This window comes from Salvelinus namaycush, chromosome 2 (assembly GCF_016432855.1).
Source record: "Salvelinus namaycush isolate Seneca chromosome 2, SaNama_1.0, whole genome shotgun sequence".
In the NCBI taxonomy this organism is placed as follows: domain Eukaryota; kingdom Metazoa; phylum Chordata; class Actinopteri; order Salmoniformes; family Salmonidae; genus Salvelinus; species Salvelinus namaycush.
The window spans coordinates 76,794,228-76,866,316 of NC_052308.1; the positions used below are offsets into that span (position 1 = coordinate 76,794,228).

Consider the following 72,089-nt stretch of genomic DNA (forward strand, 5'->3'; position numbering starts at 1 on the left):
TCTTAGTTAGTTGGTATCCGATGGTTAACATGGTTACCCATGGCAACAACTTGGATCTACTATTGTGGTGTGGTGTTGTGTTGTTGTGTTGTGGTGTGTGTTGGGGTGTGTTGTTATTTGTATTTATTAAGGATCCCCATTAGTTCCAGCCAAGGCAGCAACTACTCTTCCTGGGGTCCAGCAACATTAAAGCAGTTTAAAAACATTACAAAACATTCACAACAGATTTCACAACACACTAAGTGTGTGCCCTTTAGGCCGTTACTCCACTACCACATACAGTATCTACAACACAAACTCCATGTGTAGTGCGTATGTATCATGTGTGTGTGTATGTTTCATGTGTAGTGCGTATGTTATCATGTGTGTGTGTGTATGTTATCATGTTGTGTGTGTGTATGTTATCATGTTGTGTGTGTATGCATGTCTGTTATCGTTTTGTGCCTATGTTTGTGTTGCTTCACAGTCCCCACTGTTCCATAAGGCGTGTTTTTGTACATGTTTTAAACTTACTTGATGTGGAAGAGATTCCATGTGGTCACGGCTCTATGTAGTAGTGTTTCTGTAGTCTGTTATGTCACGGCTCTATGTAGTAGTGTTTCCTGTAGTCTGTTATGTCACGGCTCTATAGTAGTGTTTCCTGTAGTCTGTTCTGTCACGGCTCTATGTAGTAGTGTTTCCTGTGTCTGTTCTGTCACGGCTCTATGTAGTAGTGTTTCCTGTAGTCTGTTCTGTCACGGCTCTATGTAGTAGTGTTTCCTGAGTCGTCTGTCACGGCTCTATGTAGTAGGTTTCCTGTAGCTGTTATGTCACGGCTCTATGTAGTAGTGTTTCCTGTAGTCTGTTATGTCACGGCTCTATGTAGTAGTGTTTCCTGTGTCTGTTATGTCACGGCTCTATGTAGTAGTGTTTCCTGTAGTCTGTTCTGGACTTGGGTATTGTGAAGAGACCTCTGGTGGCATGTCTGTGGGGTATTTATGGTGTCTGAGCTGTGTGCAGTAGTTCAAACAGACAGTGTGTTGTGTTGTGTTGTTATGTGTGTGTAGTGTGTGGTGTGATCATTGTGGTGGTGTTGTGGGTTTGTTGTGTGGTGTTGTTGTGATCTGTGGTGTGGTGTTGTGGTGTTGTGGTGTGTTGTTGTGGTGTGTTGTTGTGGTGTGTTGTTGTGGTGTTGTTGTGTGTGTTTTTGTGGATAATTGTTGTGTGTTATTGTGATGTGGTTGTGGTGTGGTGTGTTGTTGTGGTTGTGGTGTTGAGGTGTGTTGTTGTGGTGTGTTGGTTGGGTGGTGTGTTGTGGTGTGGTGTTGTGGTGTGTTGTTGTGTGTGGTGTTGTGGTGTGTGGTGTTGTGGTGTGTGTTGTGGTGTGGTGTGTTGTTGTGGTGTGTTGTGGTGTGGTGTTGTATTTGTATTTATTAAGGATCCCCATTAGTTTCCAGTCAAGGCAGCAACTACTCTTCCTGGGGTCCAGCAACGTTAAAGAAATTTAAAAACATTACAAAACATTCACAACAGATTTACAACACACTCACTTCTCTCCTCAAGTGTTAATGTTATGCTTTGCATTCTCTCTCTCCTCTCTCTCTCTCTCTCTCTCTCTCTCTCTCTCTCTCTGTCCTCTCTCTCTCTCCTCTCTCTCCTTCCTCTCTCTCTTTCTCTCCCTCTCCTCTCCCTCTCCTCTCTCCCTCTCCTCTCTCCCTCTCCCTCTCCTTCTCCATCTCTCTTTATGTCTGTATTTCACTCTGGTCCTCTTGTAGACATCAATGAGTGTAGCGACTGCCCCTGTACTTCCGAAAACAGCAAAAGAGGAGATGGGGATTGTAACGGTGAGTCCGAGGTGTGGTGTGGGGGAGGTCTGTGTGGAGGTGTGTGTGTGGGGAGGTGTGTGTGGAGGTGTGTGTGGAGGGGGTGTGTTGGGGGATGTGTGTGTGTGGAGGTGTGTGTGTGGGGATGTCTGTGTGGGAGGTGTGGGGAGGGTGTGTGGAGGGTGTGTGGGGATGTCTGTGTGTGGGGATGTCTGTGTGGCGAGGTATGTGTGGGGATGTTGTGTGGAGAGTGTGTGGAGAGGTGTGTGGGGAGGTGTGTGGGGTGTGTGTGTGGAGAAGTCTGTGGGGGGTGGTGTGTGTGTCACGTAACATCTTGTTTTTTAAATACTTATACTCTTATGTTGTCACAACATATACTCTATGTTGTCACACACACATATTGAGACCCTGTATGTGTGTGTGTGTGCTGTGAGGGTCCTCAGCTTAGCTTATGTGTGTGTGTGTGTGTGTGTGTGTTTGTGATGCGAGGGTCTCAGCTTAGCTTGTGTGTGTGTGTGTGTGTGTGTGTGTGTGTGTGTGTGTGTGTGTGTGTGCTTGTGTGTGGTGTGTGTGTGTGTGTGTGTGTGTGTGTTTGTGTGTGTGTTGTGTGATGTGAGGTCTCAGCTTAGTTATTGTGTGTGTGTGGTGTGTGTGTGTGTGTGTGTGTGTGGTGTGTTGGTGTGTGGGTGTGTGTGTGGTGTGTGTGGTGTGTGCTGTGATGCGAGGGTCTCAGCTTAGCTTGTGTGTGTGTCCACTACAGATGAGGATGAGTGTATGTGGGTTCCCGGGGGCGGCACTCTGGACATGTGCACAAACTGCACCTGTCCATCAGGGCTCAGTAACCACGGCAACAACACATGTTATCCCTGACCCTGACCTCTAACCCCCGATTCCTGACCTCTACCCCATGACCCCTTTATTTGGCCGAGTTCCAATCCAGATGTCTGCCTGAACTCACAGCTGTACCCATAACATGATACAGCAGCAATCTGATGCTGACTCAGCTGTCAGTGATTTTCCCACTGCAGTAAATCAATAGCACATACACAGGTTGTTGTTTCTGGAATGTACTTTGTTTCTTCCTCTGTTTCTTATTTTTCTTCTCACTGGGATGTGTTCAGTTGTCTGCCTCCTCCTCACCTCAAGTGTTTATGTTTAATGCTCTCTCTCTCTCATATAGATGGTGTAATATAACTGCTGGTATCTGTGGAGAGGGAGGGACCTGTCAGAACATGGAAGGAAGCTACAGTTGCCTCTGTCTCCCAGGATACAGTAACTATGGAACAAACGGGCTAGGTGCTCAGGTGAGGAAAGAAACGGTACCATGATGCACTGCTTCCCACGATACGGTGCAGTAAGGTTTTGAACAGTCTTTAATTACGTCTATATCTAACATAACATAGTCGTCTAGCAGACACTTTTATTCAAATCGACTTACGGCAAGAGAGTGGATACATTTTCACAAGCGTGGCCCAGCAGGAATCGAACCCTCAACCCTTGGCAGTTCTCTACCAACAGAGCCACACAGGACCAACAGGCTGTCTGGCCCAGGGGAGTCAAACATACTTCACATTAAACGATCTCAGTCAACATTTAAATGACTAAAACTGAACTGTGTTGAATTGATAATGGACCTACATGTATGTTCTCTCTCATCTGTCCAGGTGTTAACTCAAATCAAATCAAATTGTTCACATGCGCCGAATACAACAGGTTAGTAGACTTACAGTGAAATGCTGACTGACAAGCCTTTAACCAACAATGCAGTTTTAAGACAAATAAGTAAAAAATGTATAAATAAATAATAATTAAAGAGCAGCAGTAAAATAACAGTAGTGAGGTATATACAGGGGTCTGGTACAGAGTCAATGTGGAGGCTAAATACAGGGGTTACCAGTACAGACTCAATGTGGAGGCTAATACAGGGGGTACCGGTACAGAGTCAATGTGGAGGCTATATACAGGGGTACCGGTACCAGTCAATGTGGAGCTAAATACAGGGGGTACCAGTACAGACTCAATGTGGAGGCATATAAGGGGGTACGTACAGAGTCAATGTGGAGGTATATACAGGGGTACAGGTACAGAGTCAATGTGGAGGCTATTACAGGGGTACGGTACAGAGTCAATGTGGAGCTATATACAGGGGTACTGCTACAGAGTCAATGTGGAGGCTATATACAGGGGGTACACTACAGAGTCATTGAGAGGCTATATACAGGGGGTACCAGTACAGAGTCAATGTGGAGGCTATATACAGGGGGTACCGGTACAGAGTCAATGTGGAGCTAAATACAGGGGTAAGTACAGAGTCAATGTGGAGGCTATATACAGGGGGTACCGGTACAGAGTCAATGTGGAGGCATATACAGGGGTACCGGTACAGATCAATGTGGAGGCTAAATACAGGGGGTACTGGTACAGAGTCAATGTGGAGGCTAAATACAGGGGTACCGTACAGAGTCAATGTGGAGACTATATACAGGGGGTTCCGGTACAGAGTCAATGTGGAGGCTATATACAGGGGGTACCAGTACAGAGTCAATGTGGAGGCTGAATACAGGGGTACCAGTACAGAGTCAATGTGGAGGCTATATACAGGGGGTACCAGTACAGAGTCAATGTGGAGGCTATATACAGGGGTACCAGTACAGAGTCAATGGGAGGCTTATACAGGGGGTACCAGTACAGAGTCAATGTGGAGGCTATATACAGGGGGTACCAGTACAGAGTCAATGTGAAGCTATAAAAGGGGGTACCAGTACAGAGCCAATGTGGAGGCTTATATACAGGGGGTACCAGTACAGAGTCAATGTGGAGGCTATATAATCAGGGGTACCAGTACAGAGTCACTGTGGAGGCTATATACAGGGGGTACCAGTACAGAGTCAATGTGGAGGCTATATACAGGGGGTACAGTACGAGTCATTGTGGAGGCTATATACAGGGGGTACCAGTACAGAGTCAATGTGGAGGCTATAAAGACGGGACAGTACAGAGTCAATGTGGAGGCTATATACAGGGGGTACCAGTACAGATCAATTGGAGGCAATACATATAGACGGAACCAGTACAGAGTCAATGTGGAGGCTGTATATAGACGGTACCAGTACAGAGTCATGTCGAGGCTATATACAGGGGTACCGGTACAGAGTCAATGTGGAGGCTATATACGGGGCTACCGTACAGAGTCAATGGGTAAAATACAGGGTGTACCAGTACAGAGTCATGTGGAGGCTATATACAGGGGTACAGTACATAGTCAATGTGGAGGCTATATACAGGGGTACCAGTACAGAGTCAATGTGGAGATATAACAGGGGGTACAGTACAGAGTCAATGTGGAGGCTATATATAAGGGTACCTGTACAAGTCAATGTGGAGGCTATATACAGGGGGTACGGTACAAGTCATGTGGAGGCTAAATACAGACGGAACATACAGAGTCAATGTGGAGGCTATATACAGTGGTACGGTACAGAGTCAATGTGAGGCTTACATGTAGGGATACAAGTACAGAGTCAAGTGGAGCGTATATAACAGGGGTACCGTACAAGAGTCAATGTCGAGGCTATATACAGGGGTACGAGTACAGAGTCAACGTGAGGCTATATACAGGGTACCGTACAGATCAAGTGGAGGCAATACAGGGGGTACCAGTACAGAGTCAAGTGGAGGCTATAACAGGGGGTACCAGTACAGAGTCAATGTGGAGGCTATATAAGGGGTACCGTACAGAGTCAATGTGGAGGCTATATACAAGGGGTACCAGTACAGAGTCAATGTGGAGGCTATATACAGCGGTACGGTACAGAGTCAAGTGGAGGCTATATACAGGGGTACCCGTACAGAGTCAATGTGGAGGCTATATACAGGGGGTACCGGTACAGAGTCAATGTGGAGGCTATATACTAGGGGAGTACTGGTTACAGATGTCAATGTGGAGTCATATATACAGGGGTACGAGTACAGAGTCAATGTGGGCCTATACAGGGGGTAAGGTACAGAGTCAATGTGGAGGCTATATACAGGGGGTACAAAAATCAATGTGGAGGCGTATATACAGGGGCTACCGTACAGAGTCATGTGGAGGCTATTACAGGGGGTACCAGGTACAGGTCAATGGGAGGATAATACAGGTGGTACCAGTACAGAGTCAATGTGGAGGCTATAATACAGGGGGTACGGTACAGATTCAATGTGAGGCTTAAACAGGGGGTACCAGTACAGAGTCAATGTGGAGGCTATATACAGGGGTACCGTACAGATCAAATGGAGGCTAAAAACAGGGGGTACAGTTACGAGTCAATGTGGAGGCTATATATAACAGGGTACCGTGTACAGAGTGATGTGGAGGCTATATACAAGGGGGTACCGTTACAGAGTCATGGAGGAGGCTAAATACAGGGGTACGGTACAGACTCAATGAGGCTAAAACAGGGGTACAGTACAGAGTCATGGAGCTAATACAGGGGTACCGTACAGAGTCACTGTGGAGGCTATATACAGGGGTACCGTACAGAGTCAATGTGGAGGCTATATACAGGGGGTACCGGTACAGAGTCAAGTGGAGGCTATATACAGGGGGTACCGGTACAAGTCATGTGGAGGCTTATACAGGCAGGTACGGTACAGAGTCATGTGGAGGCTATATACAGGGGTACCAGTACAGAGTCAATGTGGAGGCTATATAAAGGGGGTACCAGTACAGAGTCCAGTGGAGGCTAATACATGGGTGGTACAGTACAGAGTCACATGTGGAGGTATAACAGGGGGTACCAGTACAGAGTCAATGTGGAGGCTATATAAAGGGGGTACCGTACAGAGTCATGTGGAGGCTTATATATAGACGTAACCAGTACAGAGTCAAGTGGGAGGCTAATAAAGGGGGTACCAGTACAGGAGTCAAGTGGAGGCTAATATAGGGGACCAGTAAGAGTCCAATGTGGAGCTGTATATGACGGGTACAGTACAAGAGTCAATGTCGAGGACATAGGTATACAAGTGGGAGGTATAACTGGTACAGGTCAATGTAGAGGCTATATACGGGGCTACCGATTACAGATCAAATGGAGGTAAAACAGGGGTACCGTACAGAGTCAATGTGGAGGCTATATACAGGGTGTAGCAGTAAGAGTCAAGTCGAGGCTATATACAGGCGGTACTGTACAGAGTCACTGTGGAGGCTATATACAGGGGTACCAGTACAGAGGCACTGTGGAGGCTATATACAGGGTCACCTTGGTACCGGTACAGATGCATGTGGGACTATATACAGGGGTACCGGTACAGAGTCAATGTGGAGGCCTGTTACAGGGGGGTACCGGTACATAGTCATGTGTGATGCTTATAAAAGGGGGTACCTAATGAGTCACATGTGCAATCAGGACAAGACTCAAGGCTAATACAGGGGGTACCGTGCAGAGTCACATGTGGAGGCTAAATACAGGGGATACCGGTACAGAAGTCAATGTGGAAGCTATATATATGAGACGAACCAGTACAGAGTCAATGTGGAGGGCTAAAAAAAATTTAATATATAGACGGTACCATACAGGTCATGTGGAGGTCTGATAGCACGGTACAGTACGGGTCAATGTCGAGGCTATATAACAGAGGGTACCTGTTACAGCAGTCAATGTGGAAGGTATATATCACGGCGGGTACCGGTACAGTCAATGTGTAGGCTATATAAAGGGGTACCGGTACTAGAGTTCAATGGTGGGAGGCTAAATACAGGGGTACCGGTACAGAGTCCAGTGGGAGGCTATTACGGGGGTCCCGGTACAGAAGTCAATGTGGATGCTATATACAGGGTGGTACCGGTACAAGAGTCAATGTGGAGGCTATATACAGGGGGTACCGGTACAAGTCAATGTGGAGGGCTGTTATACAGGGTGTAACCGGTACGAGTCAATGTGGAGGCTATATACAGGGGGTCACATACATATCACATGTGGATGGCTATATACAGGGGATACCTCAGTACAGAGTCACTGTGGAGGCTAAATACACGGGTCGAGTACCAGTACAGATCAATGTGGAGGGCTATATACAGACGCGTACGAGTACATAGTCAATGTGGAGGCTATATACAGGGGGTACCAGTAACAGAGTCAATGTGGAGGCTATATAAAGGGTGGTACCATACAGAGTCATGGGAGGCTATATACAGGGGTACCGGTAACAGACTCAAAATGGAGGCTAACACAGGCGGTACCAGGTACAGAGTCATATGTGGCAGGCTTTAACAAGGGGGTTACCGTACAGAGTCACTGTGGGACCTATATACAGAGGGGGGTACCGGTACAGAGTCAATGTGGGGCTAATACAGTGGACCGTACAGAGTCAATGTGGAGACTATATACAGGGGGTACCGGTACAGAGTCAATGTGGAGGCTGTATACAGGGGGTTAACGGTACAGAGTCAATGTGATGCTATATACAGGGTCCCAGTAAAGAGCAATGTGGAGGATAATACAGGGGGTTACCAGTACAGAGTCACAGTGGAGGCTAATATACAGGGGTACAGTACAGAGTCAATGTGGAGGCTATATACAGGGAGGTACCAGTTACAGAGTCAATGTGGAGGCTATACATATAGACGGAACCAGTACTGAGTACCGATGTGGGAGGTGTATATAGACGGTCCAGTACAGAGTCCATGTCGAGGCTATAAACAGGGGCGTACCGGTAAAGAGTCAATGTACGAGCCTATATACAGGGGCTAACTCGGCGTACAGACTCAAATGGAGGCTAAAAACAGGGGTACATACAGAGTCAATGTGGAGGCTATATACGAGGGTGGTAGCCAGTACAGAGTCAATGTCGAGGACTATGTACAGGGGGTACCAGACGAGTCACTGTGGGAGGACTATATACAGGGGGTACAGTACAGAGTCCTGTGGAGATATATACGGCGGTACCGTACAGATGTTCAATGTGGGAGGCTATATACAAGGGATACCGGTACAGAGTTCAATGTGGAGCCTATATACAGGGGGTACCGTACAGACGTCAATGTGAGGCTATATACATGGGGGTACCGTGTTACAGAGTCAATTGTGGAGGCTATATACAGGGTGAGTACCAATACATACTCATGTGGAGGCTAAATACGGGGTACCATAACAGACTCAATTTGAGGCTATAAACAGTTGGTGTTACCGGTACAGGTCATGTGGAGGACTATATACAGGCGGTTTACCAGTACCCAGTCAATGTGCGAGTATCATACAAGGGGTCACCGGTACAGACTCAATGTGGAGGCTATAAACAGGGGGTTACCGTACAGAGTCAATGTGGAGGCTAAATAAGGGGGTACTGGTACCAGTCAATGGAGGCTATATACAGGGGGTACCGCCCTTTTAATGTGGGGCATATAATACAGCGGTACCGGTACAGAGTCATTGTGGAGCTATATACAGGGGGGTACCGTACGAGATTCATGTGGAGGCTATATACAGGCGGTACCGTACATGATTAAATTGGAGCGCTAATGCAGGGCGGTACGGTACGATCAATGTGAGGCTATATTACTAGGAGAGGTACCGTGGTTACAGAGTCAAATGTGGAGGCTATATACAGGGGGTACCGTACAGAGTCATGTGGAGTGCTAATACAGGGGTACAGTACAGAGTCAAGTGAGAGGCTATATATATAACGGAACCAGTACAGGTCAATGTGGAGCTATATACAGGGGGTACCAGTAAGAGCAATGTGACGGCTATATATATAGACGTAACCGAGTACATGTCAATGTGGAGGCTATATTATATAGGACGGTACCAGATACAGAGTCACTGTGGAGGTCGGTATATAGACGTTCCAGTACAGAGTCAATGTGGAGGCTATATCAGGGGTACGGTACAGAGTAACATGTAGAGGTTATATAGCAGGGCTAGCGGTACAGACTCAATAATGGAGGCTAAAAACAGGGGGGTACCGGACCCATCAATGTGAGCTTATACAGGGCTAGACCGGTACAGACTCAAATTGGAGAATCAAAACAGGGGGTACGGTATACCCAGTTCAATGTGGAGTTCTTATATACCAGGGGTACCGGTACGAGTCAATGTGGGGCTATATACAGGGGGTACCGGTACCGACTCAAAATGGAGGCTAAAAACAGGGGGGCTACCAGTATACAGTATCAATGTCGAGGCTATTAACAGACCGGTACAGGTCATGTAGGCTGATACAGGGTAGGTACAGAGTCAACTGTGAGGCTATATACTAGCGGGGGTACCGGTACAGAGTCAAGTGGAGGCTATATAAACAGGGGGTACCGGTACAGAGTCAATGTGGAGGCTGTATACACAGGGGTAACGGTACAGATCAGGTGAGGCTATATACAGGCGTACAGTACAAGAGTCAATGTGGGAGCTTATATACAGGTAACCGTACGAGTCATTGGGTATTAGCCAGTAACAGAGTCACAGTGGAGGCTATATAACAGGGGGTCCAGTTACCAGAGTCATTTGGAGGCTATATACAGGGGTGTACCAGTACAGAGTCAAATTGGAGGCTATATAAAGGGGGTACCAGTACAGAAGTCAATGTGGAGGTATATATATAGGACGGAACCACGTACAGAGTCCATGTGGAGGCTAATACAGGGGTACCAGTACAGAGTCAATGTGGAGGCTATACATATAGACGAACCAGTACGAGTCAATGGGAGGCTGTATATAGCGGTAACAGTACAGATCAATGTCGAGGCTATATACAGGGGGTTACGACTACAGAGTCAATGTAGAGGATATACAGGGGGCTACCGTTACAGACTCAAATGGGAGGCTAAAAACAGGTACCAGTACAGAGTCAATGTAGAGGCTATATACAGGGGGTACCAGTACAGAGTCAATGTCGAGGCTATATACAGGGGGTACCAGTACAGATCACTGTGGAGGCTATATACAGGGGCGGGGTACCAGTACAGAGGCACTGTGGAGGCATATACAGGGGGTACCGGTACAGAGTCAATGTGGAGGCTATATACAGGGGATACCAGGTACAGAGTCAATGGATGGAGGCTATATACAGGGGGTACCGTACAGAGTCAATGTGGAGGCTGAGATATAAAGGGGCAGGGTAAGGGGGTACCGGTTACAGAGTCAATGTGGAGGCTATAGTACAGGTGGGGTACCGCAATACATCTCATGTGGAGGCTAATACAGGGGGTACCGGTACAGAGTCAATGTGGAGGTATATACAGGGGTACAGGTACAGAGTCAATGTGGAGGCAGAGCTATATTATAGTAGGCAGACAGAGTCAAGTGGAGGCTATATAATAGGACGGTACCAGTACAGAGTCAATGGGAGGCTGTATACTAGGGGTACAGTACAGAGTCATGTGAGGCATATACAGGGGTACCGTACAGGTCAATTGTGGAGGTTATATACAGGGGGTACCGTACAGAGCAAAGTGGAGGCTTATAAAGGGGGTACCGTACAGAGTCAATTGTGGAGGCTATATACAGGGGGGTACCGGTACAGAGTCAATGTGGAGGCTGTATACAGGGGGTACCGTACAGAGTCAATGTGGAGGCTAGTATACAGGGGGTACCAATACAACTCAATGTGAGGCTAATACAGGGGCTACCAGTACAGAGTCACTGTGGAGGCTAAATACAGGGGGACCAGGTACAGAGTCCATGTGAGAGCTATATACAAGGAGTACAGTACAGAGTCAATGTGGAGGCTATATACAGGGGTACCAGTACAGAGTCAATGTGGAGGCTATATAAAGGGGTGACCAGTACAGAGTCATATGTGGAGGCTATATACAGGGGTACCGGTACAGACTCAAAATGGAGGCTAAAAACAGGGGTGTACCAGTACAGAGTCAATGTGGAGGCTATTAAAGGGTACGGTACGAGTCACTGTGGAGCGTATATACAGGGGGGTCCGTACAGAGTCATGTGGAGGCATATATACAGGGGGGTACGGTACAGAGTCAATGTGGAGGCTATATACAGAGGGTGTACCGGTACAGAGTCAATGTGGAGGCTATATACAGGGTACCGTTACAGAGTCATTGGAGCAAACAGCAGGTACCATACAGAGTCAGTGGAGGCGATATAACAGGGTGTACAGTACAGAGTTCACAGTGGAGGCTATATACAGAGGTGACCAGTACAGAGTCAATGTGGAGGCTATATACAGGGGGTACCAGTACAGAGTCAAGTGTGAGGCTATACATATGACGGAACCAGTACTGAGTCAATGTGGAGGATGTATATAGACGGTTACCAGTACAGAGTCAATGCGAGGCTATATACAGGTGGTACCGGTACAGAGTCAATGTAGAGGCTATATACAGGGGCTACCGGTACAGACTCAAAATGGAGGAAAAACAGGGGGTACGCAGTACAGAGTCAATGTGGAGGCTATATACAGGGTGGTACCAGTACAGAGTCACTGTGGAGGCTATATACAGGGGGTACCAGTACAGAGTAACTGTGGAGGCTATATACAGGGGGTACCGGTACAGAGTCAATGTGGAGGATATATAAGGGGATACCGGTACAGAGTCAATGTGGAGGCTATAACAGGGGGTACCGGTACACAGCGTCAATGTGGAGGTATATACAGGGGGTACCGTACAGAGTCAATGGGAGGCTATATACAGGGGGTACAATACATATCAAGTGGAGGCTAAATACAGGGGGGAGGTACCAATAAGACTCAATGTGGAGGCTATATAACAGGGGTTACCGTACAGATCAATGTGAGGCTATATACAGGGGGTACCGGTACAGATCAAGTGGAGGCTAATAAACAGGGTACCGTACAGAGTCCAATGTGGAGTGCTAAATACAGGGGGTACCAGTACGCCAGTCAATTGGAGGCTATATACAGGGGTACCGTACCAGTAATGTGGAGGCTATATACAGGCGGTACCAGTACAGAGTCAATTGGGAGGCTATATACAGGGGGTACCGGTACAGAGTCAATGTGGAGGGGATATTACAGGGGTACCGGTACAGATTCAATGTGGAGGCTATAGACAGGGGTACGGTACAGAGGCATGTTGAGGCTATATACAGGGGGTACGGTACAGAGTCAATGTGGAGGCTATATACAGGGTGTACGGTTACAGAGTCAATGTGGAGGCTTATACAGGGGGTACCGTACAGAGTCAATGTGGAGGCATTATAATAGACGGAACAGTACAGAGTACATGGGAGGCTATATACAGGGAGTACAGTACAGAGTCAATGTCGGAGGCTAATATACTAGGGGTACAGTACAGAGTCAATGTGGAGCTATATATCAAGGGGGTACCGTACCAGAGTCAATTTGGAGGCTGTAAGCTAGACGTTCAGTAGAGTCAAGTGTGGAGGCTATATACAGGGTGGTACCGGTACAGAGTCACTGTGAGAGGCTATATACAGGGGTTACAGTACAGAGACTCAATAGGGAGGCATATAAACAGGGGGTACCGGTACCCAGTCAATGTGGAAGGCTAATACAGGGGGCTACCTGACAGGTCAATGTGGGGAATAAGGGGAAGTACAGAGGGTCAACGCGGCTATTAATCGACCCAGTCAATGTGGAGGCATATATAAGGGGGGTAACCATTACAGACGTCAATGTGGAGGCTATACATACAGGGCGGAACCAGTGTACGGTCCAATGTGGAGCGTAATAAACGGTGTACACGGTGGTACAGAGTCAATGTGGAGGCCTATACAGGCGGGTACCGGTTACAGAGTCAATGTAGGAGGCTATATAACAGGGGCTACCGTACAACTACTAAAAGTGGAGGCTAAAAACAGGCCGGGTACGGTACAGAGTTCAATGTGAGGCTATATACAGGGGGGGTACCAGTACAGAGTCAATGTCGAGGCTATATACATGGCGGGTATGTACAAGCACGTAGAGCTAACAGGGCATCGAACTGTGGAGGAATATACAGGGTGGTACCGGTACAGAGTCAATGGGGAGGCTATTACAAGGGGTAACGGTACAGAGTTCAATGTGTGGAGGGCTGTATACAGGGGGGGTGGTACCGGTACAGAGTCAATGTGGAGGCTTATAACAGGCGTGGTACCGTACAAGGCTCAATGTGGAGGCTATATACAGGGGTACCATACAATACTCAATTGGAGGCTAAATACAGGGGGGGGTACAGGTACAGAGTCAATGTGGAGGAACAGGGACGTATAATTCAAGGAGGCTATTAGAACCAGACAGAGTCAATGTGGAGGCTCTATATATCAGACGGGGTACCAGTACCAGAGGTCAATGTGGAGGACTGAATAACGGGGTACAGTCAGCGCGGGTATACCAGGTACCGCAGAGTCAATGTGGGGTTATAATACACGGGTGTACCGGTACAGATCAAAGTGGAGGCTAATAAAACAGGGGGGTAGTGTACAGAGTCAATGGGAGGCTTATCAACAGGGTTACCGGTACAGAGTCATGTGGAGGTATATACAGGGTGTACGTGACAGAGTCAATGTGGAGGCTAATATACAGGGGTACCGGTTACAGAGTCAATGTGGAGGCTATATACAGGGGTGGTACCGGTTAAGAGTTCAATGTGGAGCCTATACAGGGGGTGCCGTACAGAGTCAATGTGGAGGACTATATACAGGGCGTACCAGTACAGCGTCCAATTGGAGGGATATAAGGGGTACCAGTACAGAGGACAGTGGGGCTAATACAGGGGTACCAGTCAGAGTCAATGTGGAGGCTATATACAGGGCGGTACCAGTACAGAGTCAATGTGGAGGCTATAATAAGGGGTACAGTACACGAGTCAATGTGGAGGCTGTTATAGACGGTACCAGTACAGAGTCAATGTCGAGGCTAGAGATAAAGGAGGGTACCGGTACCGAGTCAAAGTGGAGCTATAACAGGGGTACCGTACAGAGTCAATGTGGAGGCTATATACAGGGGTGTACGGGTACAGAGTCAATGTGGAGGTCATATACAGAGGGTTACAGGCTACAGAGTCAATGTGGAGGCTGAATATACAGGGGTACCGGTACAGAGTCAATGTGGAGGCTATATAACAGGGGTACGGTACGAGTCAATGTGGAGGCTATATAAGGGCGGTACCGGTACAGAGTCAATGTGGAGGCTATATATATAGAGGTACCAGTACAGAGTCAATGTGAGGTATATACAGGGGTACCAGTACAGAGTCAATGGGAGGCATATATATAGACAGGTACCAGTACTAGAGTCAAGTGGAGGCGTATATATAGAGGTACAGTACAGAGTCAATGGTGAGGCTATATATAACAGGTACCAGTTACAGAGTCAATGTGGAGGCTATATACAGGGGGTACCGTACAGAGTCAATGTAGAGGCTATATACAGGGGGTACCGGTACAGATCAATGTGGAGGCTAAAACAGGGTGGTAACAGTACAGAGTCAATGTGGAGGCCTATACGGGCGGTACCAGTACCAGGTCAATGTGGAGGCATATATACAGGGGGTTACGGTTACAGAGTCAATGTGGAGGCTAATAAAACAGGGGATACCTGTACAGAGTCAATGTGGAGGCTATAAACAGGGGTTACCAGGTACAGAGCAATGTGGAGGCTATATCCGGGGGTACGTACAGAGTCAATGTGGAGGCTATTATAAGGGGTACCGCGTACAGAGCAATGTGAGGTATAATACAGGGGGTACCAGTACAGAGTCAATGTGGAGGCTATACAGGGGTACCGGTACAGAGTCAATTTGGAGGCTATATACAGGCGGTACCAGTACAGAGTCAATGTGGAGGCTATATATACAGGGGTTACCGGTACAGACTCAATGGAGGAGCTTAAATAAGGGGTACCAGTACAGAGTCAATGTGGAGGACTATAACACAGGGGGTACGGTACAGAGTCATGTGGGAGGCTATATACAGGGGGTACCGAGTACAGAGTCAATGTGGAGGCTATATACGGGGGGTACCGTACAGAGTCAATGTGAGGCTATATACAGGGGTACAGTACAGAGTCAATGTGGAGGTATAAGGGGGTACCATACAGAGTCAATGTGGAGGATATATACAGGGGTACCGGTACCAGTCAATGTGGAGGCTATATACAGGGGTACCGGTACAGAGTCAGTGGGGGCTATATACAGGGGGTACCGTCACAGGTCAATGTGGAGGCTAGATATCAGGGGGACCGTACAGAGTCAATGTGGAGGCTTAACTATACAGGTGGATACCGAGTACAGAGATTCAATGTGGAGGCTATATGCAATGGGGGTGGTACCGGTACAGAGTCAAATGTAGAGGCTATATACAGGGGCTACCGCGTACAGAGTCAATGTGGAGGCTATAAAGGGGTACAGTACAGAGTCAAGTGGAGGCTATATACAGGGGTTACCAAGACAGAGTCAATGTGGAGGTATATACAGGGGGTACCAGTACAGAGCAATGTGGGGTATAAGGGGTACGGTAGAGTCATGTAGAGCTATATACAGGGGGTACCGCGTACAGACTCATAAATGGAGGCTAAAAAACAGGGGTACCAGTACAGAGTCAATGTGGAAGGCTCAAATAACAGGGGGTACCGGACAGAGTCAATGTGGAGGCTATATACAGGGGGGTACAGACAGAGTCAATGGGAGGCTATATACAGGGGTTACCGGTACAGAGTCAATTGGAGGCTGAATACAGGGCGGTACGGTACAGAGGTCAATGTGGAGGCATAAAACACGGGGTACCGTACAGAGTCAATGTGGAGGATACTATACAGGGGGTACAGTACAGAGTCACTGGGAGGCTATTACAGGGGGTACCGGTACAGAGTCAATGTGGAGGCATATAACAGGGGGTACGTATAGAGTCAATGTGGAGGCTATAATACAGGGGGTACGGTAAGAGTCAATGTGGAGGCTATAATACAGTGGCGTACCGTGTTACAGAGTCAATGTGGAGGCTTATAATATAGACGGTAAAGTACAGAGTCAATGTGGAGGCTGTATATAGACGTTACAGTACAGACAAGAGGTACAGACCAGTCAATGTGGAGGGCTTATACAGGGCGGTACGAGTACAGATTCAATGTGGAGGCTATATACAGGGGGTACCGGTACAGAGTCCAATGTGGAGGCTATATAAAGGGGGTACCGACAGAGTCGATGGAGGCTATATACAGGGGTACGGTACAGAGTCATGTGGAGGCATATGGGGTGGTACACTGTACAGAGTCAATGTGGAGGCTATATACAGGGTGGTACCGGACAGAGTCAATGTGGAGGCTATATACAGGGGTACTCGGTACAGAGTCAATGTGAGGCTATATAAGGGGGTACCGGTACAGAGTGCAAAGTGGAGGCTATATACAGGGGGTACCGTCGGGTACTAGAGTCAATGTGGAGGCTATATACATGGAACGTACAGAGTCAATGTGGAGGCTTATATACAGGGGGGTACAGGTACAGAGTCAATGGGAGGCTATATACAGAGGAGTACGGTACAGAGTCAATGTGGAGGCTATATACAGGGGGGACCGGTACAGAGCAATGTAGGCATATATACAGGGGGTACCGGTACAGAGTCAATGTGGAGGCTATATACAGAGGGGTACGCGTACAGATATACACGAGAAATGTGGAGGCTATATACAGGGGGTACCATACAGTATCAATGGGACGGCTTAATACAGGGGTGGTACCGGTACAGAGTCAATGTGGAGGCTATATACAGGGGGTACCAGTACAGAGGTGATGTGGAGGCTATAGGAAATACAGGGGCGGTACCAGTACGAGTCAATGTGGAGGCTAAATACAGGGGGTACCAGTACAGAGTCAATGTGGAGGCTAAATACAGGGGATACCAGTACAGAGTCAATGTGGGGTAAATACAGGGGGTACCAGTACAGAGTCAATGTGGAGGCTATATACATGGGGTACGGTACAGAGTCAATGTGGAGCTAATACAAGGGACGGTAGCGGTCAAGTCAATTTTGAGGCTAAATACAGGGCGGTACGTTACAGAAGTCAATGTGGAGGCTATATACAATGGGGACCGGTACAGGACTCACTGTGGGAGGATAAAACAGGGTGGGTACCGATACAGAGTCAATGTGGCGTGGGCACACGGTTAGTAGTGGGTAATATGTAGATATAATTAGAGTTAATGTGACTATGCATAGATATAAAACAGAGAGTAGCAGCAGCGTAAAGTGAGAGGGGGGGGGGGCAGCAAATAGTCTGGGTAGCCATTTCGATAGTGTTCAGGAGTCTTATGGCTTGGGGTTAGAAGCCTCTTGGACTAGACTGGCGCTCCGGTCCGTCTTGCCGTCAGTAGCAGAGAGAACAGCTATGACTAGGTGGCTGGAGTCTTGACAATTTTTAGGGCCTTCCTCTGATACCGCTTGTATAGAGGTCACTGTGCAGGAAAGCTTGGCCCCGGTGATTTACTGGGCCGTACACTACCGTCTGTAGTACCTTGGGTCGGAGGCGAGCAGTTGCCATACAGGCAGTGAGTGATGCAACAGTCAGGATGCTCTCAATGGTGCCGATGTAGAACTTTTGAGGATACTGAGGAACCCAATCTTTCAGTCTCCTGGGGGGCAATAGGCATTGTCGTGCCCTTTCAGACTGTCTTGTGTGTGTTTGGACATGATAGTTTGTTGGTGATGTGGACACCAAGGACTTGAAGCCTCAATCGCTCCACTACAGACCCGTCGATGAGAATGGGTGGCGTGCTCGGTCCTGCTTTTCCTGTAGACCACAATCACAATAAACTCGTCATCCAAATGGAAAGCTTATGACAGTCATGTGAGCATCTAAAATCTTCAAAAGCTAAGGGTATTTGGATAATTGGACAGCCAAGGGAATTATATCCAATTTAAGTGGTGTCCTCGGACTCGGTGAAGACCAAATGCAGCCAACTGGAACAATAGTTTGATCCCCTGATCTTAAGAGTTCAACTCACTATCCCCTGAACTAGACTGTTAGAGAGTCACTACCCTCACTGATTCCCCGCTGAACTAGACTGTTAGAGAGTTCACTACCTCACATGATCCCCCTGCAACAGACTGTTAGAGAGTTCATACCCTCACTGATCCCCTGAACTAGGACTGTAGAGACGTTCATACTCACTGATCCCCCTGAATAGACTGTTAGAGAGTTCACTACCCTCAATGATCCCCTGAACTAGGATGTTAGAGAGTTCACTACACCCAGACCCCCTGAACTCGACTGTTAGTGAGTCAACTGCACTATCCCTACTAACTTGAGAGCATAACCTCATGAATGAACTAGACTGTTAGGGAGTTCAATACCCTACATGATCCCCCTGAAACTAGTACGTTAGAGAGTGACTACCATCACTGATCCCCTGATACTAGAATGTTAGAGAGTTCACCTACCCTCATGATCCCCCTGAACTAGACTGGTTAGAGAGTTCACTACCCACGCATGATCCTGAACGAAGTCCTCACATGATACCGAATAGACTGTTAGAGAGTTCACTACCTCACTGATCCCCCTGAACTAGAATGTTAGAGCGTTCACTACCCTCACTGATCCCCTGAAACTAGACTGTTAGAGAGTTCATACCTCACTGACCCCCTGAACTAGACTGTAGAGAGTTCACTACCCTCTCATGATCCACTGAAACTAGACTGTTAGAGAGTTCAATACCCTTCACTGATCCCTGAACTAGACTGTAGAGAGTTCACTACCTTCACTGATCCCCTGAACTAGACTGTTAGAGGTTCACTACCCTTCACGATCCCCTGAATAGACTGTTAGAGAGTTCACTACCCTCACTGATCCCCCTGAACTGCACTCGTAGAGAGTTCACTACCCCATGACCCCCTGAACTAGACTGTTAGAGAGTTCACTACCCCTCACTGACCCCCCTGAACTAGACTGTTAGAGAGTTCACTACCCTCACTGATCCCCTGAACTAGACTGTTAGAGGAGTTCACTACCCTCATGATCCCCTGAACTAGACTGTTAGAGAGTTCACTACCCTCACTGATCCCCCTGAACTAGACTGTTAGAGAGGTTCACTACCCTCACTGATCACCCTGAACTAGACTGTTAGAGAGTTCACTACCCTCACTGATCCCCCGAACAGACTGATAGAGAGTTCATACCTCACTGATCCCCTGAATAGACTGTTAGAGAGTTCAATACCCTCACTAGATACCCCTGAAACTAGGACTGTTAGAGAGTTCACTACCCTCACTGACCCCCTGAACTAGACTGTTAGAGAGTTCACTACCCTCACTGACCCCTGAACTAGACTGTTAGAGATTTCACTACCCTCACTGATCCCCCTGAACTAGAACGGTTAGAGAGTTCACTACCTCACTGATCCCCCTGAACTCAGACTGTTAGAGAGTTCACTACCCTCACTGATCCCACCTGAACTAGATGTTTAGAGAGTTCACTACCCTCACTGATCCCCTGAACTAGACTATTAGAGAGTCACTACCCTCACGATCCCCCTGAACTAGACTGTTAGAGAGTTCACTACCCTCACTGACCCCTGAACTAGACTGTTAAGAGAGTTCACTACCTTCCCTGACCCCCCTGAACTAGAATGTTAGAGAGTTCACTACCCTCACTGACCCCCTGAATAGACTGTTAAGAGAGTTCACACCTACTGACCCCCTGAACTAGATGTTAGAGAGTTCACTTCCTCACTGACCCCCCTGAACTAGACTGTTAGAGAGTTCACTACCTCACTGACCCCCTGAACTAGACTGTTTTAGAGAGTTCATACCTCACTGACCCCCCTGAACTAGACTGTTGAGAGAGTTCACTACCCTCACTGACCCCCCTGAACAGACTGTTAGAGGGTCACTAACCCTCACATGACCCCCCTGAAACTAGACTGTTAGAGAGTTCAATACCTCACTGACCCCCTGAACTAGGACTGTTAGAGAGTTCACTACCACTGACCCCCTGAACTAGCCTGTTAGAGAGTTCACTACCCTCACTGACCCCTGAACTAAGATGTTAGAGAGTTCACTACCCTCACTGACCCCCCTGAAATAGACTGTTAGAGAGTTCACTACCCTCACTCGACCCCCTGAACTAGACTGTTAGAGAGTTACTACCCTCACTGACCCCCTGAACTAGACTGTTAGAGAGTCACTACCCTCACTGACCCCCTGAACTAAGACTGTTAGAGAGTTCACTACCCTCACTGACCCCCTGAAATAGACTGTTAGAGAGTTCACTACCCTCACTGACCCCCTGAATAGACTGTTAGAGAGTTCACTACCCTCATGACCCCCCTGAACTAGACTGTAGAGAGTTCACTACCTCACTGACCCCCTGAAACTAGACTGTTAGAGAGTATCACTACCCTCACTGACCCCCCTGGAACTAGCCTGTTAGAGAGTTCACTACCTCACTGACCCCCCTGAAACCTGATGTTAGAGAGTTCACTACCCTCACTGACCCCCGCTGAACTAGATGTTAGAGAGTTCACTACCCTCACTGACCCCCCTGAACTAGACTGTTAGAGAGTTCACTACCTCACTGGACCCCCTGAACTAGACTGTTTAGAGAGTCATACCTCACTGACCCCCCTGAACTAGACTGTTAGAGAGTTTCACTCCCCTCACTGACCCCTGAACTAGACGTTAGAGAGTTCACTTCCTCACTGACCCCCCTGAACAGATGTTAGAGAGTCATACCCTCACTGACCCCCCTGAACTAGGACTGTTTAGAGAGTTCACTACCCTCTACTTGACCCCCTGAACTGACTGTTAGAGAGTTCACTACCTTCACTGACCCCCCTGAAATAGACTGTTAGAGAGTTCACTACCCTCACTGACCCCCCTGAACTAGACTTTAGAGAGTTCACTACCTACTGGACCCCGAACTAACTGTAGAGAGTCACTACCCTCACTGACCCCTGAACTAGACTCAGAGAGTTCACTACCCTCACTGACCCCCTGAAACTAGGAACTGTTAGAGAGTTCACTACCCTCACTGACCCCCCGAACAATAGACTGTTATGAGAGTTCACTACTTCACTGATCCCCTGAACTAGACTGTTAGAGAGTTCACTACCTTCCATGATCCCCTGAACTAGACTGTTAGAGCGTTCACTACCCTCACTGATCCCCATGCTACTTCCTCAAACAAGAGGATACTGTTGTGTCACTGCAAAACCACTCCACAAGTACAGGTCTAAGTTCAGTTTTAGTGAAGCTGGATAATGATGATCAGTAAGGGACATATATAAACTGATCTGAGTGTGGTGCTTATATTACAGTAGGGACTTTCCTCTGTTGATGTAGAAACGTTATTCCATTGGCAGCTTCCTCTTTCTAGGTCTGAGGCCCAAATGGACACCCTTTTCCCTGTATAGTGCATACATTAGACCAGGGCCCCTTCATAGTGCACTACATTAGACCAGGGCCCCTTCATAGTGCACTACTTTAGACCAGGGCCCTATTCCCTATATAGTGCACACATTAGACCAGGGCCCTATTCCCTATATAGTGCACACATTAGGACCAGGGCCCATAGAGCGCAATATAATAGGTTGTCATTTGGGATGCGTCCTAGGATGGTTATCATTGTAACATTCATCACTGGTGTGCTGGGGTTTCTGGGTGTTTAATCTCCACCTCAACTTTCTCTCTGTCTCATGTCTTCATTTGTATCTTAGTTAGTTGGTATATGATGGTAAACATGGTTACCCATGGCAAACATCTTGGATCTACTATTTTGTGTGTGTGTGTGGGTTGTGTGTTGTGGTGTGTTGTTGTGTTGTTGTGTGTGTGTTGTGTTGTTGTGTTGTTGTTGAGTTGTGGTGTTGTGGTGTGGGTTGTGGGTGTCTGTTGTGGTGTGGGTATTTGTATTCTTAAGGATCCCCATTAGTTCCAGCAAGGCAGCACTACTCTTCTTGGGGTCCTGCAACATTAAAGCAGTTTAAAAAACATTACAAAACATTCACAACAGATTTACAACACACTAAGTGTGACGTCTTTAGGCTGTGACTCCACCACCACATACAGTATCTACAACACCAAATCCAGGTAGGTGCGTATGTTATCTGTGTGCTGTGTATGTTATCAATGTGTGTAGTGTATCTAGTGTGTGTAGTAAATGTGGTGTGCATGTCTGTTATCGTGTTTGTGCCTATGTTTGTGTTGCTCACAGTCCCCACTGTTCCATAAGGTGGTTTTTATAAATGTTTTAAACTTACTTGTTCTTGATGTGAGAGATTTCTGTGTTGTGGTGTTGTGGTGTGGTGTGTGTGTGGTGTGTGGTGTTGTGGTGTGGTGTTGTGGTGTTGTGGTGTGGGTGTGTGTGGTGTTGTGGTGTGGTGTTGTGGTTGTCGGTGTTGTGGTGTGGTGTGTGTGTGTTGTTGTGGTAGGGTTTGTGGTGTTGTGGTGTGGTGTGTTGTTGTGGTGGGTGTTGTGTGTGTTGTTGTGGTTTTGTGGTGTGTTGTGGTGTGGTTTGGTGTTGTGGTGTTGTGTGTGGTGGTGTGGTGTGGTGGTGTGGGGTGTGGTTGTGGTGTTGTGGTGTTGTGGGTGGTGTGGTGTGGTGTTGTGGTGTATGTGTTGTGTGTTGTGTGTTGTGGTGTGGTGTGGTGTGGTGTTGTGTGTTGTGGTGTGGTGTGGTGTTGTGTGTGGTGTTGTGGTGTGGTGGTGTTGTGTGTTGTGGTGTTGTGTTTTGGTGTTGTGGTGTTGTGTGTGGTTTGTGGTGTTGTGGTGCTGTTGTGGTGGTTGTGGTGTTGTGGTGTTGTGGTGTTGTGGTATGGTGTTGTGTGTGTTGTGATGTGTGTTGTTGTGGTGGTGTGTTGTGGTGTGGTGTTGTGGTGGTGGTGTTGTGTGTGTGTTGTTGTGGTGTGGTGTTGTGGTGTGTTTTGTGGTGTTGTGGTGTTGTGGTATGGTGTTGTGGGTTTGTGGTGTGTGGTATGGTGTTGTGGTGTGTGTGGTGGTGTGTGGTGGTGTTGTGTGTGTTGATTGTTGTGGTTGTGTGTGGTGTGTGTTGTGGTGTTGTGTGTGGTGTTGTGGTGGTGTGTGGGTTGTGGGGTGTGGTGTGGTGTGTGTTGTGGTGGGTGTGGGTGTGTGGTGTGTGTGGTTGTGTTGTGTGTTGTGGTGTGTGTGTGTGTGGTGTGGTGTGTGGTGTGGTGGTGTGGTGTGTGTGTGGTTGTTGTGGTGTGGTGTTGTGGTGTGTTGTTGTGGTGTTGTGTGTGTTTTGTGGTGTGTTGTGTTGTTGTGTTGTTGTGGTGTGTTGTGGTGTTGTGGTTGTTGTGATGTTGTTTGGTGTGTGTTGTGTTGTGTGTGGTGTTGTTGTGGTGTTGTGGTGTGTTGTGGTGTTGTGTGTTGTGGTGGTGTTGTTGTGTGTTGTGGTGTGTTGTGGTGTGGTGTTGTGTGTTGTGGTGTTGTGTGGTGTGGTGTTGTGTGTTGTGGTGTTGTGTGTTGTGGTGTTGTGTGTTGTGGTGTGTTGTGTGGTGTGGTGTTGTGTGTTGTGGTGTTGTGTTGTGTTGTGGTGTTGTGTTGTGGTGTTGTGGTGTTGTTGTGTGTTGTTTTGTGTTGTGTTGGTGTTGTGGTGTGGTGTGGTGTTGTGGTGTGTGGTGTTGTGGTTTGTGGTGTGTGGGTTGTGGGTTGTGTGGTGGTGTGTGTTGTGGTGTGGGTGTGGTGTGTTTGTGGTGTGTGTGTGGTGGTGTTGTTGTAGTGTGGGTTGTGGTGTTGTGGGGTGTTGTGTTGTGTTGTTGTGGTGTTGTGTTGTGGTGTGGTGTGGTGTTGTGGTGTTGTGGTGTGGTGGTGTGGTGGTGTGGTGGTGTGGTGTGGTGTTGTGGTGTTGTGGTGTGGTGTGTGTGTGTGTGGTGTGTGGTGTATGTTGTGGTGTGGTGTGGTGTTGTGGGGTTGTGGTGGTGTGGTGTTGTGTTGTGGTGTTGTGGTGTGGTTGTGGTGTTGTGTTGTGTGTTGTGGTGTTGTGGTGGTGTGGTGTGTTGTGGTGTGGTGTTGTGGTGTTGTGTGTTGTGGTGTGGTGTTGTGTGGCTGTTGTGGTGTTGTTGTGGTGGTTGTGGTGTTGTGGTGTTGTGGTGTGTTGTGTATGGTGTGGTGTGTGGTTGTGATGTGTGTTGTGTGGTGTTGTTGTGGTGTGGTGTTGTGGTGTTGTTGTGGTGTTTGTTGTAGTGTGGTGTTGTGGTGTGTTGTTGTGGTGTTGTGTGTTGTGGTGTGGGTTGTGTGTTGTTGTGTGTTTTGTGTGTGTTGTTGTGGTGTTGTTTGTGGTGTTGTGGTGTGTTGTTGGGTGTGTGTGGTTGTGTGTGTGTGGTGTGTTGTGGTGTGTGGTTGTGTGTTGTGTGTGTTGGTGTGGTTGGTGTGTGGTGTGTTGTGTTTGGGTGGTGTTGTGGTGTGGTGTTGTGTGGTGTTGTGTGTTGTGTGTTGTGGTGTTGTGGTGTTGTGTGGTGTTGTGGTGTGTGGTGTGGTGTTGTGTTGTGTGGTGTGGTGTGTTGTGTGTTGTGTGGTGTTGTGTGTTGTGGTGTTGTGTGGTGTGTTGTGGTGTTGTGTGGTGTTGTGGTGTTGTGTGGTGTTGTGTGGTGTTGTGGTGGTGTGGTGTGTGTGTGTGTGTGTTGTGGTGTTGTGTGTTGTGTGTTTTGTGGTGTGTGTTGTGGTGTTGTGTTGTGGTGTTGTGGTTGTGTTGTTGGTGTGTGTTGTGTTGTTGTGGTTGTTTTGTGGTGTTGTGTGTTGGTGTTGTGTGTTGTGGTGTTGTGTTGTGTGGTGTGTGTGGTGTGGGTGTGGTTGTGGTGTTGTGTTGTGTGTGTGGTTGTGTGTGTGGTTGTGGTGTGTTGTTGTGGGTGTTGTTTGTGGTGTTGTGTTGTGGTGTTGTGGTGTGTGTTGTGTGTTGTGGTGTTGTTGTGTTGTGTATGTTGTTGTTGTGTGTGTGTTGTTGTTGTGTTGTGTATGTTGTTGTTGTGTGTGTTTTGTGTGTGGTGTGGTGTGGTGTTGTGGTGTGGTGTTGTGGTGTTGTGGTGTTGTGGTGTTGTGGTGTGGTGTTGTGGTGTGGTGTTGTGGTGTGGTGTTGTGGTGTGGTGTTGTTGTGGTGTTGTTGTGGTGTTGTTGTTGTGGTGTTGTGGTGTGGTGTTGTTGTGGTGTTGTTGTGGTGTTGTGGTGTTGTGTGGTGTTGTGTGGTGTTGTGTTGTGTTGTGGTGTTGTGTTTGTGGTGTTGTTGTGGTGTGTGTTGTGGTGTGTGTTGTGTGTGTTGTGTGTGTGTGTGGTGTGTGTTGTGGTGTGTGTTGTGGTGTTGGGTGTGTGTGTATGTGTTGTGGTTGTGTGTTGTGTGTGTGTTATGGTGTGGTTGTGTGTTATGGTGTGGTTGTGTGTGTTATGGTGTGGTGGGGTTGTGGTGTGTTGATCCAGGTGTGAGGTTTTGTTTGGGTTCCTTCAGTACTGACCTGTGACCAGTTCAAAGCGATGAGACTCCTGGACAGGTGAGGTCTAAACCCAGACACCTGTGTTTTAATAATACGTTCAAGAACTTCTTCTGACACGACAATATATGTCTTGCTATAAATGTTTTTACCCACATGAAGTCAATGAACTTTTCCTCTCTCTAGACTGTCCCAGGTTTAGCTGGTCTCCTGTCTCGATGAGGAACAGCTGTCTAGTGTTGAGTAACTCTGGGGACTCGCGCGGAGGGAGACTGACTGGAGAGGTGTTACTGGAGGTACACCACACACACACACACACACACACACAACACACACACACACACACCACACACAACAAACACACACACACACACACACACAACACACACACACCACACACACACACACAAACACAACAAAACACTCACACAAACATACACACAAACACACACACAAACACACACACACACCCACACCACACAAACAAAACAACACAAACACACACACACACAACATATACACAACACACACACAACACACAAACACACACACACAAATACATGCAAGGACTCACACACGGTGAAATCATGCATGCATGTACACATAACACCTCGTTCACTCACTTCCTGTCTCCTGTTTCTACTTCCTGTGTGTAGAATGTCTTCACGGAGATAAACAGTTTCCTGTCTCAAGGTATCCTCAGCAACAGCCGGGAGGTGAGTGGTTGCTAGGCGCTGTGGAGGACGCCATGAAGCTATCGGGCCACAGTCAGAGACAACCCACACCCATGGAGACAGACCACGCAGGTAACACGCACATGCACGCACACACGCACCCATGCACGTGCACCGCACCCACACACACACACACACATGAACATGCAACAACACTCTCACACACACACACACACACACACACACACACACACCACACCACACACACACACACACACACACACACACAACACACACACACACACACACACAATTACACACACACACAGAACATGCACATACTCACACGCGAACATGCACACAACACACACGAACATGCACAACCACACACGAACATGAACACACACACAACATGAACATGCACACACACTCTCTCTCACACAACAACACACAACACACACACACACACACACACACACACACACACACACACACACACACACACACACACACACACACACACACACACACACACACACACACACACCCTCAAACATACACACACACAAACCACACACACACATCCTCTTCACCTTTCTCCTCGTCTTGTACACAAGGCAGAGCTTGCAGTGAGAGGGGACAGACTCCGCCCACTGGGCAATCAACCTGGCCAATGACAACGCCGACTGGACACAGCTGGGAGACAGCCACGCCAACGGGACGTACCCAGGTAGGATACTCTTCATCATCATCCTCATCACCACTCTATATACTAAGTACTCTAAATTTTAGTACCAAGAACTTTCCAAAAATTCCATGTTGCCCAGAAATCTTGGATTCTGGATTTCCTCTTTATTCCTATTTATTCCAGGAAACTTCCAACCGGGAAAACTAAAAACCCTGGGTAATTTGGTCAAGCTACAAGAAATTCTAGTAACTTGTTTAATTCTGTGCTTCCAGGTGTTCGCTTGGTTGGGTTGGTGTGTTACAAGACAATGGAGACATCTGTCACACAACTCCTTCCAGTACCTCACAGACACAGACACAGACACAGACACAGACACAGACACAGACACAGACACGGCGTCAAAGCCTAGCTACAGATCAGTTCCAAGTGGGTAACAGCTCTCGTCAGTAACCCAGCAACAGACCAGCTCGCCCAGCCTGTCATCCTCACCTTCAAACATCTACAGGTATCATTTATAAATATTATAATAGCTGATGTAACTATATGATTTACGTAAATATTATACCATATTATAATGTACATCTACAGCTAGGACTTTTTATATACTGAGAATGGCCTACCTAACATAATGACGATGGCCTAACATAATGACGATGGCCTAACATAATGACGATGGCCTAACATAATGACGATGGCCTAATAATACGAGGCCTAAAAACGACGATGGCCTAACATAATGACGATGACCTAACATAATGACGATGAATAACATAATGACGATGGCCTAACATAATGACAATGCCTAACATATTGACGATGCTAACATAATGACGATGGCTAACATAATGACGATAGCCCTACTGACAATGGCCTAACATATTGACGATGGCCTAACTAATGACGATGGCCTAACATATTGACGATGGCCTAACATAATGACGATGGTAACATAATGACACTCTTGCTGCCTTCTGAAATTATGAAACAGTTCTCTAAGAAATACTTAGCCAATTTTCTCTCTCTCTCTCTCTCTCTCTTCTCTCTCTCTCTCTCTCTCTCCCTCTCTCTCTTGTCTCTCTGTCTCTCTCTTCTCTCTCTCTCTCTCTCTCTCTCTCTCTCTCTCTCTCTCTCTCTCTCTCTCTCCTCTCTCTCTCTTCTCCTCTCTCCCTCTCTCCTCTCCCTCTCAACCCCAGGTGAGGACAGAGTCATCAGAAATGAAAACTATACTGTGTGTTCTGGCGTGTCCATGAAGAGGGAAGGCGTGGTCAAGGCGGGCTGTACCAAAGTACAATCTAACGCTACACACACCGTGTGTTCCTGTACCCACCTAAGCAGCTTTGCTGTTCTCATGGCCCTCTACCCTGTACAGGTATGATGGTGTATTTTGTCCTCCCACACCAAACGCGATCACGACACGCAGGTTAAATATCAAAATACACTCTGAACTAATTACATTCATTTGGGGACAGGTCTAAAATCATTAAACCTTTATGACAATTTATCTAGCTAGCTTGCTGTTGCTAGCTAATTTGTCCTGGGATATAAACATTGAGTTGTTATTTTACCTGAAATGCACAAGGTCCTCTACTCCAACAATTAATCCACACATAAAATGGTCACCTGAATAGTTTCTAGTCATCTCTCCTACTTCTAGGCTTTTTCTTCTCTTGACTTTATATTGCAATTGGCAACTTTCATAAATTAGGTGCATTACCGCCACTGACCTCATTCGTCTTTCAGTCACCCACATGGGGATAACCAATGAGGAGATGGGTACGTGCTTCTATAAACCAATGAGGAGATGGGAGAGGCAGGACTTGCAGTACGATCTGCGTCACAAATAGAATTGACTTTTATTTTAGCCCTTAGCAACGCAGATGCTCGTTGGCGCGCGCGAGCAGTGTGGGTGCAATAATTGAATAATATAGATTTCTACATTTATTTTGCAACTCTCGCCCACGCGACACGAGTGGAGTAGTCAGCCTGTAAGATCGAATCATCCAACACCGACTCTGACACTCGTCGGATGTGACAGGCCTTGCAAACCATTACAGACTACAAAGGGAAGCAAAGCCGAGAGCTGCCCAGTGACACGAGCATCCCAGACAAGCTAAACCACTTCTATTCTCGCTTCGAGGCAAATACCGCTGAAACATGCATGAGAGCACCAGCTGTGCCGGAAGACTGTTTGATCACGCTCTCCGCAGCCAATGTGAGTAAGACCTTTAAACAAGTCAACATTCACAATGCCGAAGGGCAGGACGAATTACCAGGACGTGTAATGTGAGCATGCGCTGACCAACTGGCAAGTGTCTTCACTGACATTTTCAACTTCACCCTGTCCGAGTCTGTAATACCAACATGTTTTAAGTAGACCACCAGAGTGCCTGTGCCCAAGAACACAAAGATAACTTGCCTAAATGACTACCAACCCGTGGCACTCACGTCTGTAGCCATAAAATGCTTTGAAAGGCTGGTCATGGCTAACATCAACATCATCATCCCAGAAACCCTAGTCCCACTCCATGCCACCCCAACAGATCCACAGATGATGCAATCTCTATTGCACTCCACACTGCCCTTTCCCACATGAACAAAATGAACACCTATGTGAGAATGCTATTCATTGACAACAGCTCAGCGTTCAACACCATTGTGCCCTCAAAGCTCATCAATAAGCTAAGGACCCCGGGACTCAACACCTCCCTCTGCAACTGGATCCTGGACTTCCTGATGGGCTGCCCCCAGGTGGTATGGTAGGAAACAACACATTCGCCACGCTGATCCTCAACACAGGGGCCCCTCAGAGGTGCGTGCTCAGCCCCCTCCTGTACTCCCTGTTCACTCATGACTGCACGGCCAGGCACGACATCATCATAACATTTTGCCGATGACACAACAGTGGTAGACCTGATCACCGACAAAGACAGATAGCCTATAGGGAGGTCAGAGACCTGGCCTTGTGATGCCAGGACAACGACCTCTCCCTCAACGTGATCAAGACAAAGGAGATGATTGTGGGCTACAGGAAAAAGAGGACCGAGCACGCCACCAGTCTTAACGACGGGTCTGTAGTGGAGCACGATGAGAGCTTCAAGTTCCTTGGTGTCCACATCACCAACAAACTAACATGCACACATGCACACCAAGACAGTCGTGAAGAGAGCACGACAAAACCTATTCCCCCTCAGGAGACTGAAAAGATTTGGCATGGGTCCTCAGATCCTCAAAAGTTTCTACAGCTGCAACATCGGACGTATCCTGACTGGCTGCATCACTGCCTGGTATGGCAACTGCTCGGCCTCCGATCTCAAGGCACTACAGAGGGTAGTGCGAATGGCCCAGTACATCACCGGGGCCAAGCTTCCTGCCATCCGGGACCTCTATACCAGGCGGTGTCAGAGGAAGGCCCCAAACATTGTTAAAGACTCCAGCCACCATAGTCATAGACTGTTTAGCTCCAAGAGGCTTCTAAACAGCTTCTACCCCCAAGCCATAAGACTCCTGAACATCTAATCGAATGGCTACCTAGACCATTTGCTGCCCCCCCCCCCCTCTTCACACCATTGCTACTCTCTGTTGCTATCATCTATGCATAGTCACTTTAATAACTCTACCTTCACGTACATACTACCTCAACTAACTGGTTCCCCTGCACATTGACTCTGTACCGGTACCCCCCTGTATATAGTCTCCACATTGACTCTGTACCGGTACCCCCCTGTATATAGTCTCCACATTGACTCTGTATCGGTACCCACCTGTATACAGTCTCCACATTGACTTTGTATCGGTACCTACCTGTATATAGTCTCCACATTGACTCTGTATCGGTACCCACCTGTATATAGTCTCCACATTGACTCTGTATCGGTACCCACCTGTATATAGTCTCCACATTGGCTCTGTATCGGTAGCCACCTGTATATAGTCTTCACATTGATCAGTCCAATCAAAGCCACTGTACATATAACGTGACTTGACGTCATTTTATCTGTGGCCAATGACCTTGAGCCTTCTTGGAAGGACACTTGTAGTATAACTCTGTGGCAGGACCCAAAGGGCTGACATGTTGGATGTCTACCCTTACTAAGGACTTCAACTTGGCGATGATGTAGTGTTCCCATGAGTGACAGATCACTGAGCCAATCACGGCGCAATGCTGCTATTTTCTGCTGCCTCGCCCCACCACAGAAAGCACTGAGCTAAGCTGAAACACCTGCATTTTGGAGCTGCTTCACTTAATAAGATAGATATATATTTTTTAATTGTTTGCAAACTGATATGTGACACGTATTTAATGGCAAAATAACATGCAAAACTGTCAAGATCACAAAAACTGTATTTATATATATATTATTTATTGTATTATTTTTTTGTTGCAAAAAATGTTGGGTTCAAAACATATGAATGACGGGTCAACACTGACGTTATATATTATGTAAACCCCTCCCTCCCTCCTTCCCCTCTCTCTCTCTCTCTCTCTCTCTCTCTCTCTCTCTCTTTCTCTCTCTCTCTCTCTCTCTCTCTCTCTCTCTTCGGAGTGCATGCTGGGAAGTGAGTCATCAAGCAGGAGTGTTTGTGAGAGCGACTGGATTTCTTTTCATTCTATTGGGTTTTGGTATGTAAATATATATATATTGATTAGTTGGTTTAAAGATAATTGTTCTAATTATTAATTAAAAAGTAGAGGGGTGGTGGGATAGTTTGAGGTTGTTTTTTTTCGCGAGGGCACAACCAGCTGGTTGTGGCTGGTTGAAATGTCCACTCGTGAGAGTTTGGAGTATGAAAAACTTAGTCGGCGCAATGGAATTAAGATTTTGGCAGAGGTTGGATGTTCAGTGGAAGAATGTGTTTTAGCGGTAGGTAGTATGATTGGGTATGATAGTATTAAATCAGCCTCAAGGATGAATAGCGCAGTAGTGATATTCTTAGATTCTATTGGAAAAGTGAATACGATGGTGGAGAACGGTGTTGTTTTGAGGGAGACACAGACGAAGGTATTTCCACTTATGAATCCGGCTAAGAAGGTTATATTGTCTAACGTACCACCATTTGTTAGAGATGAAGTGTTGGAGAGAGAATTATCGCGTCATGGTCAAATTGTATCTACAATAAAGAAAGTTCTTTTTGGATGCAAATCTCCGTTGCTGAAACATGTCGTGTCTCATAGGAGGCAAGTGCATATGATCTTAAAAAAGGACGTAGATGAACTGAATTTAGCGTTCAGTTTTAAGATTGATGGATTTGATTATGTTTTTTACGCTTCTACTGAATCAATGAAATGTTTTGGGTGTGGAAGAGAGGGGCATTTGGTGCGTAGTTGTCCTGAGAAGGAGCGCGCAGAGCCCGGTAGTAGTTATAGTGATGGTACAGATAAAGCATCGACGCAAAGGGATGAAACTGCTAAAGGTACAGGGGAAGGAAGAAGGTGGGCAGATGTGGTTGGAAAAGGGGGAGAGGAAGGCAGTGTGGATACGGGGACAATTGTGGTGGATCAGAACAAGGAGGGAGGGGAAACAGTCTGTGAGATTGCGACTGCCGTCGCTGAGGTGGTGTTGGAAAATGAAATTGGAGATAAAGAGGAAATTGAAATAACAGGAAAGGAAGAAGCTGTTTTCAAAGTACGGAGAAGTAAGAGAAAGAATGTAGGGGGTGGTGAAGGGTTTAATTCTAAGAGGAAGGTAGAGATTGATAAATTAGTTGAAGATGAAAAGGTTGAAGAGATGGGGGAGTTTTCCTCTGGGGAAGAGAGCGGGAGTGAGTCATCTGACGCGTCACAACAAAATAGTGAGATAATTGGGGAGGAAGGAAGGTATGGAATTAAGAAGGTACGCCAATTTCTGAAGTTGACAAAAGGGAAGAAATATATGCAGGATTACAATATAACTGATTTTTTCCCTGAAAGTGAATTGTTTATTGAATCAGCAAAGTTTTTGATGTCAAAAATAACAGGGGGAGGTTTGACAAGCCCTGAAATTGCTAGACTTAAGAAGGTGGTCACGAGAGTGATAAGTGATGTAAATTCTAAAGAAAATGAAAGGGTTTAGTTGCAGTTTTAACCCTGTAAAGAGATGGGATGTCTGTATCTTCCTCTGTATATTTTTTTCATTCATGAGCAGTTTTAAGATTTCTTCTTTAAACATAAATGGCGGAAGAGATGTTAAAAAAAGAGCGATAGTGTATGAGTTAATTAGGGGAAAGGGAAGTGACATAAATTTTCTACAAGAAACGCATAGTAATTTGGAAAATGAAGTTATGTGGAAAAAGGAGTGGGGGGGGACAGTGGTGTGTAGTCATAAAAATTCTAAAAGTGGGGGTGTGGCTATATTGTTCTCAAGGGGGTTTTTGCCTTTGTCTTATGAGGTTGAAGAGGTAGTTGAGGGGAGGTTATTAAAAGTTAGAGCAAGGTATGAAAACATCACTATGTGTCTGATAAATGTCTATGCCCCAGTGGTGGCAGTTGAGAGGGTATGTTTTTTAGAGACATTATCAAATACCATTGAGAAATGTAACAATGAAGATTATTTATTTATTGCTGGGGATTTTAACTGCACAGTCAGTGATTTAGATAGAAATCACCAAGAACCTCATATAGCCTCAAGGACCTTTTTAAAACGCCTCATTGTAACACATGAATTGTGTGATATTTGGCGGAGTCAAAATGGAGGCACAAGGCAGTACACCTGGGCGCATGTGAGAGAGAACATCATTTCTATGGCAAGGTTAGATAGGTTTTATTGTTTTGAGCATCAATCTCAGGTCTGTAAATCAAGTGTGATAACCCCAGTGGGATTTTCTGATCATTGTTTAATAACAGAGGTGGTGTTCATTAATGATGTAAAACCCAAAAGCGCATACTGGCATTTTAATATAACTTTATTGAGTGATGCTCACTTCAGGAAATGTTTTTGTTTTTTCTGGGAGAGGTGGAGGTCTCAAAAGGACAGTTTTGTATCCATTCAACAGTGGTGGGATATAGGGAAAATCCAGATTCAACAATTTTATAATCAATACACGAGGAATGTCACCAAGGATATCATCAGATCAATGAAAGCCCTAGAGTTTGAAATAGTGGAACTCATGACGTTGGTTGACACCACAGGAGATCGAGGCCATACGCAGGCACTCAAGAAAAAAAAAGTTGAATTGGCAGACCTGCTGGGTATCAGAGCACAGGGGGCATTGGTGAGAAGTAAGTTTCAGGGAATATCTGAAATGGATGCCTCATCCAAATTTTTCTTTGGTTTAGAGAAAAAGAATGGACAAAGAAAAATTATTCATTGTCTCAAATCAGCTGTTGGACAAGAGCTCACTAGCCCTAGTGAAATTAGAAAGAGGGCAGTAGAGTTCTATGCTGAGCTCTACAAGTGTGAGTACAAAGAGGATAAAACAGTGACACAGCAGTTCCTTGATGGGCTCCCAAAGGTGGATGCAGAAGCTCAGGTTGAGCTTGAGCAACCATTGTCTTTGCAGGAGTTATACTCTGCATTAAAAGGCATGGAAAATGGAAGGGCACCAGGCTTTGATGGGCTTCCCGTTGACTTTTTTAAGTCTTTTTGGACTTTGTTGGGAGAAGATTGGCTAGCAGTAGTTAGTGATAGTTTAACCGGAGGGTTACTACCATTAAGCTGCAGAAGGGCTGTCCTCACCCTACTGCCCAAAAAGGGAGACCCTAGGGAGGTGAAAAACTGGAGGCCGGTGGCTTTATTGTGCACTGATTATAAGATCCTGTCCAAGGCTTTGTCCAACAGGCTGAGGGAGGTGATGGGGCAAATCATACATACGGACCAGTCCTACTGTGTTCCTGGCAGGCAGATAGGGGATAACATTTCTCTGATTCGTGACTTTTTGGACGTCTCTAGGGCTATTGGGTTGGATGCAGGTCTAATTTCAATTGATCAGGAAAAGGCATTTGACCGAGTTGAACATCAATATTTATGGCATACGCTTGAGGCGTTTGGGTTCAGCTCTGGTTTTATTGACATATGGTGACATTGAAAGTGTATTGAAAGTTAACGGTGGTTTGAGTGCTCCTTTTAAAGTGTGTAGAGGTATTAGGCAGGGATGTTCTTTATCAGGGATGTTGTATGCCATTGCTATAGAGCCACTACTAAATAGCATTAGAAGTCGCATTGAAGGGGTGTACCTTTCCAAGGATATTCCTCCTATTCGTCTCTCAGCCTATGCTGATGATGTAGTTGTTTTGGTGAAAAATCAAGCGGAGGTGGATAGTTTGAGTCTAATGGTTGATCGGTTTAGGGGAATATCCTCGGCAAAAGTAAATTGGGAGAAGAGTTGTGCTTTACAGATTGGAGAATGGTCTGGAGGGATCATGGCTTTGCCAGGGGGATTGGAATGGTGTAAGGGAGGGTTTAAGTATCTTGGAGTGTACTTAGGAGATGAGGGGATTATGGAAAGAAATTGGATTGGGGTGGTTGAAATGGTGGAAGGGAGGATGAGGAGATGGCGTTGGTTGTTATCTCGAATGTCATATAGGGGGCGAACTATTATAGTTAACAATGTGATTGCCTCTGCACTATGGCATCGGTTGGCAGTTTTAGAACCACCATCTGGCCTTCTGGCTAAGATACAGGCAATTATGGTGGATTTTTTTTGGGATAAATATCACTGGGTTCCACAAAGTGTTTTGTATTTGTCAAAAGAGGAGGGGGGACAAGGTCTGGTACATCTTGCTAGTAGGGCTGCTGCTTTCCGTTTTCAGTTTATTCAAAGGTTGCTTTATGGACAGGAAAATGTGGTGTGGAGGGGGGTAGCAGGCCTTGTGTTACAGAGGGTTGGAGGATTAGGTTTAAAGAAGGCTTTATTTCTGGTTGATAGTAACCAGATTTCTAGGGAGGGAGTACCTCCGTTTTACAGAGGTCTTCTCAGAGTGTGGAGCATCATGAAGGTGTCCAGACGAACTTCAGCGGAGTCAGTGCATTGGCTGTTGGAGGAACCTCTGGTGTTTGGGGCAAGACTGGATTGTACAACTGCAGCTGTTCCACATTTCTCCAAGATTCTGGTGAAGGGAAAAAGAATCACCTTAAGACAGTTAATGGCAATGGCTGGGCCCGACTTAATGGATGGAAGACAGTTGGCTGAACATTTGGGGGTGAGGTCGGAAAGGATTGTTGGACAAATGCTGGGAAGCTGCAGGAAAGCTCTGTCTGCGGAAGAGTGGGGAATGCTTAATAGCCACAAGAAGAAGGAACAAGATGAAGACGTCTCATTTCCAAGATTAGGGATTACACCAAATATCCCAGAGTCAGAGAGAAAGGGTGTATTGTTGGATTTGAGAGGGTTGGAGGAGGTGGGTTTGGATGAGGTGAATGGGAAGGATTTGTATAGAGGGTGTGTTAAGGTGTTAAATAAAGAGAAATTGAAAAATAGAAAAGACACTCCATGGAGGGTAAAATTGGGAATTGATGACAAGGTAAAGCCAGCATGGAGAGCACTGTACAAACCACCGTTACAAAAGGGTACTGGTGATATGCAATGGAGGGTGTTACATGGCATTATTGCAGTTAATGCTTTTGTATCTGTCATTAATTCAGATGTTAGAGATGGATGTCCTTTTTGTAATATAAGAGAAACCATTTTTCACTGTTTTATGGAGTGTGAGAGGATAAAACCTTTATTGGAAATACTGGAATCATTGTTTAGAGCTGTAGGTGAGATTTTTAATAACAATGTTTTTATTTTGGGGTTTCAATATAGTAAGCAACAGAAAAGAAAATGTCAAATGTTAAATTTTATTTTGGGACAAGCTAAGATGTCAATTTTTTTGAGTAGGAAACATAAAATAGACACGGGATATGAGAAGGATATAAGATGTGTTTTTAAAGGATTAGTGAAAGCAAGAATAAAAGTGGATTTTGAGTTCTTCTCAGCTGTAAAAGATCTCCCATTGTTTGAGGAGAAGTGGGCATATGAAGGAGCGCTTTGTTTTGTAGAGGAGGGGAAATTATTTTTTGTTGAGGAAATAAGTTGAATGTATATGTTCTTTTGTATTTTTATTTTATTTATTTTGTGTAGGAATTACATTCATTGTTTCATTTCTGAAAAGGCAGTGTGTTATTATTTATGTTAACATTTGAGTAGAAAATAAAGGTTTTATAAAAACTCAAAACTCAAAACTCAAAACTCAAAACTCTCTCTCTCTCTCTCTCTCTCTCTCTCTCTCTCTCCTCTCTCTCTCTCTCTCTCTCTCTCTCTCTCTCTCTCTCTCTCTCTCTCTCTCTCCCCTCTCTCTCTCTCTCTCTCTCTCTCTCTCTCTCTCTCTCTCTCTCTCTCTCTCTCTCTCTCTCTCTCTCTCTCTCTCTCTCTCTCTCTCTCTCTCTCTCTCTCTCTCTCTCTCTCTCTCTCTCTCGGATACCTTTGAGCTGCGTCTGTTGACGTGGCTGGGTCTGTCGGTGTCTGTGGTGTGTCTGTTGCTGTGCATCCTGACTTTCTGGCTGTGTCGGTCCATCCAGGGGACACGCACCACCATCCACCTCCACCTCTGTGTCTGCCTCTTCATCGCTGACCTCGTCTTCCTCACCGGCATCTCTCACACACAGAGCAAGGTGGGTATAGCGATGTGGGGAGTGTGTGTATGTGTTTGTGTGTGTGTCAATCTGACCATCAAGGTATATATAGCAATTTATCTTTATAATATTTTCCTTGTCACTTTGAAGATTTGGTGTTGCTCCCCCCCAAGGATCTTGTACCCCTTTGTATACCCAGGATTACAAACAAATAACTAAAAATAGCCCTTTTTACATCCAGTCAGTTCTAAGTTTTTGAATATTCAATTTTACTTTCATCTCTCCTCCTCCCCTCCCCTTCTCCTCCTCTCCCCTCCTCTCCTCTCCTTTCCACCCCTTCTCCACCTCTCCCCTCCTCTCCTCTCCTCCACCCTGTCCCCCCTGTCCTCTCCTCTCCTCCCCCTGTCCTCTCCTCTCCTCCCCTTGTCCTCTCCACTCCTACTCCCTGTCCTCTCCACTCCTCCCCCTGTCCTCTCCACTCCTACTCCCTGTCCTCTCCACTCCTACTCCCTGTCCTCTCCACTCCTACTCCCTGTCCTCTCCACTCCTCCTCTCCTCTCCTCTCCTCTCCACTCCTACTCCCTGTCCTCCTCTCCTCTCCTCTCCTCTCCTCTCCTCTCCTCTCCTCTCCTCTCCTCTCCTCTCCTCTCCTCTCTCAGGGAGGATGTAGGGTTGTAGCCGGTCTCCTCCACCTGTTCTTCCTAGGATCCTTCAGTTGGATGTTGTTAGAGGGGGTTCAGCTCTATCTCATGGTGGTCCTGGTCTTCAACACTACCATAAGGTATTGGATATATTTACTCTATGGTTATACATTATTATGTCTTAGTATATATTTAGAGTATATATTTGTATTTATTTCTGTATTATACATTTATGTTATATTCATTTAGATACGTAATGTGTGTATTTATATTATTTCCTAATCTATTATATATTTTCATTATGTACACTACAGTTCAAAAGTTTGGGGTCACTTAGAAATGTCCTTGTTTTTGAAAGAAAAGCAAATTTTTTGTCCATTAAAATAACATCAAATTGATCAGAAATACAGTGTAGCCTTCATTTTTCAGAACAAGAATAGACTGATGAGTTTCAGAAGAAAATGATTTGTTTCTGGCCATTTTGAGCCTGTAATCGAACCCACAAATGCTGATGCTCCAGATACTCAACTAGTCTAAAGGCCAGTTTTATTGCTTCTTTAATCAGAACAACCATTTTCAGCTGTGTTAACATAATTGCAAAAGGGTTTTCTAATGATCAATTAGCCTTTTAAAATGATAAACTTGGATTAGCTAACACAACGTGACATTGGAACACAGAAGTGATGGTTGCTGATAATGGGCCTTTATACGCCTATGTAGATATTACATAAAAAATTAGCCGTTTAAACCTGCAACAGGCATTTACAACATTAACAATGTCTACACTGTATTTCTGATCAATTTGATGTTATTGTAATGGACAATGTTTTTATTTTCTTTCAAAAACAAGGACATTTCTAAGTGTTGAACGGTAGTGTGTGTCTTACTACTTTATTTTATCTCTTATCTACCTTGGTGTGTTACCTTTTCTTTTAACTGCTATTTTATTAACTTCTTATGGGCAGGTGGGACAGTAGCGTCCCACCTGGCCAACATCCGGTGAAATTGCAGAGAGCGAAATTCAAACTACAGTATTATAAATATTTAACTTTCATAAAATCACAAGTGTAATACATCAAAATACAGCTTAACTTCTTGTTAATCCAGCCGCGGTGTCAGATTTTAAAAAGGCTTTACGGCGGAAGCATACCATGCGATTATCAGAGGACATCGCCCCGCATACAAACACATGAAAAACATATTTCAACCAGGCAGGTGCGACACGAAAGTCAAAAATAGCGATATAATAAATCCCTTAACTTTGATCTTCTTCTGTTGGCACTCCAAAAGGTCCCAGATACATCACAAATGGTCCTTTTGTTCGATAAAGTCCTTCTTTATATCCATAAAATCTCAGTTTAGCTGGCGCGCTCCAGTCAATAATCCACCCAGTTTCCCTCCATCAAAATGCATACAAAATGAATCCCAAACGTTACTAATAAACTTTTCCAAACAAGTCAAATAACATTAAAATTTAAGACGGAGAATCGTTATTGTCTTTACCGGAGAAAAATACCAAAGAACGCGTTCTCATTCACACGCTTGGAAACACTACAGCCAAAATGGGAGCCACCTAGACAAACTACAATTTCTGGCTCATTTTTCCAAAAAATTGCCTGAAACTCTTTCTAAAGACTGTTGACATCTAGTGGAAGCCCTAGGAACTGCAACCTGGGAGGACTTCGCCTTATAATAACAGTGACAGCCATTGAAAATAGTGGTAGGCTGAATTTTTGGGGGTGGGATGGTTTGTCCTCTGTGTTTCGCCTGCCATATTAATTCTGTTATACTCACAGACATTATTTGAACCGTTTTAGAAACGTTAGAGTGTTCCCTATCCAAATATACCAATTATATTAACTTATCTGCGCTACGGATACCGAATTCGGGTTCACTTTCCTAAACAACCGCTGAATTGCAGGGTGCCAAATTCAAAAATATTACTAAAAATATTTATAATCATGCAATCACAAGTGAAATATACCAAAACACAGCTTAGCTTGTTGTTAATCCACCTATCGTGTCAGATTTTGAAAATATATTTTACAGTGAAAGAAATCCAAGCTTTTGTGAGTGTAGCTTTCAATGCTATAAAAGCTTAGCCTTATATTAGTTTGGTTAGCTTGGTCATGAAAGTAAGAAAAGCAATAAAATTAATCGCTTACCTTTGATAATCTTCGGGTGTTTCCACTGACGAGACTCCCAGTTACACAACAAATGTTCTTTATATTACTTTTATCACAAAAAAACGGCATTTGGGTTGCGCATTATTTTGAGAAAACAAAAGCCGTGTTCCGTTTGACAAATCCCAAAAAGTATCCGAAATGGTCGTAGAAACATTTAAATGTTTTTTATAATCAAACCTCAGGTTGTCTTTCACAAACATAATCGATAATATTTCAACCGGAGCATAACCTATTCATTAAGAGAGAAAAGGAAAATGGTGAGCTCCTCCCGCAAGAGGGGTCAGGAAATATTCAGAGGACACCTGACCTCTTTTGAAACATCTCGCTAATTTTTTCAAAATAAAAGCCTGAAACTACGTCTAAAGCCTGGTCACAGCCTGAGGAAGCCATTGGAAAAAGAATCTGATTGATACCCCTTTAAATGGAGGTTAGACAGGCCAGGAAACAAAGATTTAAAAAAATATATATCACTTCCGGGTTACTTTTTCTCAGGATTTCGCTTGCAGAATTGGTATTATTTGTCTCACAGACAATATTTCGACAGTTTTGGAAACTTTGGAGTTTTTCAATCCTAATCTGTAAATTATATGCATATTCTACGATCTGGGCCAGAGAAAATGTCAGTTTACTTTGGGTACGTTATTAAAAATAAAAAAATAAATCTGGCCCCTAGCGCTAAGAAGTTAACATCCTAACTTCTAGTCCTGACTAACAGGCAGTTTACTTTGGGCACGCTTTTCATCCGGATGTGAAAATACTGCCCCCTACCCAAGAGAGGTTCAACTCTTTGTTTTTCTTTTTCTTATTGTAAACCTCTGTACCTGTATTTTATGAAGCTCTTTGTTTCTTATTATTATTGTAAACCTCCGTACCTGTATTTTATGAACCTCTGTGATTCTTCTTCTTACTGTAGACCTCTGTACCTGTATTTTATGAAGCTCTGTGATTCTTCTTCTTACTGTAAACCTCTGTACCTGTATGCTGTGGGATATGGCCTGCCACTGGTTGTTGTCATCATCTCTGCTATCACCTACCCGGATGGATACGGTACCACACAACAGTGAGTACAGTGTGTCTGAGTCTCTAACTCTGTGTGTGTGTGTGTGTGTGTGTGTGTGTGTGTGTGTGTGTGTGTGTGTGTGTGTGTGTGTGTGTGTGTGTGTGTGTGTGTGTGTGTGTGTGTGTGTGTGTGTGTGTGTGTGTGTGTGTGTGTGTGTGTGTGTGTGTGTGTGTGTGTGTGTGTGTGTGTGTGTGTGTGTGTGTGTGTGTGTGTGTGTGTGTGTGTGTGTGTGTGTGTGTGTGTGTGTGTGAGAGAGAGAGAGAGAAAGATAAAGAGAGTTGCGTGTGTCCCAAATAAATAACCTGTCAGCTGCTGGTTGTCTCTGGAGAGAAGTTTTATTAAACATAATTATAACATGTAAATAACACCAGATAACATAATTCCAACTTTAATATAACCTTATTCTAACTATTTCCACTCTGTGTGTAATCTGTTGGTTGTCTCCAGAGAAAGATCCTTGATTGAACCTAACTTAAAGTTAACACAACATAACAGAAATATAACATGTACTTAACCTAAATCTAATGTTATCCTCTCTGTCAGCTGTTGGTTGTCTCTGGAGAGAGGATTCATCTGGAGTTTCTTCGGCCCAGTGTGCACCATCATCATCCTCAACGCTTTCATCTTCATCATCACTGTTTGGAGGCTGGCCCAGAAGTTCTCGAGTCTCAACCCTGACCTCTCCAACCTAAACAAGATCAAGTAAGGAGTGTGTGTGTGTGTGTGTGTGTGTGTGTGTGTGTGTGTGTGTGTGTGTGTGTGTGTGTGTGTGTGTGTGTGTGTGTGTGTGTGTGTGTGTGTGTGTGTGTGTGTGTGTGTGTGTGTGTGTGTGTGTGTGTGTGTGTGTGTGTGTGTGTCAAAATAAAATGTAACAATTGACATTTTTTTCTTCTGCTGCTTACTGTATTGAAACCCCAAAATAAAAACAGTTTTATTGAAAGTCTCCCCTACGGCTGTAAACAAAGACTAGTCTTTCACAGAGAGGACATCCATCTCCAACATCTTAATGAATGACAGATACGAAAGCATTAACTGCAATGATACCATGTTATACATGTCATTCAACCAAGTTAATCTTTAAATCGATGTATAACACTTGTATGTTTTATGAATTTTTATAATGAGTATTTCTGTTTTTGAATTTGGCGCTCTGCAATTCCACTGGATGTTGGCCAGGTCCCACGTGAGATTAAAAACGTAACTTCTTGTTAATCCAGCCGCTTTGTCAGATTTCAAAAAGGCTTTACGGCAAAAGCATACCATGCGATTATCTGAGGACAGCGCCCAGCACACAAAAGCATTAAAAACATTTTACAACCAGGCAGATGCGTCACGAAAGTCAGAAATAGCGATAAAATAAATCACTTACCTTTGAAGATCTTCCTCTGGTTGCAATCCAAAGGGTCCCAGTTACATCACAAATTGTCGTTTTGTTTGATAAAGTCCTTCTTTTTATCCCCAAAAAAGTCTATTTAGTTTGCACGCTTCATTCAGTAATCCACCGGTTTGCCTCGTTCAAAATGCATACAAAATGAATCCCAAACGTTACCAATAACCTCCTCCAAACAAGTCAAACAACATTTCTAATCAATCCTCAAGTACCCTAATATGTAAATAAACGATCCAATTTAAGACGGAGAATAGTATGTTCATTACCGGAGATAAATTATGAAGTGCGCGCCCTCACCGGAAAACGCTACAAACACTTCAGCTAAAATGGGAGCCACTTAGAAAAACTACAAATTCTAGCTCATTTTTTCCAAAAAACAAGCCTGAAACTCTTTCTAAAGACTATTGACATCTAGTGGAAGCAATAGGAACTGCAATCTGGGAGGTTTTCCTTTTATATCCTTATAGACAGCCATAGTAATCAGTGCTGAGCTGAAAATAAAAATTCTGGATGGATTGTCCTCGGGTTTTTCGCCTGCCATATCAGTTTTGTTATACTCACAGACACTCACAAACTTTAGAGTGTTATCTATCCAATACTACCATGCATATGCATATCCTAGAATCTGGGCCTGAGTAACAGGTAGTTTACTTTGGGCACCTCAGTCATCCAAACGTCCGAATACTGCCCCCTAGCCTTAAGAAGTTCTTTAAGTCTAATCTCTCTTCCTTCTGTAATACCAGACCTGCCACCCCTCTCCACACCACATTTTTCGGTCCATAAAGCAACCTTTGAATAAACTGAAACCGCAAAGCAGCAGTCCTACTAGCAAGATGTACAAGACCTTGTCCTTCCTCCTCTTTAGACAAATACAAAACACTTTGTGGAACCCAATGATAATTATCCCCCCAAAATATCTACCATAATTGCCTGTAACTAGGCCAGAAGGCCAGATTGGTGGCTCTAAAAAATGACAACCGATGCCACAGTGCAGAGGCAACCACATTATTAACAATAAGAGTGCACCCCCTATATGACGTAAGAGATAACAAGCAACGCCATCTAAACATCCTCCCTTCCACCATTTCAACCACCCCATTCCATTTTTTTTCTCCATTGTCTCCTCATCCCCTAGGTACTCTCCAATATACTTAAAACATAGGTGTTAATGTTCAACTCGGTCAAATGCCTTTTCCTGATCAATTGAAATTAGACCAGCATCCAACCTAATAGCTCCCTCAGCCTGTTGGACAAGGCCTTGGACAGGACATTATAATCAGTGCACATTAAGGCCACTGGCCTCCAGTTCTTCACCTCCCTAGGGTCACCCTTTCTTGGCAATAGGGTGAGGACAGTCCTTCTGCAGCTTAGCGGAAGTAACCCTCCAGTCAAACCATCGTTAACTGCTGCTAGCTAATCCTCTCCCAATATAGCCCCAAAAATACTTTAAAAAGTCAACAGGAAGCCCATCAGTGCCCTTCCATTTTCCATGCCTTTTAAGCTGCACCAGCGCTAGAGCTGCTACCGGGCTCTATGCGCTCATTCTCTGGACAATTTCGCACCAAGTACCCCTCTCTTCCAGACCCAAAGCATTTCATTGATTCAGTAGAAGCGTAGAACACATAATCAAACGCATCAATCTTGAAACTGAACGCTAAATTCAGTTCGTCAGTATCCTTCTTTAAAATCATGTGCACTCGTCTCCTATGAGACACGACATGTTTCAACAAAGGCGATTTGCATCCAAAAATAAAAACAATTATTGTAGAAACAAGTTGTCCAAGACGAGATAACTCTCGCTCCAACACTTCTCTAACAACAGCGGGCAACGTTAGAAAGTCTAACTTTCTTCGCCAGATTCATAAGAGGGAACGCCGACGTCCGTGTCTCCCGCAACACAACACCACTCTCAACTATCGTATTCACCTTTTCAATACAATCTAACAATATTACTACAGCGCTATTCATCCTTGAGCCTGATTTTATGCGATCCCACCCAATGATAGTGCCCACCGCTAAACTACATTCTTCCACCGAACAACCTGTCTGCAGCGGGAATCTTCACCCCATGCAGCCGACTTAGTTTTTCAGACACCTCCACGAGTGGCCTTTACAACCAGCCCCTCCCGCTGGTTACGCCTTGGAGAGAACCAACCTCAACGATCCCACCACCCCTATACGTGCTTAGTGATAGTGAGACAATATACCCTTAAAACAACTAAACTACTCAATATATATATATATATATATACAGTGGGGAGAACAAGTATTTGATACACTGCCAATTTTGCAGGTTTTCCTACTTACAAAGCATGTAGAGGTCTGTAATTTTTATCATAGGTACACTTCAACTGTGAGAGACATTGTATGATTTTTAAGTAATTAATGGAGAGAGGAATGGAGAGAGAGACAGAGAGAGAGAGGAATGGAGAAATAAAGGGAATATTAGAACAGCCCAAAATCCTTGGTGTGTGAATGAATTAACTAATGCAATTCAGATTTTATTTGTGAAATAAAACTTCTAAAACTGTCTTTCTCCCCTTGTCTTCCCTCCCTTCCTCCCCCTCCACCCCTCCCATCCCTCCTCCCCTCCCCTCCCTTCTTCCCCTTATCTCCCTCCTCCTCCCTCCTCCCTCCCCCCCTCCTCCCCTCTCCCCTCCTCCCTCCTCCCCCCTCATTCCCTCCTCCTTCCCGTCCTCCCTCCTCCCTCCCCTCCTCCTCCCCTCTCCCCTCCCTCCTACTTCCCCTCCTCCCCCCTCCTCCTCCTCCCCTCCTCCCCTCCTCCTCCCTCTCTCTCTCTCCAGGGTGTTCACAGTGACAGCAGTGGCCCAGCTGTGTGTGTTGGGTACTATGTGGATATTTGGAGTGTTCCAGTTCCAAGAGGAGGGGACAGTGGTCATGACATATCTCTTCACTATCCTCAACTCTCTACAGGGAGCACTGCTGTTCATCATGCACTGCCTACTGAACAAAACGGTATGGTGTGTGTGTGTGTGTGTGTGTGTGTGTGTGTGTGTGTGTGTGTGTGTGTGTGTGTGTGTGTGTGTGTGTGTGTGTGTGTGTGTGTGTGTGTGTGTGTGTGTGTGTGTGTGTGTGTGTGTGTGTGTGTGTGTGTGTGTGTGTGTGTGTGTGTGTATGTGTGTAGTGTGTAGTGTGTAACACTGTGCTCTGCTGCCCTCATCAGGTTAGAGAGGAGTATGGCAAGCTCCTGTCCTGTATCTGCACACCACAGAAGAAGAGATACTCGGAGTTCAGCACTACCAACCCTTCCTCCAGCCAATCCCAGGTACAGAGACAGAGAGAGAGAGAGAGAGAGAGAGAGAGAGAGAGAGAGAGAGAGAGAGAGAGAGAGAGAGAGAGAGAGAGAGAGAGAGAGAGAGAGAGAGAGAGAGAGAGAGAGAGAGAGAGAGAGAGAGAGAGAGAGAGAGAGAGAGAGAGAGAGAGAGAGAGAGAGAGAGAGAGAGAGAGAGAGAGAGAGAGAGAGAGAGCACTTTCAGTATGTTAACCTCTGTCCTTGTACCATTGTGTGTCCTAGGGGTCAAGGGATCCCCAAAATACAGGGGGGTTGCAGATATGATGACATCACCGAACCCCCACAATGCACCTCTTTACTCCCCTTCCCTTTTCCGGCCTGGTCAGTAGAAAATGTGCCCTACTATCCCGGCTGGTTAGTAAAAATGTGCTCTATCTAGAACCTAAAATGGTTCTTCGGCTGTACCTGTAGGAGAATCCTTTGAATAACCCTTTTTTGGTTCCGGATAGAACGTTTTTTTTGTTCTAGGTAGAACCTTTTTGGATTCCATCTAGATACCTTTCCACAGAGGGTTTTACCTGGAACCATAAAGGTGCTTGTATGTGGACAGCCAAAGAACCCTTTTGGAATCCCCTTTTTCTAAGCGTGTACTAGCCTGGCTGGTCAGCAGAAAATGTACCTTACTAGCCCGGCTGATCAGCAGAAAATATACCTTACTAGCCCGGCTGATCAGTGCTTGGAATCCTTAAATTCCACCCCTGATTAGACACCTGTCTTATCAAGCGTTACGTTATCCAAACAGAAGTCATATTATCTTCATGCCATCCAATAGGAATCCATATCCTCTTTATGTCATCCAATAGGATAAGAGGGAGAAGGAAGTGACAATGATGCAATGATGTCACAGTAGTTTCATTTTCACCGACGTAACATTTACATTTCAGTCATTAAGCAGATGTTCATATGCAGAGCATCTCACAGACAGAAAAGAAAGAAGGACCATATGATGTTTATGTCATCCAATAGGAATCCATATGATCTTATGTCATCCAATCAGAAGTTACATCCTCTTTATGTCATTTTTACAGCCACAGAAGATCAGTACTATTTTACACCACGTCTTCAAATAGATGAAACCACAAACAGAAGCGTTCTTCCTTTACAGTAATGCGATAGATTTATAGTAATATTTATTACCAAGAGCACAAGAGAGGGTGACTTTTCTACACAAATAAATCCAAAGGGATTTAGAAAAACCTAATGTGAACCTTATGTGAAGATATGTGTTAGTTGTGACCTAATGGAGTGTTATACTATAAATGTGTGTATTTTCTGCAGTCATTAATACTTCATAATAACTTTCAAGAATAGACCTTTTCAAATTATTATACATATTTATTAATACTTATAATAATTATTTCAAACGTTGTTTAAATGCTAATGTAATGGAAGGCTTGTAATGCTTACACATTCTTATAAATGTTTATAAACGCTTAAAAAACATATATTTTTTTATAGTTCATAAATTGTTTATTAAAACGCTTATTCGTTATAGTTATTATGCAGTGTTACCATAGCAACCTCTATCAGGGCCTTCATGCACCCCAACAATCTGACGGGACACAGAGTATCAGAGGATGGCTGGTAGGTGGTCCGGAAGGGGGCTAGTTGAATCATTTAGCATTTTTCAAATACCTGAAAAAGCTTTTTCCTGCTATCTAGAGCCATAACCATTATGCTTAATTCTATGTAAAATGTATATATTTTACATAGAATATATATTTTTTGCGTGTCTAAGTTTACTTATTGAGCTGTCTGTACCCTCCTGACTGGTGATTATTATTATTATGCATCACTTTTTAAAATCTGCCTAAAATATTCAATGCAATATGAGTCTTCAGTACATTTAGTTATTGCTTGCTTTTCCAAAGTCTACCAACCCTGCCAGCAGGCATGCCAGCTGAGATAGTTAACACACGGGATAAGCCCCTGTGTCCCCTGTGGGCATGATACCTCTGACCTTTGACCTCTATGCATATAATGAGAGAATAGAATAGAGTCTTTGAGTAGAACATGGCTTCATCAATCACACTGCTTTTGTCCAAAAACAGCGTTTATCAACAGGTTTTTTTCAGAAATCCCAGTTGAAAGATTCCCGGAATCAGGAGGAAGTAAGCAGGAAATCTGGAATTCTCCAATCGGGATTTGGGGGAAAACCTGGACATTTGATTGAAAGGTTAAAGAAAATGTGATACCCTACGGGTATTTTCCTGTAAACAGGAAGGTTTGTTTACTTCTGACCAACAGAACCCGTGTCCAGCGACTGTGAACCCAACTCCTTAGTTGTTCCGCCAAGAGAACCCAACCTCCTGACGAGGTCGCTAGGTGTTGGGTGAAGGTCGCTACAATAGATCATATTATAATATCATGAATAAAGTGGTAGAGGTCCTTTGGCACATATATTCTTTTGCACTTTTACTTCCATGGTAGAGGTCCATAGGTACAGATCTAGGATCAGAATACAGTAATGTACTGTACAGTTCTGCCATGGTAGAGGTCCTTCGGTACAGATCTAGGACCAGAATACAGTAATGTAGTGTACAGTTCTGCCATGGTAGAGGTTCTCCTTAGCCACAGATCTAAGGTACATCAAAATATTACTTTTTTTATTTTTAAATTAGTGATTTATAGCCATTGATTCTTGAAGAATATGACTTATAACTGCCTAATAAGTGAAGTTCAACTGTTCAAGTTCCACATCAGTGTCACGCCCTGACCTTAGAGAGCCTTAATATTTCTCTATTTGGTTAGGTCGGGGTGTGATTTGGGTGGGCATTCTAGTTTTTCTATTTCTTTGTTGGCCGGATATGGTTCCCAATCAGAGGCAGCTGTCTATCTATCGTCTCTGATTGGGGATCATACTTAGACAGCCTTTTTTCCACCTCTAGTTTGTGGGATCTTGTTTTTGTGTAGTGCCTGTGAGCACTCCAGTCGTTACGTCTCGTTTGCTGTTTATTGTTTTTGTTGGTGAGTTTCATTTAAATAAACATGTGGAACTCCATGCACGCTGCACCTTGGTCCGCTCATTTCAACAAACGTGACAATCAGAACCCAAAATATAAGCTTGTGTTAATCCATTGTTTATAAACAATGTCACATGGTTAAAAAAACATAATTTTGAGCTCACGGATGTTCTTGCATTCATAGCTCAGCCTATTATTTGAAAGTGGTTACATCATCGCTCAGCTGATAACCAAAACAAGAGGAGGGTGGGGGAGAACCCCTTTTGAAAGTGGTTACATCATCGCTCAGCTGATAACCAAAACAAGAGGAGGGTGGGGGGGAACCCCTTTTGAAAGTGGTTACATCATCGCTCAGCTGATAACCAAAACAAGAGGAGGGTGGGGGGGAACCCATTTTGAAAGTGGTTACATCATCGCTCAGCTGATAACCAAAACAAGAGGAGGGTGGGGGGGGAACCCCTTTTGAAAGTGGTTACATCATCGCTCAGCTGATAACCAAAACAAGAGGAGGGTGGGGGGGAACCCCTTTTGAAAGTGGTTACATCATCGCTCAGCTGATAACCAAACCAAGAGGAGGGTGGGGGGAACCCCTTTTGAAAGTGGTTACATCATTGCTCAGCTGATAACCAAAACAAGAGGAGGGTGGGGGGGAACCCCTTTTGAAAGTGGTTACATCATCGCTCAGCTGATAACCAAAACAAGAGGAGGGTGGGGGGGAACCCCTTTTGAAAGTGGTTACATCATCGCTCAGCTGATAACCAAAACAAGAGGAGGGGGGGGGGGGGACCCCTTTAAGGTTCCACCCGACACGAGATACTCAGCTGTCTTCAAGAATTTGTCAAAACAATGTCTGCAAACAATATTTTTTAAATTCTAATCTTTTGCAACCTTTACTTCAACAATCGGTTTGGTTTAGTTTATTTAAAAAATTAATGTGTATTAAATGACAAATAATTCAAAGCAATTATGTATTTTTTTAGAATGTATATATTTGATGTCCTTCTATGAGCAGAGTTCTGAATGTAAGCCCTTATTGTTGTACTTGACTGCGGGGTTCTGTATGTGTCACGCCCTGACCTTAGCACTCTTGGTTTTCTTTATTAGTTTGGTTAGGTCAGGGTGTGACGAGGGTGGTACAGTATGTGTGTTTTTGTCTTGTCTAGGGTTTTGTATGTCTAGGTTGTGTGTGTAGTCTAGGCTTACGTAGGTCTATGGTGGCCTAGATTGGTTCCCAATCAGAGGCAGCTGTTTATCGTTGTCCCTGATTGGGGATCCTAGTTAGGTTGCCATTTCCAGTTTGGTTTGTGGGTGATTGTCTATGTGATGTTGCACGTCTGCACTCGTTATATTTAGCTTCACGGTCGTTTTGTTATTTTGTATTAGTTTTTTTATTGTTCTTCGTTGTCATTAAAGAAGATGTATCCACATCACGCTGCGCTTTGGTCTCTTTCGTATGACGAGCGTGACAGTATGGCTGGGTGGGATCTGTGTGGGTGGGCGTCTGTGTGGGTGGGCGTCTCTGTGGGTGTGTCGGTGGGTGGGTGTGTGTGTTTTCGGGTATATCTGTAATTTTAGCCACAATTAAATCATTGTTACAAAGAACCTACTGTAGATGTCTTCTTACCATACACACACACACACACACACACACACACACACACACACACACACACACACACACACACACACACACACACACACACACACACACATTTGTTTTTACTATCCTTTTGGGGATCAAACAACTGATCCCCAATTATAACCCTAAACATAACCTCTAACCAAATTTCTAACCCTGATTGTAACCCTAACCCCTAAGCCCAAAAAGCCTTTTTCCTTGTGGTGTCTGTTGAAATGTCCCCACTTGTCAGAATTTTCCTTGTTTTACTATCCTGTAAGTACAACTGAGGGGTATTCTACAAAGCTTGATTTGAGAAGTTAGCGAGGTATCTTTGGTCAACTCTGAGTTCAACTCAGGATAACCAGTCATACGAAAGTGGCTCACCTTTAAGCCAGGTCAATTTCTATGGCAACGAATCCTTCAGAAATGACTGTTTCGAGGCAGGGTAACTCATGGCTAACTACACTTACCCTGAATGAAATGACTGTTTCGAGGCAGGGTAACTCACGGCTAACTACACTTACCCTGAATGAAATGACTATTTCGAGGCAGGGTAACTCACGGCTAACTACATTTACCCTGAATGAAATGACTGTTTCGAGGCAGGGTAACTCACGGCTAACTACATTTACCCTGAATGAAATGACTATTTCGAGGCAGGGTAACTCACGGCTAACTACACTTACCCTGAATGAAATGACTATTTCGAGGCAGGGTAACTCACGGCTAACTACATTTACCCTGAATGAAATGACTATTTCGAGGCAGGGTAACTCACGGCTAACTACATTTACCCTGAATGAAATGAATATTTCGAGGCAGGGTAACTCACGGCTAACTACACTTACCCTGACTGAAAGGACTGAGCTGCGAGTTCATGACCAATGAAATCAGATAACTTCCCTCTTGCGTTATCATCCCCTTCAAGACAGCTCATCATTTTTATTATTATTGAAATGTTTAAAAATAATGGTACCATTTTTAAATACCTATCACATTATTTAGTAATAACACAATGCATTTGCAACTTTACGAACTGTAAAACCTTTGTATGACTTAATACAATTATTTTATCGATAGGAGTGGGGAAAAAGTTGCTCCTCCACCCTCTCTCTCTCTCTCTCTCTCTCTCTCTCTCTCTCTCTCTCTCTCTCTCTCTCTCTCTCTCTCTCTCTCTCTCTCTCTCTCTCTCTCTCTCTCTCTCTCTCTCTCTCTCTCTCTCTCTCTCTCTCTCTCTTCTCTCTCTCCCTCTCCCTACCTCTCCTCCACCCTCTCTCGCTCTTCTTTCTCTCCCTCTCCTCCACCCTCTCTCTCTCTCTTCTCTCTCCCTCCCCCTACCTCTCCTCCACCCTCTCTCTCTCTCTCTCTCTCTCGCTCTCCCCCTACCTCTCCTCCACCCTCTCTCCTCTCTCTCCCCGAACCTCTCCTCCGCCCTCTCTCTCTCTTCTCTCTCTCTCCCTCCCCCTACCTCTCCTCTACCCCCCCTCTCCTCTCTCTCTCTCCCTCCCCCTACCTCTCCTATACACTCTCTCTCTATTCTCTCTTCTTTCCCTCCCCCTACCTCTCCTCCACCTTCTCTCTCTCTCTTCTCTCTCTCTCTCCCTCCCCCTACCTCTTCTCTTCTCTCTCTGTCTGACTCTCTCTCTCTTCCCCTCTCTCTCTCCCTCCCCCACCTCTCCCCCACCCTTTCTCTTTCTCTGTCCGATTGCTCTATCTCTTCCCCTCTCTCTCTGTCTGACTGTCTCTCTCCTTCTCTCTCCATAACCCGTCATTGTAAATATAGCCGGCGGGAAATACGGGTGTTGAAGGTGCTGTAGCACCACCTGGTGGTGAGATTTTAAAATGGCAAAATGTGTAAGTAGTTGAAAAGTTGCTAATTAGCTAAAATGCAAAAATGTTCCACGATGAGATTCGAACTCGCAACCTTGGGGTTTGTACCCACCCGTCCATCCCAACCACTATGTTGACTAACTGTGATGGATATCACTATGTTGACTAACTGGTATGGATATCACTATGTTGACTAACTGGTATGGATATCACTATGTTGACTAACTGGGGTGGATATCACTATGTTGACTAACTGGGATGATATCACTATGTTGATTAACTGGTATGGATAACACTATGTTGACTAACTGGGGTGGATATCACTATGTTGACTAACTGGGGTGGATATCACTATGTTGACTAACTGGGATGGATATCACTATGTTGACTAACTGGGATGGATATCACTATGTTGACTAACTGGGATGGATATCACTATGTTGACTAACTGGGATGGATATCACTATGTTGACTAACTGGGATGGATATCACTATGTTGACTAACTGTGATGGATATCACTATGTTGACTAACTGGGATGGATATCACTATGTTGACTAACTGGGGTGGATATCACTATGTTGACTAACTGGGGTGGATATCACTATGTTGACTAACTGGGATGGATATCACTATGTTGACTAACTGGGATGGATATCACTATGTTGACTAACTGGGATGGATATCACTATGTTGACTAACTGGGATGGATATCACTATGTTGACTAACTGGGATGGATATCACTATGTTGACTAACTGGGATGGATATCACTATGTTGACTAACTGGGATGGATATCACTATGTTGACTAACTGGGGTGGATATCACTATGTTGACTAACTGGGATGGATATCACTATGTTGACTAACTGGGATGGATATCACTATGTTGACTAACTGGGGTGGATATCACTATGTTGACTAACTGGGATGGATATCACTATGTTGACTAACTTGGATGGATATCACTATGTTGACTAACTGGGATGGATATCACTATGTTGACTAACTGGGGTGGATATCACTATGTTGACTAACTGGGATGGATATCACTATGTTGACTAACTGGGATGGATATCACTATGTTGACTAACTGGGATGGATATCACTATGTTGACTAACTGGGATGGATATCACTATGTTGACTAACTGGGATGGATATCACTATGTTGACTAACTGGGATGGATATCACTATGTTGACTAACTGGGATGGATATCACTATGTTGACTAACTGGGATGGATATCACTATGTTGACTAACTGGGATGGATATCACTATGTTGACTAACTGGGATGGATATCACTATGTTGACTAACTGGGATGGATATCACTATGTTGACTAACTGGGATGGATATCACTATGTTGACTAACTGGGATGGATATCACTATGTTGACTAACTGGGATGGATATCACTATGTTGACTAACTGGGATGGATATCACTATGTTGACTAACTGGGGTGGATATCACTATGTTGACTAACTGTGATGGATATCACTATGTTGACTAACTGGTATGGATATCACTATGTTGACTAACTGTGATGGATATCACTATGTTGACTAACTGTGATGGATATCCCTATGTTGACTAACTGGGATGGATATCACTATGTTGACTAACTGTGATGGATATCACTATGTTGACTAACTGGGATGGATATCACTATGTTGACTAACTGTGATGGATATCACTATGTTGACTAACTGTGATGGATATCACTATGTTGACTAACTGGGGTGGATATCACTATGTTGACTAACTGGGATGGATATCACTATGTTGACTAACTGTGATGGATATCACTATGTTGACTAACTGTGATGGATATCACTATGTTGACTAACTGTGATGGATATCACTAGCAGAAGGTAAGAAGAGAGGAGATGGTACTGTTCAGTACTGGGGCTGGTCTGGATGAGGACCACCCTACCCTCTCTACCCTCACAGCCCAAAACCTGGACCCTTTACTGGCCTCCTTTCCCCAGGAACCCCCTCCTGTCGCACACACCAAGGGATTCAATGGTGAGACATTGGCCCCAGGGTGGATGTATGGACTGGTGTGTGTGCAAGACTAGTGTGTGTGACAGGACTGGTGTGTGTGTGTTACATAGTATCTTGGAGTACATACCACAACATGCTCATTGCAACAGAGAACATAGAGCTACTGTAACTATAGTTACAGTAGAAAGCTCTTGCATGTTCTCCTCTATCCCCCCTCTTTCTCTCTCTGTCTTTCTTTCTCTCTCTCTGTCTCTCTGTCTCTCTTTCTCTCCCTCTCTGTCTCTCTCTCTTTCCGTCCCTCTGTCTCTCTCTCTTTCTCTCTATCTCTCTCTCTGTGTTGACATTATCTCCCTATCATTCCTAAGGTGATGATGATCAAGCCTGTGCGTCTGCATATGCTGACACTCTTACTGTGTTGCAACTACAGTACCTATCAAACTCCTATCATATATTTCACTTTTTATTTATTTATTTTTTAATTCAAAACATTCTTAAAACCTGTTTTTGCTTTGTCATTCTGGGGTATTATATGTATATTGTGATATTACAAATAGTGCACTGCTTTAGACCAGAGCCCTATTCCCTACATACAGTAGTGCACTACTTTAGACCAGAGCCCTATTCCCTACATACAGTAGTGCACTACTTTAGACCAGAGCCCTATTCCCTACATACAGTAGTGCACTACTTTAGACCAGAGCCCTATTCCCTACATACAGTAGTGCACTACTTTAGTCCAGAGCCCTATTCCCTACATACAGTAGTGCACTACTTTAGACCAGAGCCCTATTCCCTACATACAGTAGTGCACTACTTTAGACCAGAGCCCTATTCCCTACACACAGTAGTGCACTACTTTAGACCAGAGCCCTATTCCCTACATACAGTAGTGCACTACTTTAGACCAGAGCCCTATTCCCTACAAACAGTAGTGCACTACTTTAGACCAGAGCCCTATTCCCTACATACAGTAGTGCACTACTTTAGACCAGAGCCCTATTCCCTACATACAGTAGTGCACTACTTCTGATCTTAGCCCATAGGGAATAGGGTATAATTTGGGACAGACCATATATTCTGTGTTAGCTGTGCTTGTGAGACACTACACTGCACTTCACTGTAGCGTCTAGTAGTTGGTTATCTATTGTCTTCAGGTTGGGGGGAGAATTATGATTTTGATGTGAGTAAATGTTTGTGTAAAAAAAAGTGACCATTTATTGGGATGTATTCATTTTGGTGTGAATATGTTGTAGTGTTTGTATGTGTGGCAGGTAGCCCAGTTGGTAGAGCTTTGGGCATGTAACCGAAAGGTTGCTGGATCAAATCCCCAAAGTAAAAATCTGTTGTTCTGCCCTTGAACAAGGCAGTTGTTCCCCAGTAGGCCGTCATTGTAAATAATAATTTGTTCTTAACTGACTCGCCTAGTTCAAAAAAATTTTTTATCACTTAAACAGTATCATTCTTTATTTGTTCTTTATTCAAAACACATTACATTGGGAGAACAAGGGTGTATTACACTGTGTATTACAACATTACCTCCACTATAATACACTGTGTTACAACATTACCTCCACTATAATACACTGTGTATTACCGGTACAACATTACCTCCACTATAATACACTGTGTTACAACATTACCTCCACTATAATACACTGTGTTACAACATTACCTCCACTATAATACACTGTGTGTTACAACATTACCTCCACTATAATACACTGTGTTACAACATTACCTCCACTATAATACACTGTGTTACAACATTACCTCCACTATAATACACTGTGTATTACAACATTACCTCCACTATAATACACTGTGTATTACAACATTACCTCCACTATAATACACTGTGTATTACAACATTACCTCCACTATAATACACTGTGTATTACAACATTACCTCCACTATAATACACTGTGTATTACAACATTACCTCCACTATAATACACCGTGTGTTACAACATTACCTCCACTATAATACACTGTGTATTACAACATTACCTCCACTATAATACACGGTGTATTACAACATTACCTCCACTATAATACACTGTGTGTTACAACATTACCTCCACTATAATACACTGTGTGTTATAACATTACCTCCACTATAATACACTGTGTATTACAACATTACCTCCACTATAATACACTGTGTATTACAACATTACCTCCACTATAATACACTGTGTTTTATAACATTACCTCCACTATAATACACTGTGTATTACAACATTACCTCCACTATAATACACTGTGTATTACAACATTACCTCCACTATAATACACTGTATATTACTACATTACCTCCACTATAATACACGGTGTATTACAACATTACCTCCACTATAATACACTGTGTGTTACAACATTACCTCCACTATAATACACTGTGTGTTATAACATTACCTCCACTATAATACACTGTGTATTACAACATTACCTCCACTATAATACACTGTGTATTACAACATTACCTCCACTATAATACACTGTGTTTTATAACATTACCTCCACTATAATACACTGTGTATTACAACATTACCTCCACTATAATACACTGTGTATTACAACATTACCTCCACTATAATACACTGTGTTTTACAACATTACCTCCACTATAATACACTGTGTGTTATAACATTACCTCCACTATAATACACTGTGTATTACAACATTACCTCCACTATAATACACCGTGTGTTACAACATTACCTCCACTATAATACACTGTGTATTACCGGTACAACATTACCTCCACTATAATACACTGTGTTTTACAACATTACCTCCACTATAATACACTGTGTATTATAACATTACCTCCACTATAATACACTGTGTATTACAACATTACCTCCACTATAATACACCGTGTGTTACAACATTACCTCCACTATAATACACTGTGTATTACCGGTACAACATTACCTCCACTATAATACACTGTGTGTTACAACATTACCTCCACTATAATACACTGTGTGTTACAACATTACCTCCACTATAATACACTGTGTATTACAACATTACCTCCACTATAATACACTGTGTGTTACAACATTACCTCCACTATAATACACTGTGTGTTACAACATTACCTCCACTATAATACACTGTGTATTACAACATTACCTCCACTATAATACACTGTGTGTTATAACATTACCTCCACTATAATACACTGTGTGTTACAACATTACCTCCACTGTAATACACTGTGTATTACTACATTACCTCCACTATAATACACTGTGTATTACAACATTACCTCCACTATAATACACTGTATATTACAACATTACCTCCACTATAATACACTGTATATTACAACATTACCTCCACTATAATACACTGTGTATTACAACATTACCTCCACTATAATACACTGTGTTACAACATTACCTCCACTGTAATACACTGTGTGTTACAACATTACCTCCACTATAATACACTGTGTATTACAACATTACCTCCACTATAATACACTGTGTATTACAACATTACCTCCACTATAATACACTGTGTATTACAACATTACCTCCACTATAATACACTGTGTATTACAACAATACCTCCACTATAATACACTGTGTATTACAACATTACCTCCACTATAATACACTGTGTTACAACATTACCTCCACTGTAATACACTGTGTGTTACAACATTACCTCCACTATAATACACTGTGTATTACAACATTACCTCCACTATAATACACTGTGTATTACAACAATACCTCCACTATAATACACTGTGTATTACAACATTACCTCCACTATAATACACTGTGTATTACAACATTACCTCCACTATAATACACCGTGTGTTACAACATTACCTCCACTATAATACACTGTGTTACAACATTACCTCCACTATAATACACTGTGTATTACAACATTACCTCCACTATAATACACTGTGTATTACAACATTACCTCCACTATAATACACTGTGTATTACCGGTACAACATTACCTCCACTATAATACACTGTGTATTACAACATTACCTCCACTATAATACACTGTGTATTACAACATTACCTCCACTCTAATACACTGTGTATTACAACATTACCTCCACTATAATACACTGTGTATTACAACATTACCTCCACTATAATACACTGTGTGTTACAACATTACCTCCACTATAATACACTGTGTGTTACAACATTACCTCCACTATAATACACTGTGTATTACAACATTACCTCCACTATAATACACCGTGTGTTACAACATTACCTCCACTATAATACACTGTGTATTACTACATTACCTCCACTATAATACACTGTGTTTTACAACATTACCTCCACTATAATACACTGTGTATTACAACATTACCTCCACTATAATACACTGTGTGTTACAACATTACCTCCACTATAATACACTGTGTATTACAACATTACCTCCACTATAATACACTGTGTATTACAACATTACCTCCACTATAATACACCGTGTGTTACAACATTACCTCCACTATAATACACTGTGTATTACAACATTACCTCCACTATAATACACTGTGTATTACAACATTACCTCCACTATAATACACTGTGTTACAACATTACCTCCACTATAATACACTGTGTTACAACATTACCTCCACTATAATACACTGTGTATTACAACATTACCTCCACTATAATACACCGTGTGTTACAACATTACCTCCACTATAATACACTGTGTTACAACATTACCTCCACTATAATACACTGTGTATTACAACATTACCTCCACTATAATACACTGTGTGTTACAACATTACCTCCACTATAATACACTGTGTGTTACAACATTACCTCCACTATAATACACTGTGTATTACTACATTACCTCCACTATAATACACTGTGTTTTACAACATTACCTCCACTATAATACACTGTGTTACAACATTACCTCCACTATAATACACTGTGTATTACAACATTACCTCCACTATAATACACTGTGTATTACAACATTACCTCCACTATAATACACTGTGTATTACAACATTACCTCCACTATAATACACTGTGTGTTACAACATTACCTCCACTATAATACACTGTGTATTACAACATCACACAAAAATGCCTGTAAGAGATATCAAATAGTGTGTGTTAGGTGATATAGTCAATGACAGCAGATCTAGGAGATCTAGTCTGTGGAGGTAGGGGGATCTAGTCTGTGGAGGTAGGGGATCTAGTCTGTGGAGGTAGGAGATCTAGTCTGTGGAGGTAGGGGATCTAGTCTGTGGAGGTAGGGGATCTAGTCTGTGGAGGTAAGAGATCTAGTCTGTGGAGGTAAGAGATCTAGTCTGTGGAGGTAGGGGATCTAGTCTGTGGAGATAGGGGGATCTAGTCTGTGGAGGTAGGGGATCTAGTCTGTGGAGGTAGGGGATCTAGTCAATGACAGCAGATCTAGGAGATCTAGTCTGTGGAGGTAGGGGATCCAGTCTGTGGAGGTAGGATATCTACTCTATGGAGGTAGGGGATCTAGTTTGTGGGGAGGGGAGATCTAGTCTATGGAGGTAGGGGATCTAGTCTGTGGAGGTAGGATATCTAGTCTGTGGAGGTAGGGGATCTAGTCTGTGGAGGTAGGGGATCTAGTCTGTGGAGGTATGGGATCTAGTCTGTGGAGGTATGGGATCTAGTCTGTGGAGGTAGGAGATCTACTCTATGGAGGTAGAGGATCTAGTTTGAGGAGGTTGGAGATCTAGTCTGTGGAGGTAGGAAATCTAGTCTGTGGAGGTAGGATATCTACTCTATTGAGGTAGGGGATCTAGTCTGTGGAGGTTGGGGATCTAGTCTGTGGAGGTAGGATATCTAGTCTATGGAGGTAGGGGATCTAGTCTGTGGAGGTAAAAGACCTAGTCTATAGAGGTAGGAGATCAAGTCTATGGAGGTAGGGGATCTAGTGTGTGGAGGTAGGAGATCTAGTCTGTGGAGGTAGGGGATCTAGTCTGTGGAGGTAGGAGATCTAGTCTATGGAGGTAGGACATCTAGTCTATGGAGGTAGGGGATCTAGTCTGTGGAGGTAGGGAATCTAGTCTGTGGAGGTAGGGAATCTAGTCTGTGGAGGTAGGGAATCTAGTCTGTGGAGGTAGGAGATCTTGTCTGTGGAGGTAGGGGATCTAGTCTGTGGAGGTAGAAGATCTAGTCTGTGGAGGTACGGGATCTAGTCTGTGTTGGGTGATCTCTTGTGTGTTGGATGATCTGGGCTGGGCTGCAGGGCAACTTGATCTCTGTGTTGTTGCTTGTGGATCTCTCAGTGGATCTCTCAGTGGATCACTCAGTGGATTCTGTCCTCCTGACCTGGACTAGCGGCCTATCCTTCGTGATGTGGTAGCTTCCATTGGATCTGGTGTTTTTGATCTGCTTCTGAACAGTGGATCCAGTCTGTGGGATCTTTCCCTTTCCGGTGGATTTAGTCTTTGGGATCCGGCCCATCCTTTGAGCGGATCCGGTGTTTGACGTTTTGTCAGGGCAGCTTGTCTCTTGGTTCTGGTCAGTGGTTGAGATCTTGGGAGATCCGGTCATTGGGATCTGGGCTTCGACAGGGGATCCGGTTTCTGTCAGCTCGCTGTCATCAGTGGATCTAGTCTTGGTATCCTCTCCCTCATTGGATGATCCGTCGTGTGGGATCTGGTCTCCATCGTCATCCCCAGGGATAGGATCTAGCTCTATCTCCACACACACTCTCTGGGGTAACACCACTAGCCAGCACTTAGAACAGCTGCTCTGAAAGTACGGATACAGCGTCTCTGTGAAGCGGTGCGTGAAGGCGAACAGGAGTTTGTCCCTCATCGCGTCCCAGAATTCCACCTGACCGTTCTCCCAATCCAGAAACACCTAAAGAAATAACATAAAACGTCATTGTCCATTAGGCACTAAACGGAAATTGGTTATTTTTTCTTGTAGCCCTTCAGGCGAGAGGAGAAGATGGATTATCTGTAACAAATGATCAATGAAGAATAAAGGAAATCTGTTGTTGGCGCTCTGTCTTACAGGGTAAAACTACAGAAACAGAAGACTAAGTTAGACACACAGGGTCAACAGTTAATTCACTAAATCTATTTCATTCTATTCTACTACTTGTGGGTGTGCCTCCCCCTCTCTCAAGTACACCCTCTTAGCTAACTATTGCCCCACCTTGATTCTGTGAAAGGGGCGGGACCAGTCCAGAGGGAGGGTGGTACAGGGTGTGGTCATGGCACGGTACGTCCCATTCCGTAGGCTGAGGGTCCATAGCCCCTCCTCCGGACATGCCTCAAACTCCTCCCTCCTACGCACCGATTGGCTGGCCACACCAACTGTCCAGTTGCTGCTCTCTCCAACCTTGTAGCAGGATAAATGTGTTATTATTATACTCATGTATAGTTAAAATTATTTTTGGAATTGACTAAAAGTCAACAAAAGTAACATTCCTGAAAGACAGATATATATATAATATTCCTCCAATAAAGAACCTCCATCAGTGTGTGTGTATGGGCCCTGGTCAAAAGCACCAAGAACCTATATCAGTGTGTGTGTATGGGCCCTGGTCAAAAGCACCAAGAACCTCCATCAGTGTGTGTGTATGGGCCCTGGTCAAAAGCACCAAGAACCTCCATCAGTGTGTGTGTATGGGCCCTGGTCAAAAGCACCAAGAACCTATATCAGTGTGTGTTTATGGGCCCTGGTCAAAATCACCAGAACCTCCATCAGTGTGTGTGTATGGGCCCTGGTTAAAAGCACCAAGAACCTATATCAGTGTGTGTTTATGGGCCCTGGTCAAAAGCACCAAGAACCTATATCAGTGTGTGTTTATGGGCCCTGGTCAAAATCACCAGAACCTCCATCAGTGTGTGTGTATGGGCCCTGGTTAAAAGCACCAAGAACCTATATCAGTGTGTGTGTATGGGCCCTGGTCAAAAGTACCAAGAACCTCCATCAGTGTGTGTGTATGGGCCCTGGTCAAAAGCACCAAGAACCCCCATCAGTGTGTGTGTATGGGCCCTGGTCAAAAGCACCAAGAACCTCCGTCAGTGTGTGTGTATGGGCCCTGGTTAAAAGCACCAAGAACCTATATCAGTGTGTGTGTATGGGCCCTGGTCAAAAGTACCAAGAACCTCCATCAGTGTGTGTGTATGGGCCCTGGTCAAAAGCACCAAGAACCCCCATCAGTGTGTGTGTATGGGCCCTGGTCAAAAGCACCAAGAACCTCCGTCAGTGTGTGTGTATGGGCCCTGGTCAAAAGCACCAAGAACCTCCGTCAGAGTGTGTGTATGGGCCCTGGTCAAAAGCACCAAGAACCTCCATCAGTGTGTGTGTATGGGCCCTGGTCAAAAGCACCAAGAACCTCCATCAGTGTGTGTGTATGGGCCCTGGTCAAAAGCACCAAGAACCTCCGTCAGTGTGTGTTTCGGCCCTGGTCAAAAGCACCAAATAGTGAACAGTGTGCCATTCGTAAGCCATCCTTAGTCAGTGAGTGCCCCACCTCCACGGTCCAGCAGTGGGTGCCGGCGCTGAATCCTTCCCAGCCCAGAGTGCAGTCGATCGGGTCAAATCTCTCCGGGTTAGCGGGCTGGATCTGGATCCTCTCCTTTCCCAGCTGGACAGAGGTTAGCCCCGGGGAGAGGACCAGAGATGGGCAGGACGTGGTCGGGTCCAGGGTTACCGGAGCTGGAAGGGGGGGGTTGGGGGAAGAGGGGGACCGGGGGAGGGAAAGTGAGAGGGGGAGATAGGACACACACCACTCCGTCCCTCCCCCCAGACTCACTGTAAGGGGCTATGTGCAGCATGTCGTTCCAGACGATGTAGAGGAGGTTGGTCAGGTGTTTGGACACGTCTATCAGAGGACCACACACCTCCTCTGGCTCCTCATGACTCTGCCACGTCCTACACACACACACACAAACTCTATTCTGTTACAGGGCTCTGTGTGTGACTTGTGCCAAAAAATAAAACAAAAAGAGAAGCACAGAGCGAGAGAGAGAGAAACAGAGAGAGAGAGAGAGAAACAGAGAGAGAGAGAGAGAAACACACAGAGAGAGAGAAACACACAGAGAGAGCGAGAGAGAGAGAGAGAGAGAGAGAGAGAGAGAGAGAGAGAAACAGAGAGAGAGAGAGAGAGAGAGAGAGAGAGAGAGAGAGGGAGAGAGAGAGAGAAGGAGAGTCTGCATACCTCTTTACTGTCTCCTGGTAATTCTGGAAGACAAAGCAATGTCTTATCACATTTATGCCAATGCGCAGTATGCCATCACACACACACACACACACACACACACACACACACACACACACACACACACACACACACACACACACACACACACACACACGCACACACACGCACACACACACACACACACACACACCTGCAGAAAGGCGATGTCATCTCTGTCTTCCTTCATCTCTTCCTCGATCTCTCGGATGGTTTTAGCCAGCAGCTCCATCTCTTTCCCCAATCTCTCTTTCTTCTCCTTCATCACTCTATTCCTCTCCTCCTCTTCCTCCCTCAGCCTGGCTAGCCTGGCCTCTTCCTCCTCTCTCAGGAACTGGTGCAGCTTCTCAAACTCCTCCTTTATCTGTCTCTCTGTCTGCTGGGCATGGCTCTGGGGGAGGGAGGGAGGAACGGAGCGGGGAGTCAGGGAGGGAGGGTGCACAGATCTGATAACTTTGTGACAGCTGATTTGTGACAACTCATGTAAAAGGGGCTTTATAAATACATTGATTGTTTAATTGTGATTGATTCATTGACAGACCGACAATGCAAGTCTAACCTGGTTGTGTTGGGAGGCGTGTTCAAAGATCCGTGTAACCTTCTCAAACCTCCTGCTCTTCCCTAGCAGCTTCCCCAGTGAAGAGTTCAGCTCCCCCTGGTGGGCAGCAGGAAGAATGACAACCAGCGTATCACAATACAATAGATGTAAACTTTATTTTTCATTCTTTATGTTTGTTTCCATAAAAGCCCATTGGGTCTGGTGTTGAACATTTGCTAGTAATACTTCAGTGCATCAGACGATTGTTGTTCAATGTGTCAATGTGTTTGCCCCCAATCCAAATAAATCAAATTTAAAAAAAATACAAAGGTGATTGACTATGATAAACACTTTATCTACCTCCCCAATGCAAAATAGTTAAAAAAATGTCAACATACATTTTGTGGAAAAGAGATGTTAGTATGTTTCTTAAGGACGCAGCATACTCAGGGGAGAACGATTCCCTCTCATTGAAGCCACGGAAAGTCAAGGCCGATCGCGGTACTGCAGACGTTGTTAGCAGAAAACAGGATCCCTCATTATAGGAATGGGGAAATGGCAAACACCCACCCCCCCCCCCACAAAAAAAAAAATCGAATACAATCATAGTACCAATAATTGCTTCTAATACACCAGATGTATGTCCTTTAACCGACTATTTTAAAATCGTACTGGCAGCCTGCAGTACCCCGGTCGGCCTTCAACTTCAGTTCCTCAGAGGGGGCAGCACTGAGCTAGCCTGCAACGTCACTTCCTGGAGTAGCTCAAACTGAGCGTGTCATGCGCCATTGACTCTTCCTATAGGAATGAATGGAGTCACGTGATCGATGGTTTTGTCCATTCTTTATACAGCCATTGACCCATGCTGGATTGTTGACAAAATGACAGCAGGACAGATGACTGTTCCATTTGACCATGGGGCGCCTCCCTCAACGATTTCGCACAGTCACTTGACCGGGCAGTACAGTACAGCGTTTCTCAACCATTTCTGTACCAGTGACTGGCGAGACACGGTCCTTCTCTTTTCTAACCAGCTCATGTTTAAAACTAATACAATATGGAAAAACACCACTGGAGATCAGTGGAGGCTGTCATGGGACTCGTCTGAAGGTAACCGATTTAAATCATGTATGGGAGTTTTGTGCCAACAACTAAAGGGGTTAAATATTTGTCCCCAACTTTTTTTGACTTCTGAGCTTGCTTATATATCCTAGATACAGTGAGTTCGGAAAGTATTCAGACCCCTTGACTTTTTCCACATTTTGTTACATTCCAGCCTTATTCTACTTTTTTTTTTTTTTATCCCCTCATCAATCTATACACAATACCCCATAATGACATCACAATACCCCATAATGACATCACAATACCCCATAAAGACAAAGCAGAAACAGGTTTTTAGAAATGTTTACTCATTTATTAAAATAAAAAAAAACTGAAATATTACATTTACATAAGTATTCAGACCCTTTACTCAGTACTTTGTTGAAGCACCTTTGGCAGCGATTACAACCTTGAGTCTTCTTGGGTATGATGATACAAGCTTGGCACACCTGTATTTGGGAAGTTGCTCCCATTTTTCTCTGCAGATCCTCTCAAGCTCTGTCAGGTTGGATGGGGAGCGTTGCTGCACAACTATGTTCATGTCTCGGATGGCGAATTCGCCCCTGGCTTCTATCCTGTATGTGTTATTTCTTTTTCAGGTTCCCTAACTGACTAGAAGTATGTCCGCACTGGGAGCCTTCTCCTCCTGTGTGTGTATTGTCTCATGCTTTTTTAGGTTCCCTAAACGGGTAAATGTCTTTTCACAATGAGAGCAGTGATAGGTCTTTTTTTCTGTGTGTGTTCTCTCGTGATATTTAAAGCCCCCTAACTGGGTAAAAGTCTTTCCACACAGGGAGCATTGGTACGGCTTTTCTCCTGTGTGTGTCCTCTCGTGTGTTTTCAGGTTCCATAACCAGGTAAAACCCTTTCCACACTGGGAACACCGGAAAGGCTTCTCTCCTGTGTGTGTTCTCTCATGCTCTTTCAGATGCGATGACTGGTTAAATTTCTTGTCACAATGGGAGCAATGAAAAGGCTTTTCTCCTGTGTGGGTTCTCTCGTGCTCTTTCAGCTTTGATAACCATTTAAAACTCTTTCCGCACTGGGAGCAGTGGTTTGCCTTCTCTCCCTGTGTGAGTATTCTTTCATTATTTTTCAGGTTCCCTAACTGGGTAAATGTCTTTCCATTCTGACAGCAGTGGTAGGTATTTTTTTCTCTGTGTGTCCGCTCATGATATTGAAAGCCCCCTAACTGGGTAAAAGTTTTTCCACAAATGGCACATTGGTAAGGCTTTTCTCCAGTGTGTGTTCTCTCGTGCTCTTTCAGCTTTGATAACCAGGTAAAAGTCTTTCCACAGTGGGAGCAGTGGTGTGGTCTCACTGGTTTGGGTGTCTCTGGGTCTGGTTCCCCTGAGGGACTCTTCCCGCTGTCAGAGGGAAAGTCTGGCCTCTCTCCTGCCAAAGACAAACAGAGTATTTAGTTCAACAGAAATGAAACCTCCACATGATTAAACCTTCTTCCTATGAGGTTTAATCCAGACTAGATCCCAAACGGTACATTTGGATCCTGGATGCTGATTGGTTGACAGCTGTTAGTCATCCACAATAATCCACAGGTAATGCCTGTTAAAGGGATATTTCAGAATTTTCACAATATCTACTTCCCCAGAGTCAGATGAACTCATGGATACCATTTGTATGTCTATGCGTGCAGTTTGACGTAAGTTTCTAACTAGCCGTAGCGCAATTGCTAACTAGCGTTAGCATAATCACTGGTAGTCTATAGTATCTGCTAGCATGCTAGCAGAAACTAACTGTAACTTCCTTCATACTTGACACAGAGACATAAAAATGGTATTCACCAGTTCATCTGCCTCTAGGGAAGTAGATAAAGGGCCTCGTTGATAAAATCCTGATGCATCGCTTTAATAGTTCCATTTGAATTATCCCTATGCATCCACTGTCCCATAGCCCAGCCTGGCAATTCATAAACTAATCTCATTTTTACCCCATTCTTCTTGCCTAACATTTGGTTTGTAACAGAGGGGAATTGTATAAACCTTGCCATCTGTAAGACCCAATAAAATATCCGATGTGCAGAACGGAATCACAGATTCCAGACATTAAAACAGAATTCAGCAATATTAGAAAATGTATTTATCATAGTAGGAAATCAACTAAATGTATTGAACTAATTAAAAATGTATTGATTTGCTAAAGATTATGATAAGACATGAACATAATTGGTCCGTACATCGATCAACATGCATAAGTGAATGGTATTTTCCTTCATTATACTGATCAATGTCCCACAACTAACACGGTCTACTGCACAATTCCCCAGCACAGGTTGGAAATATCAGTTGTAATTAGTTGACTATCTTCTATTATATTTATTCTTGCAGAATCCTGTTTCTCTCTCATTTAATTGTGTACTGTTGTTGCACTGTCCAGAGATAAACTTGTAACGAAGCATCTTATTGCCGGTGTAGGCCGTCATTGTAAATAAGAATTTGTTCTTAACTGACTTGCCTAGTTAAAGGTTAAATAAAAAATTAATGGCACTGTTTACCCCGTCGTTCATCATGTGTATATAACAAATAAACAAAGGTGAACTTGATGCGACTGTGTTAGCTTTAGTTGGCGAGCTAGCAAGGGAAAAGAAAATTAGACTGCCAGCATAGAAACAATTTCTGTTTAGAATGGACAACCAGTGTGGTTGGCTAGAAACTATGCTTACAGAAGCTTTCGTCTCTCAACCTCAGAAGTAGGACAGACCGTCTTACCTGATAACTAAAAAACTATTAACACCATTGAGATTTTAAAAACAAATGAATTAAATCATGTTTTAAAAAATATGAATTTTGCTCTCGTGGGCAAACTGCAGAGTTTGTGCCGCTGTTAAAGTGTGTACACCGCTGACAGAGATGAACAATAATGACTGTCTACAATAAATCATTAAAATACTGAGAGAAATTTGGGAAATTATATTATTTTATACTAATTACAATTGCTCAGAGAAAGAGATTTTGTTTAACAAATAATAACACATTCTCCAAAAGGAAGGGGTTAAAATTATGGACATCTCGGTTTTCAATTCCTGAAATGGACACCTCTGTTCTCAATACCACTGGTGGGCGTGGCCAAAGAGCTCTATTTTCCTGTCATCTGACCAAAGCACCGATTCCAATACAAGTGCCAACGCTGGTTAAAAACTCCAGGCGTTTACATGTATTGGATGACATGAAGACAGAGCCGTTTGGCCACGTACGCCAGCGGTGGGTTAGGTGTCGAAATTAGAATGCATGAGCAGAAAATAACCCCATAGCTACTGTAAAATATGGTGGTGGATATTTGATGTTATGGGGCTGTTTTGCTTCTACTGGTCCTGGGTCCTTTGTTAAGGTCAACGGCATCATGTCCTGGTATGACATCATATCACATATTGCCAGGACATTTTAGCCAGAAACCTTGTTGCCACGGCCAGGAGGCTGACACTTGGCTGCAAGTGGATCTTCCAGCAAGACAATAACTCCAAGCATATATCAACATCTGAAAATACATGTAGAATTGGCCACAAAAAACTAAAATGTTTCAATTCATCTCAATGACTTGAAAGCTATTGAAAACCTGTGGTTTGAATTGAAAAGGACACTCCATAAGAGACAAAAAGATTTCAAACATCTGGAAGGTTTCTGTACGGAGGAATAGTCCAAGATTCCTCCCAATAACACATTTTAGAAACAGGTTCAATGCCGTTATTCTCAATGTGAGGTATTGAAAGGTAATGGAAACAGAGGTGTCCAAAATTTTGACCCCTAACTTTTTTGCAAATAAAATGAAAATAAACATTTTATTTGTCACATGCACCGAATACAACAGGTGTAGACCTTACATTGAAATGCTGACTTACAAGCCCTTAACAACAATGCAGGTTTAAGAAAATACCAACAAATAAAAATTAAGAGATAAGAATAACAAATAATTAAAGTGCAGTAGTAAATAACAATAGCGGGGCGATATACAGGGGGTACCAGTACAGAGTCAATGTGGAGGCTATATACAGGGGGTACCGGTACAGAGTCAATGTGGAGGCTATATACAGGGGGTACCGGTACAGAGTCAATGTGGAGGCGATATACAGGGGGTACCGGTACAGAGTCAATGTGGAGGCTATATACAGGGGGTACCAGTACAGAGTCAATGTGGAGGCTATATACAGGGGGTACCGGTACAGAGTCAATGTGGAGGCTATATACAGGGGGTACCGGTACAGAGTCAATGTGGAGGCTATATACAGGGGGTACCAGGTACAGAGTCAATGTGGAGGCTATATACAGGGGGTACCGGTACAGAGTCAATGTGGAGGCTATATACAGGGGGTACCGGTACAGAGTCAATGTGGAGGCTATATACAGGGGGTACCGGTACAGAGTCAATGTGGAGGCTATATACAGGGGGTACCGGTACAGAGTCAATGTGGAGGCTATATACAGGGGGTACCGGTACAGAGTCAATGTGGAGGCTATATACAGGGGGTACCAGTACAGAGTCAATGTGGAGGCTATATACAGGGGGTACCGGTACAGAGTCAATGTGGAGGCTATATACAGGGGGTACCGGTACAGAGTCAATGTGGAGGCTATATACAGGGGGTACCGGTACAGAGTCAATGTGGAGGCTATATACAGGGGGTACCGGTACAGAGTCAATGTGGAGGCTATATACAGGGGGTACCGGTACAGAGTCAATGTGGAGGCTATATACAGGGGGTACCGGTACAGAGTCAATGTGGAGGCTATATACAGGGGGTACCGGTACAGAGTCAATGTGGAGGCTATATACAGGGGGTACCGGTACAGAGTCAATGTGGAGGCTATATACAGGGGGTACCGGTACAGAGTCCATGTGGAGGCTATATACAGGGGGTACCGGTACAGAGTCAATGTGGAGGCTATATACAGGGGGTACCGGTACAGAGTCAATGTGGAGGCTATATACAGGGGGTACCGGTACAGAGTCAATGTGGAGGCTATATACAGGGGGTACCGGTACAGAGTCAATGTGAGGCTATATACAGGGGGTACCGGTACAGAGTCCATGTGAGGCTATATACAGGGGGTACCGGTACAGAGTCCATGTGAAGGCTATATACAGGGGGTACCGGTACAGAGTCCATGTGAGGCTATATACAGGGGGTACCGGTACAGAGTCCATGTAGAGGCTATATACAGGGGGTACCGGTACAGAGTCAATGTGAGGCTATATACAGGGGGTACCGGTACAGAGTCAATGTGGAGGCTATATACAGGGGGTACCGGTACAGAGTCAATGTGGAGGCTATATACAGGGGGTACCGGTACAGAGTCCATGTGGAGGCTATATACAGGGGGTACCGGTACAGAGTCAATGTGGAGGCTATATACAGGGGGTACCGGTACAGAGTCAATGTGGAGGCTATATACAGGGGGTACCGGTACAGAGTCATGTGGAGGCTATATACAGGGGTACCGGTACAGAGTCAATGTGGAGGCTATATACAGGGGGTACCGGTACAGAGTCAATGTGAGGCTATATACAGGGGGTACCGGTACAGAGTCAATGTGGAGGCTATATACAGGGGGTACCGGTACAGAGTCAATGTGGAGGCTATATACAGGGGGTACCGGTACAGAGTCAATGTGGAGGCTATATACAGGGGGTACCGGTACAGAGTCAATGTGGAGGCTATATACAGGGGGTACCGGTACAGAGTCAATGTGGAGGCTATATACAGGGGGTACCGGTACAGAGTCAATGTGGAGGCTATATACAGGGGGTACCGGTACAGAGTCAATGTGGAGGCTATATACAGGGGGTACCGGTACAGAGTCAATGTGGAGGCTATATACAGGGGGTACCGGTACAGAGTCAATGTGGAGGCTATATACAGGGGGTACCGGTACAGAGTCAATGTGGAGGCTATATACAGGGGGTACCGGTACAGAGTCAATGTGGAGGCTATATACAGGGGGTACCGGTACAGAGTCAATGTGGAGGCTATATACAGGGGGTACCGGTACAGAGTCAATGTGGAGGCTATATACAGGGGGTACCGGTACAGAGTCAATGTGGAGGCTATATACAGGGGGTACCGGTACAGAGTCAATGTGGAGGCTATATACAGGGGGTACCGGTACAGAGTCAATGTGGAGGCTATATACAGGGGGTACCGGTACAGAGTCAATGTGGAGGCTATATACAGGGGGT

General features: G+C 44.6%; 2 protein-coding genes across 2 annotated transcripts in view; one reads left to right on the top strand and one right to left on the bottom strand.

Annotated features, from left to right (window-relative positions):
* Positions 1-37,863: 37,863 nt before the first annotated feature.
* LOC120023578 (adhesion G protein-coupled receptor E5-like) lies at positions 37,864-47,081 on the top strand (the record flags this gene model as incomplete). The annotated part of the gene is made up of 7 exons (XM_038967617.1): positions 37,864-38,061; positions 38,682-38,798; positions 41,809-41,909; positions 42,453-42,611; positions 46,104-46,275; positions 46,484-46,585; positions 46,835-47,081. Coding segments are annotated over 7 exons (891 nt in total), but the record flags the coding sequence as incomplete, so codon positions are not given.
* Positions 47,082-66,342: 19,261 nt separating this feature from the next.
* LOC120019055 (zinc finger protein 239-like) overlaps positions 66,343-72,089 on the bottom strand; it is a 10,725-nt gene continuing 4,978 nt past the window's right edge. Inside the window, exon 2 of the mRNA XM_038962290.1 lies at positions 66,343-67,295. Coding sequence (XP_038818218.1) covers positions 66,505-67,295 — 791 coding nt within the window. The 3' untranslated portion in view covers positions 66,343-66,504. The remainder of the gene's footprint in view (positions 67,296-72,089) is intronic.